This window comes from Homalodisca vitripennis, chromosome 3, assembly GCF_021130785.1.
Source record: "Homalodisca vitripennis isolate AUS2020 chromosome 3, UT_GWSS_2.1, whole genome shotgun sequence".
NCBI classification, from domain to species: domain Eukaryota; kingdom Metazoa; phylum Arthropoda; class Insecta; order Hemiptera; family Cicadellidae; genus Homalodisca; species Homalodisca vitripennis.
The window spans coordinates 160561101-160633189 of record NC_060209.1 but is presented as its reverse complement, the minus strand read 5'-3'; positions in this window follow the sequence as shown (position 1 = coordinate 160633189).

Here is a 72089-nt window from a genome sequence, read left to right as displayed (position 1 = left end):
GACTAGAAGAAAGGGAGTTATGTTCGCGTTCTTGCCGTTACCGGCTTCAGATTCAATGAAACTTCCGAATTGATTTAAAGTTGCGCTCACCCTCTGAGTCATGGGGATTTTTCACGTTTCCTCTAAAAGGCTGACGTGTCATTTGTTTGCTATTGTTAAAATATTAAATTACTCAGATAATTTTTCTGAAATTTTTGGCATCAACTCTGCTTCTAAATCTGAGAGAATAGAACCTGAAACGAATCACGTTGTTTGCACATATTTGTAATTGTTTTAAATATATTAGAAAGATTATGAGTATGTTAGAAATTTATCCCGTTCCGTGCACACTGCATACGGTATATCCTCACATGATTCTTATATAAAATCATTATAAGTATAATTAATGTAAGCTGTAACAATTATTTAGAACTGCAATATAACACCGCTATGACTTGCAGGTGGTGTTAGAGTAGTTGTAATGGTGACACCTGTAAAGATGTTTACATGAGTAGCCAATTTTTTATCGCTGTCATGGATTTGCCAACTTGTGCCACTAGTAGACTGCATATATTTTACTATTCTAGCACCTAAGTTGTATAGTAATAATTTTATGTATTTTTCCACTTTCATATAAAAAACTAGTATTAGAGGATCCCGCTGACAATTTCTAACTTAGGGCCAAATTCATGTATAATTCGTGAATAAATGAATTCTACTATAAAAAAATAGTATATACTCGTACGTTTGATTTGTTTGTTTTTTCAAATAATAGTGTTTACCTACCGTTGAAAACATAGTTAATAATTAGTAATTTTTCGGTCCAAATTCTTTATTTAAGATAACTTATTATTCGATAATGTACAGATAACATGCAGTTAGGGGAGTATATTCATATAAAGTTGGCACTTCAACAGATAGAGAAGCCCTGAGGGAACTATTGTCACCCCACCACCTCCTCCATGTTGGTGACAAATACACCCTTGGGCACAACGCGGTCTGCTTCGACAACCCTTTCAACTGTTAATTTGATGAGATTCGAATATGCAGGCAGTTTACTAAAGAAGAATATTTAGCTCAGAAATGCAACCTGACCTTACAATATTCTTATGTTACATATCATTCGTATGTTTAATAAACTGTTTTAGGATTCTACGTGGTAAAATGACTACTTTTAGAAGGTTTTGTTAAACATTCTTCAAAATCGCTTTAACAAATAATTACACAAAGTAGCTATATACTTAACTATATATACATATATATAAGTAGCTTTACACATTTTAAAATGCCTTTGTTTATTTGATAGGATTTTAAAGTAAATATGTAGTTTCATCCGAAGTGTAGTTTTTAATCAATTATATATTCTATAGCGGGATCTAGTATTTCATTATATGACAGATATAAAAGATTTTATATCTATGGTTCTTAATGATATTGCGTTAAATCAACCTAAAACCTTATGTATCGAATTTTAAAAGCTAACATATTTGGTGTAAAAGATATTTTCTTACACCTAAAAACAGTGAATTACTCAAAAAATAAATGTCTTCATTAAAAATTACAAGATGTTTCGACGAGAATCACATTTTATTATTTAAGAAAACGTAAAAACAGATCGGATGAAACTACACATTTACTTTAAAATCCTATCAAATAAACAAAGGCATTTTAAAATGTGTAAAGCTACTTATATATATATATATATATATATATATATATATATATATATATATATAAGTAGATAGTAATATGGGGTTCCTGGCGCACTTTCGGAGCCAACCGAAAAGCAATGTAAAAGCAATGTACTGTTCAATGTACCATAAAGGAAGCTGAGAAATAACACAGCAAATCTCAATGAAAAATTAACCGAATCTACAGTCGTTCGTCTCCAAAAGCGATCGGTACATTACTATCTACTCTGTGGAATGAAAAATTAACCGAATCTGAGCTTCTACTTTCTTAAGCTGTGCTTTGTAAAATGTTGTCAAATCTGCTACGAATAAAGGATTTATCTTAATAAAATTTAATCAATTTAAAACATTTTTACTAAAAACATACTGTACTTTAATAAAAAAACTTTTCTACTAAATAAACAACATGAACTCACCAAAGTCTCTACAATTTCTAGCATTAAAACAGTGCAACAAAGATGAATTCAACGAATTACCAAAACATTTTAAAGAACAGTTGATACTTTCCTTAAATGATACAGAATTCAAAGAACTTGTAAAGTCTTTTGCAGAAAAAACGTCTAATGGAGTGTTTTACTATCGGCAAAAAACTAAAAAAGTAAGGGATTACATATTTAATATAATTACGAAAGATATTGAAAAAAAAGTAAAAAATAAACAAACAGAGAGTTTTCATCGTTTTTTTATGACATTTTTCCCATATTATACGTTCTTTCAAGATAATCAAGACTTAATTGATGAATTTCTTAGGAATTTTTTGTGAGTATCAAGATTTATCAACACAATTGATTAAAGAGCATTATAGAATTTTTCTTATAGAATATAGCCACATTTTGTGTGAAAACAAAAGGTATTACTGTAGATAATATTCCATGTGATTCCTATGAAGAAAGACACCAACTATGGTTATCAAAACAGTACTATGACGTGGGGAGGGACTGCAAGTTTTAGAGTTAAGACTTTATTCTACAAAGTTAATTGTTATAATTTCTTTATCTTTTATAGTCTTCTTTCCAGTAACAATCAAGTGTAATTTTTCATTTTTGTTTAATTCTTTAATCTTTTTCTCATCCAAAACAGTCAAAAATCTGTTCGGCAAGTGTAACTTTACAATCTTCCAACTCGGCAATTATTGTAAACCCGAATTTATCTTTCATTTTCTCCAAATTCAAGATTCTATGTTTCTTCCTTTCTTCCAATTCATTTAACTTCTTATACTCTTTAAACTTACATTCTCCAATATCATTTAACTCCTTCAAGAACTCCATTTAAATAGAAAAAATTCAAAGTCAAAAAGTGCAAAACCATTTCTCGGTCGACCTTTTCTCCTCCCTCTGTCTCTTTCTCTCTCCCTCTCTTTTTATGCCTATGACACGATCACTTCTGCCGTTTATAGGCTAGGATCTATATTCAGGCTAGAGAGAGAGAGAAGAGCGAGATACGGATAGAGAAATGGTTCCGGAATACGATCTGAATACTTCTGAACTTGGTGTTTCTCCGCTATGGCCACTCGCATTGAAACAGTTCAGAAGTAAACTTCCTAACCGACCAAACCGAATTCGCGGACATATATACTCAGCAACACAATACAACAGCCCATCGAGAAGTAAAAATTTAAGAAATTAATTTAAAATATAATTTGAAAATTACAAGTAACAAAATGTACGCATATTTAAAATAGGTAAAATTATCTAACATTTTGAAAAAGAAAATGTTATAATAGTAAACGGGAACACAATTTTTATTCTTAAAAGCAAATCTGCATTACCGACATTTTAGTTCCGAAAGATTGCGCTGTGTGTATCAATGACAGTCGAGGTGTGCTACTACAGACCGACCATCACGATAATCGCTTCGCCTGCGTCATATCCGTAGTGATATCACGCCGTGAGAGGCGCAATCGTTGGTTTACAAGCACCATTTAGTTAAATAAATTTTTCTATCTAAATGGAGCGCGAAAAAATATCATGTCCGTTCTGCAAAAAAGAAATTTTAAGAAAAAACTATGATCGCCATTATAATTCTAAAAGTCACGAAAAAAACAAGCAAATTTACGATAATGAACTAAATTATTTAAGACAATGGGCTAGAGAAAATAAAATTGCCGATCACGAAAACATGTTTAATATTGAGAAATTACGTGAATTAAAGAGACATTTCAAAGTTGAAAAGAAAAATCTCGACCTATTTAATGATGAAAAACTTCATTCAATAGCTGAAAAGTTGGCTATCGGTACTAACGATAAAACCAAGTCTGAAATGATCGAAGAAATTGATAAAACTCTTAAAGTAAAATCCGAAAATATCATTGATGTAGAAGTTTTATCCTCAATACACGGTCTTTACATGTATGTACATGTATACATTATGACTATATCCCATTCATCCAAAGATGCAAAAGTCTCATACAAATGGAAAAAGTTCATATTCCTCTGTATAGATCTTCATCACTAGCAAATAAACAATTTAGCTTAATTGGTTTCTCTAAAATTGATACATAGCGGACTGACAAGATATTTTACAGCTACTGAAGTTAAAGGTTTTTTCTCTAACGCTTCGCCAAATAACAATAATCTATTAGCCTTATAAGTATATAATAAAATATGTTCTTCAGCTACCTCTGAATTGTAAAATAAGAGAAAGTAAGGTATTATTTAGTGTTATTGCATATTCATATCAGTGCCAGAATATATAATTCAATTTATAATGTTTTATTCAATCTTGAAGATTAAGTCTAATAACCTTTAGACTCTGCGGGGATGAATATTTAACTGTATGAAATGTGTTTGCTCATCTTCTTACCGTTTTTGTGGAATAAGTGCTTTAGTAGTGCATACTGAAGTTTGCAACGTCGTAAATGTTACTGAAAAAGTTCTCCAAAGAGTAAAACTATAACAACTTTATACTCTACGTTACAAAGGAGCAACCTAGTCTCTGCGGCTTTGTTCCTAAGCCCAGCTTCTGTTATCAGCCCTACTCGGACCTCAGGCAGCCTGACTTAAACACCTTGTTTTAATTCAGTTGATTGTAAACTACAGTAAAGTTTGTTGTCAATTGACTTTTTAAACCTAATATCAACACAGATTACTTTCACGGTCTCTCTAAGTTTTTTTTTTAACATAACACATCTAAATTTGTATTTCTAGATTGACGATTTGAAAAATAAACCATATACTATCGTTCATATTTACAAAAAATATGACAGCAATAACATTTATAACATAAGACATGATATATCACGAGTACTAATTCTACAGTTAAAGAAGAACGAGAAGCTCATACCTTTGTATATGTCCTCTATATTTACAAGAGAATTATTTATGAGTTTTGACTGAAGTATATTTACTTTCAAAGCAAATGATTGGCATCAGAGGCAATAAATGTTTAAGCCTCAAAGCAAAAACGTACCTATTGTTACAGTTATATCAAGAAAAATTGTGTGTAGCTACTAATGCAACCTATAAGTGGTTTGCAACAAAGTAAGACGAACTCAAATCATTTCCCTGAGACAGTAAACTAAATAGATGAACTTCCAACATAAAAAAAAATAAATAAATAAAATCGTTCTATAAATAATCATTTTTCGCATGAAATATATGAATGTAGTTCAGGAATGAACAAAGACAATAATAAAATTGAAATTTCATTTTCTATCACATTTCAGTCTATTCCTTTTTCAGGTAAAATGTTGTCCAAAAGAAGTCCTAACTTCAGTTTTCCAGTTCTATAAGAACTATGGATAGTACGTGTGTACTGATGACAAGCAAGGTTGTGTATTAAAAAGTTAAATATATAATCAATATTCTTTTTTTTCTGTCTCACATTCAAACATATTGGGAGAAGAAATTATCTATTGTATTGCTATCCAACAAAAATAAAAAAATATAGCTATGTTCTCATCTATGAACAGCTACTTAAATATTGCAGAAACTAAATGAAATTGAGAATTACCTAAAGCTGACACTCTAAAAATTCGTTTTTCATGTAAGTTGATCTGTCAATTTTCAGAAATTAATCATGTCCGCTAAAAACACACTTAATTAGCCAAATCATCATAACAGTTTAATAATCCTGATTATTCACCATCAGAAATTTAAAACTGTTTATTGTAAAGGTCACACGTCACTTTCTACAGGTCTCTGTAAACTACTCATTATAACAACGATATGACTCTATGGCAAAACAAAATTAATAGATTTAGTTCCAGTCAAAGAAAGTGTTACATATGTATATAGTTAATTTAAATAAAGCATACTTTACTGTATGCTAAGAAAAACTATATGTAGTCTATGTATATGCATTGCATTGACAATATTGTAAAAGTGTGGACGCCCCAAAGGGACGTGCCGACAACACTACATACCTTTATATATTTATATTCATGTGTGACCTGTATTCTCAATGGTTCTCAAAAGTGTTCCACTCTGATACAAATTGAATATATATAGTAAGTACTCGGATTTCCCAATAAAACATTGACATTTATCGACAAAAGTTTATTATATTGAACATATCCTAAGACATTTTAGGAACAAAAATATTTTTATTACCGCGTTTACCTAAGAATTATGCCTTTGACATAGTTATTGACAATAATTATAATTATACCATAGTATTTATTTCAACTAAAATTACAAAATACCGTTGCTACAACTATCAGTAGGGCTGATACTTAAAATATACCCAATTATGTAACAAAATTTCTCTAGTTTATAATATACTATGACACATGTATGCTTGAACTTCAGAGGCTGTAACTTGACATTCGATAATATGGCATTCTCCTATTTCGTGTTTAGTATCAAAATGCGTACAAATAATGAAACGTTTAATTTGATAAAATAATCTAGTAATCTATAAAATAAGTTTTAACACAACAAACAAAATGAATAAAGTTTATGGGCACTACAAAGTCTTTCCACATTATTTATGTGGACATATTGTCTTAACAAATAGAAATTCGTTGAACAAAGATGGATGATAAAGACTTAATAGTCCGTAAAAGTTAATTTATTACACCGCCCTTGTTCTAGCTATAATATACATTTGTTGTCTTCTGGAAAGAGCGATTTATTTCAAAGATAAATTGTTTGTAGCACGTACCATTTAAAATTCTTCACATTCTCTTCTGTTACTAGCTGAGTGATACAGGGCTCCGTCGAAAGTTTACTTATAATTGTATTTTTTATAATTAAGGAAATGTAATGTTGGCTCCAATTTTTTATACTTATTGCGATTATGTTAGTAAGTGAAGTAATTATTAACGACATCTAACTATAAGATAACTATCACCCTTACTAAATTTAATTGAAATTACGTCACTGAATTTCCTATTTTTAGGCAAAAATATGCTTCATGTAATTCTAATATTATCATTCAAATACCTTAAAAATAAACTTCTTAAATTATGTCTTTTGTAAGTGATAAAACTGTAAAACGTACAATAAAAAATAAGTAGAACAGTGTAACGAAGAAGACATATCTGGAAGGTAGAAAAAATAATGTAGAGTCAACCTTTTAGACATGCCAAATACATTAGAAGTCATTAAAATGCAGACACCTTAGTAAAATAAAATACAGAAAAAGAAGTTCTTTTGTTAGGGTTGCTCGGCCAAGACAGGTAACATTGTGTTACCTTTTAGCTATGTCTCATTTCCCGTTTGTGAATTTAATTTTCAGTATACCGCAATACAATAAATGAGACAGCAGCTCGTCTTGCTTCTTTTGAAGCGGTTTTTTGAAGACTGATTATTTAGAAATGAATCTTCATTGCATATTACAATTTAATTGTGAACTCTCTGGGTAACATCTTCTATGACAAAAATATACTGCATGGAGAATAAATGTTTACGAGGAGAATAAAATAAGGTTGTAAATTTAGTTGTCAACATTACTAAGAGATCAGGCCTAAAAGTTTTTTATCAAGCTGACTCTTTTTCGTCACCAGTGAAAGTTTTGATTGTAAAAAAAAAAAAAAAAAAAAAAATAAAAAGATATGGGTATGAGTGAGTAACATCAAATTACTGGCATGACCCATGATAAAAAAGGATCGTAGATGATACGATGTAATCTATCAACACTTTTGAAGACAAGTCCACATCCACATAAATCTGTGCACTGACAGTTTTACTTTCAACTTTTAGTGAACGTAGTGCACCAATATATGCAGTATAGTATATGCAGAATGTCCATAAATTATTCAACTTTACTATTTGATTTTAGGTCAAGAATGTCATATAAAGCATCGTTTAATATTACTTAGTTTACCGTTTGTCAATTTTTAGGGGGAAAATTTACAGAATTTAAAAAATTAAAGTTTAATTGATTACATAAACTGAATAAAGGCATAACGTGCTAACTTAGCATGCTAAACTCAATTGTTGTCTGATTAAAAACCTAGTAAAAAGAAACTTTCTGAAAAACATATCAGGTTTCACATAAGTGAAATAAGAATTTAGTAAAAAATAAAAAAAGGAAAATAAAATGTATGATACAAAGTTATTTTGCTACGTTAACGAACTATTAATGGTATTACTGAGTGTTATCCTCACGTAAAATACACAAATCTAATTATAAACGTTGTCCAACTGCGTATTAATAATTAGCTGATTACTAAGCCATCGTTGTCTCTTTGAACATTTGTTATATAAATAATTTGTTAGATTGTTAGCTATGGATTAACAAAAATTTCTGTAAATATGGAAATCGGTTAAAAGAAATGAATTTTTACACCTATTTTGAATACATAGTTCAGTTGGAAATAAGCTTGTTATCAAGATTAATACGAAAAAGAATAAAATACCAGATGTACGGAATAACCCCTATCTTCTTCTAAACAATTAATTAATAACAAGTTTATACGTTTTTACAAATAAAATTTTGGTAATGTTCGGATGAATATAATCAAAATTAATTAGGTTTCATTAACTTAATTGAGTTTAAGTTTCATGTTGTGAACAATATAGTTTATAGATTGTGCAGATCTATCTAGTTTCAATTACCACTAAATAAAACAATGTACTTGTATGTGTATTACTACTTCATCCTTTGTACAATGAAAGAACACAACTCAACACCGTTGCAAATAGAAGGGAACTAAACAATGATGTGGTACCTGGGACATTCAAAGATTTAATAGATCGATACATTACCTCATTATTGAGTGTAGACGGAGTGTTAATTGTAGTTTGTAATTGTTCTTGCATGACAACTGATACTGCATCACACTATAGATCTGCGTCAGAGTTACTTTCTTTAGATATTATTATTTAGGTAATAACAGATTACTCCGCTGATAATGGTTTACCTCAGAAGGATCGATTTAAACAACTAAATTAATGGTACCTTCTGTGCTGGAAGCAACAGACCATTATATCTCATTCCAAGTAAAAATATTAGGATATTAGTTTGGTTGAACTTTTAAAGCAAAAGTTCGGCTTCTTTTCTCGATTTTCACAGTATCTAAACTACCAAACACAAGCATACCCATCTCAATGTAGAGGGTGAAAAATTTCATTTTCTCTTTATTGACCATATCGAGAAAGTGGACGCGTGATACTTATTATACGATATTACATGATATATTATGCTATTTTCTCATTGACATCATATAGTTACGTCTAACGTATATAGGAACTGTATTAGAAATGTCTTTTATTTGCAAATGGACAATATTATTATACAAAAAAGGCAAGTTAAAGCCTAATGCCCTTTTCTTCCCCCCTATCAGTAAAAACACTAAATAATAAAGCAATTAAATAAATAAAGGACAATAATATATTTTTTAAGACTAAATTCAAGCAAAATACAGTAGTAAATATTACAATAAATTTAAATTCCTTTACAGTTTACACATCACTTATTGTAATTAAACAGAAAATTAAGAATAAACCATTCACCTCACAATCGCTTGATTCCGAGCTCACTCCAGCAAGACCCGAGACGTAGGGCGCACCAGCCGCGATTATCCGGTCCATGAAATACAGTTTTAATAATGCCACAAACCGGGGTAGCTGGATATTAAGTGATTTTAACATTCGGGGAATTTCCGTTATAATATATGCGGCTAACGATAATATATTATATTACATATTATATCTGCAAAATCACCCTCAGTGTTGCCTATACATAAATGAACCTTAAAGCAAATTTTAAAGTCAGTTCGATGTCGAGGTGAACAAACAGAGAGAAATTAGTTTTTAGTCCCTACAGATATAGCCTTCGTTAACCAATAATAACTAAAATACTGGTAGCTTTCGTTCCAAAATAGGGATGCCATATTAATCACGTTCATACCACAAGTCAGCGCCTACATAACATGATTCTTATTACTATCCCAACTAATATCAATTGCTTTAGAACAAACACATAATTTATTTTTCAAATAAGAAATCTAGACGCGATTGAACTAGAGTTACAATTTGAATAGTAATCTAAAAATGTTCTACTGTTAACAATCAAGGGTAAATAAGGAGGAAGCAGGATACATTTTTAAACCACTTTATGGTAAATACAATGGAGAAACCTTTTGAACCATGTAAGTGGGAAGTTGGAAGAAAACTTGCTAATGACCTTATTCAGTATTTACTGGAAGTTCCCGGCCAAAAGTTGTCTGCTCACCACTACTATATCTTAATGCTGCTGCTTGGTTCTGCGTTTTGTTTTTGGTAATTTAATTTGAAATCCCAACAAAGTAAAAGAAAATGTTTATTTTAAAACTGGTAATAACCTAAGATTATTCAAAGTGTATTAACTATAAATAAGGTTTAACTTCTAGCGTTCATAGTAAAGTTGGATCTTTATTTTAAAAGCAAATTACAGTCTTACGTACTTTGAAAAATGGTATTCCTAAATACTACCCTTAAAATAATAATTACAATATTTTCTGCATTTTTTCCAATAATGAAGAAATAGATATAATGGGTATAAAATTTAGGTCAATTAACTCTAGGCCAGAGATAGCTAGATTAATCAAATAGCATTCAATCAATTATTTATTTATTTTTTAATTTTACTAGAAGATTCTTATATCATTGTTTAATACACATAGTACATGTTAAGCTCTTATACCAAATTCAGTTAATGACCTGAAATTTTGAGTCACAATGCAGGGTGAGCCTATTAAATTAACCGTTATGCATAGGGTAAATTTTTAGTCATTTTTGAAAAATAGTCACTACTCCTTGGGGTTATAAACATATGCTTAAGTGATGTGTCTACAAGTGATGTGTACACTGATAATAGTTCGTATAGGTAGTCCGTGCCTACTATTATATAAATTATAGCAGAATTTATATGTTCAGTAAATCATGTTTACATACAATTAAAAATATTTAGAAAGAGTTTCTTTCTTTCAGAAAATCAGAAAATATGTTTAAAAATACATAACAATACAATCATACCATTTAAACATACATCTATAAACTCGGAATCTCAAATATATTTGCTAATAACAATCTGCAGCTAATATAGGGTCGTCGTAGTAATAATTATATTCTCAACTGCACGCTAGTGGGAAAAATTGGAAGTGGTGGGTTAAAAATTCTGCAGAAAATGCAGTGCTTTAATGCCCGCTAATCAAAATAACTTTTTTGGAACAATAAAGAAAATTACAGTAAAACAAACGTTAATAATTTAAGTATATTTTATGAATACTATTATGATAAATTTCTTAAATTTCCAAAATATGGTTGAATTTTATTTTTTGCACTATTTGCACCACAGCCTACTTTGTTAAGACAGTTCTACGAATAATTTTGTGATTTACGGTCACAGCAAAAACTTGATTTGAATTTCAAATTGCATTTCATTTTTGATTTTTCGTCATAATTAAAAATAATATATTTAATTTTAACATTTAATATCATAGAATAAACATGACTAACTTCTGCACCGTGGACAAAATTAAACTAATTAGAAATTCTCTATTTTAAACGTATTTCAAAATATAACGTGCATTATTAAACGTAACACGTTACTCTATTCATAGCAGATCTGCAAGTTAATCTAGAAGTAAAGCTATTACAGTTTACCACCTGGAGAATAGCACTACTGCAAGTTCAATATCAATGATAAGCCCCTTGAGTAACACAATGGGTTAATCAAGTCTGTGTTACTGACTAACTTAGGCAGTTATACAGAGGATCTGAGACAGTTACGATTGCATTCTGTATTGTATCGCGTCATTATAGTCGTTATTTACTACGTTTAAATATTGTAATGTTCAATAAAATATGTTTTTATTTGAATACTCAACTTTTCAATGCGAATTTTTGTCCCTTTGGATATTGAATTCGTGAGAAACAGAATTGAACCCATAACTACTTATGGGATCAATTCTGTTTTTATTGGTCTATTCTATTAGTCTACATTAGAAAACTAACTTGCCTGAATTAAATTGCTACAATGAGACTCAATGAACTTGATAATAATTGAAAAATCTATTTGCATTGAGAACATAAGACCTTGTTCTATATATTAAAACCTTTTTAAATATTTAATTTCTTTTTTCAATTGAGCACCCTTTTGAGTAGGGTTCCAGCAAGATTGCGCTCCTCTCGCTACGCTAATCACATTCGTGCAATATTGCATCAAGGTCAGGTTGGTATATAGTAGGTCTGGCTCAATAGTATCAAGAAACCATACTTCTTTATAATATACTCGTGTATTTAATGTCAATGAGTCAATTTTAGAATCTGGGTGTACTCCGACAAATACGTGATGTTTTGTAATTTTTTTTTTTTTTTTTTTTTTTTTTTTTTTTTTTTTTTTTTTTGAGAGAGAATTAAAGGTTGAACAGCATCCGTTATACCCTACTACGGAACAGTAAACGGAGCACAAAATGACATTAACAGAATTTGAATATATGTCTGTATATGTTTCATGGAATCGTTTTTATTTTTTATTATTAGACCATTGTACCTCATTCATTTCATTTTTTGGCCGAATATAGTCAGTATATTTAATTTTTCTTGGGAATTTTAGAGTTGTTTTTATCACGAACATGAACCGGAATAAACTACAAATCAATAAAATATATTTTAATGTTTCAAAAACCAAAAACCTCTTTTTATTAATATTTAGAAACTTTATTCCTGTAAGATACAGTGATAAATGTGTAAATGTTCCAAAGATATAGTTTTAGTTGTGAAAGAACTTTTTTTAAGGGGAGACTGCCACTTAAATCTTCTAAAAATAGATTTTTTTGATTGCACCTAAAAATTCTTCATGTTTTCCTGATTAAGAAAATGTATAGTTTATTATATCTATCTATTATATTACTGGGTTAATAAAAAATAAAATCGAGAGGTTATGTCATTGTGGAAAAGTGAATAGTGCGGAAGTTTTTTTCCATATACATGTTTTCATGATTTTAAAGACTTTCATTTTTGTTGTGTTGACAATAGGTCACTGGTTCTACTCATTGACTGTTCTTGAAGTCAACAGTCAGTTGTGTTGATTTTGATTTGTTTTATGTGTTTTTGTTTTATTTTCCTAAACTTTAGTTCAGTGATTAAACAAATACAAATCGTGATTTTTCAGATTTTTGGTGTTTTAGAAGTTTCTTGGAATGGGTTAGTACAAACTTTTTAGATCATATCTTATAATAATTCCCAGAATAAAGAAGTTCAACAAGTGTCACAAATTCTTTGGCAACAGGTATGCTAAGGTTAGGCCTACGTCAGAAATTAAACCTACAAATCAAATTATTGCAGCTAGCCTACATAGGCCTAGTTCTACAAATAATGAATACAGAATACAGAAATATTTTTATTCACAGTCTTGGAGATCGGAATGGTGTCAATATAATTAAATTACAAAGTCTTCAGTTTAGGTTAAAATTTTGCCAGTCCATGTACTCTTTGACACTATAAAACGGCATCTTCGAGAACCAGCTAACTAGTTTCTTCTTCAGAGTCATTGGGGTTGTCATCCTTCAGTTCTTGAGGAAGATTGTTGAAAAATCTCGCCCCGGCGTATGATGGCTTACGTTCATACAGAGTCAGGCGATGAGCAGGAAGGTTATAGTTTAACCCATTTCTGGTTTTCATATTGGTGGACTTGGGCTCATTGCGTTTCAAAAGTTTTGGTAGAGGCCAGAACAATGGATTCGACTATGTAGAGACTAATAACCGTTTAACAGATTATGTGCTCTGAATACTTCTCTACAGCTATCAACATCCCACACCAAACATGATCTTCATAGCTTTCTTCTGTATTATCAATACTCGCTCCAGATGAGTGTGGGCAGCAGACCCCCAAACAGCAACTCCATATCTCAGATGGACTTTCAAATAGGGCGTGATAAGCCACCAGTACAGCGTCTTGAGTGCTAGTAGACTTGACTCTTCTCAATGCAAAAAGAGAACTGCTAAGCTTTCGACAGAGAATGGTCTAAATGGTCTTGCCAGGAGAGACGATCATCCAGCACAACTTCCAAGATGTTTTGTGTTATTCACAGCAAGCAGATCTGGTAGTGGAGCCAATTTCATCCTTTATGCTTCCAAAGGTAAGCTGCTTAGTTTTTGACTCATTAAAAATTAAGTCGTTGCTGCTGCAGTAATCTTCCGCGTAACCTAGCGCCACCAATGAATCGATCTCAAGAGATTCTGCCTGAGCTTCCAGATGTCAAGAGGAAACAGTCGTCTGCGTACATGACTGTGTAGGCAATGGTTGTTGAGAGAAATCCTGGAAGGTCGTTAGTAAAGAGGATTGAAAAGAAACCGGTCCAAGGACCGATCCCTGGGGCACACCCCGTGACATCGGGAGAAGACCGGATCTGATTTTCGACTTGCAATTATTCCGCACATCGTCCAGCTCCACAACTGCTCTCTACCTTGAAGATACGAGTAGTTGGGAAATCCATCTCAGCGCAGTGTTCTTGAAGCCCGAATAACTAAGCTTCTCCAGAATCAGATCATGGCCAAGGCAGTCGAATGCCTTGGTCATGTCAAGAAAGATGCCAGTGACCCGTATCCCTTTCTTCAATTCTATCGATGATTATGCTCAACCATGTCCGTCAGTGCAGTTAAAGTCGACCTCTCCTTACAAAAAATCAATGTTTTCGATCGGTTTGAAGGTGATTTCGAGACATGTGATCAAACATTCGCTGAGGGGTTATCTTCTCCATACTTTTGAGAAAGGTTGAGATTAGGGATATAAGCCTGAAATTGCCGACATCTTCTTTAGGACCTTTTTATGTAGAGGAACCACTCTGGAAACCTTTCAACTTGCTTTGGGAAATTCACCGAGCTTGAAGGATAAGTTTGTGATATGGACAAACGGAGCTACTAGCTCGTCCACTGCAGTTTTTCAATATTTGTGAGAGATCTCATCAAGCCCAGCAGATCTTTTTGTTTTAGCTGTCGAATAATCCCCACTCATCTCTTTTACATTAGTTGGGGATAAAACGGTCAGTGGAAACTCTACATCAGGGGGTTTGTACATGCACTTTGTATAGATGTCCTGTTTGCTTTTCATTCAATGTTTTGTCAGCTATTGTAGAAAAATTACTCATTGAAATGATTTGCAAGCGCTTCGGATTCTGTAACAACTGTACCATCATTCTGAGCCTTTGTGTTTTGTGTCCTGAATCTTTCTGGGTCCTTTTCTAAAATTTATAGATTTCCAAATCGCTTGACTCCCCTAGCGAAGAATCTACCCTAGTACTAGTAGGGCCAAACTAAACAGTATTCTAGTTCTAAAAAACTATCTGAGTCAAAATTGCCCTATAATTTGCAATATGATGAAAGTAATTTAAACATTATTATCAATCTAGAACTCTTGGCTGGAATAGTAATTTCTTTTACAAAATGCAAGTTCTGTAACAATGAAAATTGTGTTACTATGGATGTGGATAAAGTTACAAAAAATGGTCTTGTTCACAAAAATTATAATTAAATGTACAATCTGTAAGGAATTTTAACTGGATTGACCTCTGACTTTATATGAAATCCTTTCCGAAATTAATACTAGGTCATTAGCCTTCGGTCGATTGGTTGTGGTATATTCTGCAGGTAAAATGTTCACAGCAAATCATGAATCTTGCACCCCCAAATACAAAAGTACTGACCTATACAAAAAGAATAATGAATGTAATGTAGGAAGTAAGTGAGGCATCCATGCGTAATGCCTGCGCTTGAAGGCTATAAAAGAAAATGGTGATAAAGTTGAAATCACAGCTGCGTTTGATTGCACGTGGAAGAAGCGGGGCCATACCTCTTTGAATGGTGTTGTCACAGTTTACATCACTTGATACAGTAAAAAGTGTTAGATTATGACTGTTTGTCAAAATTTTGTATAGGCTGTGTAAAATAGGGTAAATTTAAACAACCCGGAGAAGATTAACTCACATAAAATCAAGTGTAATGCAAACTATCAAGGAGCTTGTGGTGGAATGGAGGTGGTGGGTGCAAAAAACCTTTTTGCACGGTAATTTATACAAAATTGGGAGTAAAATATACAAAATACCTTGGAGATGGTGACTCCAAAGGTTTTGAGGCAGTTTTAGAAGTAACCTTATGGTAAAGATGTAGATATTAAGCTGGCATGTGTCGGGCATGTAAAAAGGCTCGGCACACGGCTTCGAAAGCTAAAGAAAAATAAAAAGGAAAAGCTGAGTGATGGAAAAGGTCTAGGGGGCAAAGGCAGGTTGACTGATGACAAAATTGACAACTTGCAGAGATATTATGGCTTAGCTATTCGTAATAATGCTACCAGTGTAGACGATATGCGAAGGCAATTTGGGCTAGCTATTTTCATACGTTATTGACGGATGATAAACCACAACATTCACTCTGTCACAAGGAAAGGACTCCTGGTTGTGTGGTTATAATAAAGCCCCAGGAATTAAAAACACTACTTACAAACAGGGAATTCTTTACCAGAGGCTTATTATGTTGGCCATAAAGCCTATTTACAAAAGACCCTGGACAAAGATGAATTGTTGAAAACGTTGTTGAAATTGTTGAAACGAATTGTCTTCACGGTAAGGACTCACAATCCTAACGAGAGCTTCAATAGCTGTATATGGCAAAGAAATAAAAAAATGGATTTGTAGGTCTACAAAACACTTAGGCTAGGGAGGTCTCAGATGCAGTTGTTGCTTTTAATGAGGATCAATCGCCATAGCAATGTTTGGGAAAGGATTGGAATTAAACCTGGCATGTAGCACAATTCAAACTTTGAAATCTATTGACCATGTTACGGATTATGAAGGCTAATAAGAGGCTGAAGAAAGGAAAAAAAAGAGAGTTAGAGGAAGGTGTTGAAGAGGAAATTGGAGGATAACGATGAGCAAGAGTAACTGTCCAGGAGGGTTCTGATACCATCAAGGGTTAGTTTTCTTTATATTGTGTTTTCCGAAAGTTTAGTTTTTTTGCGCTTAGGTACCCATTATCTCCTAAAATAATCAAGATAAAGGACTTGAAACTTTCAGTGATTATTATCTACATGTAGGGCTACACAAAGCACTAAAAATGTATAAATATATTGTTTATAATTTTTTTTAATTAAGTTTTTATAATTTTAAAAAATTTGTGAAAAATTGGTTTTATTTAATTATTTTTTTCTTTTTAAGTTTTTTCTTCTTATATAATTTTATTAGTGGTTTATTACTCTTAAACCATCTAGATGACTTGGTGAAAATTTGGTGATATTTACCTCAAATAGTTTTTGAGAAAAGTGTACCTAACTAACATGAAATGCTCCATTTAAATAGCATTGCATCAGGTAGGTGGCATTCTCCCCTTAATTATTTATTACAAGATTTTGCCATAGCCAAGTACAATTTTAATATGTTTAATATAGTTAATACTTAAGTGGAAAATGCCCCTATTGATGTATAAGCTTTAAACACTTCGCCTGTATAAATAGCTAGTTTCTAGCATGCTAAATTCCTTAAACTTCGATGCTAATTTTTTTTATATTACAATATTAAGAATTTTATGCACGTTTCATTTTATTTAAAACTGTCTATTCAAAGTTTTTTTCCCTGGTCTCTACAAGAGTAACAAAACCAATTGAATGTAAAGGGTTGTATATATAAAGGGTTGTCAGACGGTTGTAAAAACGTGTCGGCAGTCTGAATGTATGCAATACTTTTAGCTTTGCCCGGATATACGCTGATCCTACCCTAACATTAAGTCACATGGGTGTGGGATTTTCCATTTTCCGGCTTTACGGTTCAATACACTCTATCATTCAAGAACCATTTTGTATATTGGGAATAGTTTTATTTTCACGTGTATTTTTTTAATTTTTCTAATATAATAATAATAATAACGTCCTTTATTTGCAGCGATTTTCAAACATTGTACTTGGCTATGCAAAATCTTGTAATAAATAATTAAGGGAGAATGCCACCCTACCTGGATGCAATGCCTATTTAAATGGAGCGTTTCATGTTTGTTAGGTACACTTTTCTCAAAAAACTATTTTGAGTAAATATCACCGAATTTTCACCAAGTCATCTAATGGTTTAAGAGTAATAAACCACTAATAAAATTATTATAAGAAGAAAAAAACTTAAAAGAAAAAGAATAATTAAATAAAACCAATTTTTCACAATTTTTTAAAATTATAAATTAATTAAAAAAAATTATAAACAATATATTTATACATTTTTTAGTGCTTTTTGTAGCCCTACATGTAGATAATAATCACTGAAAGTTTCAAGTCTTTATCTTGATTATTTTAGGAGATAATGGTACCTAAGCGCAAAAAACTAAACTTTTCGAAAACACATATAAAGAAAACTTAACCTTGATGGTATCAAAACCCTCCTGGAGCAGTACTCTTGCCTTCATCGTTATCTTCAATTTCCTCTTCAAACAGCCTTCTCCTAACTCTCTTCTTGTTCCCTTCTTCAGCCTCTTTATGAGCCTTCATAATCCGTACTTGGTCATTAGATTTCAAAGTTTGAATTGTGTTACATCCAGGTTTAATTCCAATCCTTTCCAAAACATTTGCTTTGGCGATGATCCTCATTAAAAAGCAACAACTGGGCCCTGAGACTCCTAGCCTAAGTGTTTTGTAGACCTACACAAATCCAGGTTTTTTTTATTCTTTGCCATATACAGCTATTGATGCTCTCGTTAGGATTGTGAGTCTTACCGTGAAGACAATTCGTTTCAACAAATTTCAAACAACGTTTCAACAATTCATCTTTAGTCAGGTCTTTGTAAATAGGCTTTATGGCCAACATAATAGCCTCTGGTAAAGAATTCCCTGTTTGTAAGTAGTTTTTAATTCCTGGGCTTTATTATAAACCACACCAGGAGTTTCCCTTTCCTTGTGGACAGAGTGATTGTTGTGGTTTATCATCCGTCAATAAACGTATGGAAAATAGCTAGCCCAAATTTGCCCTTCGCATATCGTCTCAACACTGGTAGCATTATTACGAATAGCTAAGCCATAATATCTCTGCAAGTTGTCAATTTTGTCATCAGTCAACCTGCCTTTGCCCCCTAGACCTTTTCCATCAATCAGCTTTTCCTTTTTTATTTCTTTAGCTTTCGAAGCCGTGTGCCGAGCCTTTTTTATTAACATGCCTCGACACATGGCCAGCTTAATATTACATCTTTACCATAAGGTTGACTTTCTAAAACTGACTCAAAAACTTTGGAGTCACCATCTCAAGGTATTTTGTATATTTTACTCCCAATTGTTATATGACCGTGCAAAAAGGGTTTTTTGCACCCACCACCTCCATTCCACCACAAGCTCCTTGATAGTTTGCATTACACTTGATTTTATGTGAGTTAATCTTCTCCGGGTTTGTTTAAATTTACCCTATTTACACAGCCTATACAAAAATTTTGACAAACAGTCATAATCTAACACTTTACCTGTATCAGTGATGTAACTGTGACAACACCATTCAAAGAGGTATGGCCGCGCTTCTTCCACGTGCAATCAAACGCAGCTGTGATTTCAACTTTATCACCATTTTCTTTTATAGCTCATCAGCGCAGCATTACGCATGGATGCCTCACTTACTTCTACAGTTACATTCATTATTCTTTTTGTATAGGTCAGTACTTTTGTATTTGGGGTGCAAGATTCATGATTGCTGTGAACATTTTACCTGCAGATATACAAACCAATCGACCGAAGGCTAATGAACCTAGTATTAATTTCGGAAAGATTTCATATAAAGTCAGAGGTCAATCCAGTATAAAATTCCTTACAGATTGTACATTTAATTTATAATTTTGTGAACAAGACCATTTATTGTAACCTTTATCCAATCCATAGTAAACACAATTTTCATTGTTACAGAACTTGCATTTTGTTAAAAGATTTTACTATTCCAGCCAAGAGTTCTAGATTGATAATAATGGTTTAAATACTTTCATCATATTGCAAATTATAGGGCAATTTTGACTCAGATAGTTTTTTAGAACTAGAATCACTGTTTAGGTTTAGGCCTACTAGTACTTGGGGTAGATTCATTCGCTAGGGGAGTCAACGATTTGGAAATCTATAAATTTAGAAAGGACCCAGAAAGATTCAGGACACAAAACACAAAGGCTCAGAATTGATGGTACAGTTGTTACAGAATCCGAAGCGCTTGCAAATCATTTCAATGAGTATTTTTCTACTATTAGCTGACAAAACATTGAATGAAAAGCAAACAAGGACATCTATACAAAGTGCATGTACAACCCCCTGATGTAGAGTTTCCACTGACCGTTTTATCCCCAACTAATGAAAAAGAGATGAGTGAGATTATTCGACAGCTAAAAACCAAAAAAGATCTGCTGGGCTTGATGAGATCTCCTCACAAATGAAAAAACTGCAGTGACGAGCTAGTAGCTCCGTTAGTCCATATCACAAACTTATCCTTCAAGCTCGGTGAATTTCCAAGCAAGTTGAAAGTTTCCAGAGTGGTTCCTCTACATTAAAAGGGTCCTAAAGAAGATGTCGGCAATTTCAGGCTTATATCCCTAATCTCAACTTTCTCAAAAGTTATTGAGAAGATAGTCCTCAGGCGAATGTTTGATCACATGTCTCGAAATCACCTTCAAACCGATCGAAAAAACATTGATTTTTAAGGAGGAGGTCGACTTTAACTGCACTGACGGACATGGTTGAGCATATCATCGATAGAATTGAAGAAAGGGATACGGTCACTGGCATCTTTCATGACATCGACCAAGGCATTCGACTTGCCTTGGCCATGATCTGTTTCTGGAGAAGCTTAGTTTATTCGGCTTCAAGAAAACACTGCGCTGAGATGGATTTCCAACTACTCGTATCTTCAAGGTAGAGAGCAGTTGGAGCTGACGATGTGCGGAATATTTGCAAGTCGAAAATCAGATCCGGTCTTCTCCCGATGTCACGGGGTGTTGCCCCAGGGATCGGTCCTTGGACCGTTCTTTTCATCCTCTTTACTAACGACCTTCCAGGATTCTCAACAACCATTGCTACACAGTCATGTACGCAGACGACTCTGTTCTCTTTGACATCTGGAACTCAGCAGTATCTCTTGAGATCGATTCATTGGTGGCGCTTGGTTACGCGGAAGATTACTGCAGCAGCAACGACTTAATTTTTAATGAGTCAAAAACTAAGCAGCTTACCTTTGGAAGCATAAGGGGATGAAATTGCTCCACTACCCAGATCTGCTTGCTGTGAATAACACAAAACATCTTGGAGTTGTGCTGGATGATCGTCTCTCTGGCAAGAACCATTTAGACCATCTCTGTCGAAAGCTTAGCAGTTCTCTTTTTTGCATTGAGAAGAGTCAAGGTCTACTAGCACTCCAAGACGCTGTACTGGTGGCTTATCACGGCCCTATTTGAAAGTCATCTGAGATATGGAGTTGCAGTTTGGGGGTCTGTGCTGCCACACTCATCTGGGGCGAGTATTGATAATACAGAAGAAAGCTATGGAAGATCATGTTTGGTGTGGGATGGCGTGATAGCTGTAGAGAAGTATTCAGAGCACATAATCTGTTAACGGTTTATTAGTCTCTACATAGTCGAATCCATTGTTCTTGCTCTCTACCAAAACTTTGAAACGCAAATTGGAGCAAGTCACCAATTGAAACCAGAAATGGGTTAAACTATAACCTTCCTGCTCTTCGCTGACTCTGTATGAAACGTTAAGCCATCATACGCCTGGGGCGAGATTTTTAAAACAATCTTCCTCAAGTAACTTGAAAGGATGACAAACCCAATGATCTCTTGGAAGAAGAAACTAGTTTAGCTGGTTCTCGAAGATGCGTAATTTATTGTTATGCAGTTTTATGGCAGTGTCAAAGCAGTAACATGGGACTGGGCATAAAATTTTAACCTAAACTGGAAGACTTTTGTAATTTAATTAATATTGATAAGTTCTTTTACTAAGTAGTATAAGGACATTGATTGAAATATGTGTGCAAGCTACGGGTACCAGGCAATATGTGTACATTTATATATTTAACTGCAATGAAATTAAAATGTAATACAAGTTTTAAGGAAAGTCAGTGTACATGTTTACAAAACCCACACTCAGAACACGACGAGTGATTATATGAAACATTTGACTCAAAAAATAAATAAGATAACCTATGAATATACGTGTGTGCATATTATATAAAATATATATAATGTTTCAGTTATTACATATAATAGCTAGTGATGTTGACCAAAGTTATTTGTAAATACTCTATTTATAACATTGTCCAGCTATTATATATAATGAAAATTGGCTTTAGTATATTGGAACAGTAGTCAGGTCTTGACTATTAAATTGATAAGATTTAAAACTTGTGAAAATAAAAACGGTCAGTTACATCATGTGATTCCTTTCATACTCAAGCCATATCCTTAACAAATTAAAGTAAAACAACACAACGAGTAAGAGCCTCGTTGTTTATCGGCCTCAGCAGTTAGTTTACTTTTTGCTCACAGGTAAACGAACCGATATTTGACACCATCGATTTCCTGACCTACATATCGTCAATTAAGTGAAGACTTGTAGTAGAAAATCTTTCCATACACTTAGTTGTAGTAATATATCTACAGAAACTATTATATTGTTTTCCTATATTCAGAAATATTTTATTACCACTAATTTCTTCCGCACATTCTAAATTTCATGTATGAGTATTACTGTATTTTGATAACTTGAACTGAATTTTTTAACTGTACAATTTCTTTTATTGCTGTATTGAGTATATTATGATGCCAGACAAAAGGTAAAGGGCATTGACTAATTAGTTATAACATGCAAGTAAGAATTAAAGAAAGTTATGAATTAGTGGCATTTATATAATAAATAGGACAACATTATAGACTATAGTAGTTAATAGATAGGCTGTTATAACGCCTGTAGCCTGTACTCAGGCTGTTAGCCAAGTGCAATAGCCTTTGGCCTATTGGCCTTAGGTTGTATTACAGAGGGCTTCTTAGCCCTAACTTCGCTTGCTAAAATAATACGTTCTTTTCTTTACATTTTATAATATGGTGTTTAAAATATGGTGTATGTTGAAACATCTAAAATTGTAACATAAATAATTAAAAAAAATACACTACTGGTAATAGAAGGAATCTTTAGTTTTAAAACAAAAGAATTACATAAATTACTGTCATTGAAAATACGTGCATAAACAAATTATCAAAAAATAGTGCAAAATTTACTTAGATTTTTTTAATGAATCAGTAAGGTAGGTTAAGATATAAGACATTCCAGAAGATTAAGAGAAATAAAGCACTGATAAAATAAGTTGGTCTGAAAGAGAGTGAGGAAGAATGCGTGTGTAAACGTTTAACGATGTAATCAGAGTTGGCGGACAAGAAAGTCTAAGAAGAGGTGTTTGGGAGGAATGTATAGGTAATTCGACGTATGTGAACAAGAATAGAGGTACTTTATATTGAACGCAAAGATTAAAATGAAGACAGGAAGAATGAACGCACGAGACAACGTTATATCGTTCAGAATTGTTTTGAAAGAGTAAGGAACGCGTTAAGAGAGGAGGTAAGAATTTAGTAAGTGGCAGAACTTGTGAGGTCAAGGATTAGGTAGACCTGGCGATATATAATTGGTGTTTCAGACACGCCGTACTCGTATCATCATGAAGGCTGCAATCTCTTGAAGCCCATTTGTTGAAGAATGCAAGGGGAATGCAAAGGGACTACTGTGCATTATAGATACCTATTCGGGCTTCTTCTTTTATATGATACGAAGATAATAAAACGAAAAATAGCGCTCCTATTAATCATACTTTATGATCATATTCATATTATATCATATTCTATTTTTAAGTTCATATTAGTTTAACTAATATAAGTAACAAAATTCAACGAAGATGTCTTTTTCTTAGTTAACTTTGCCCACTTGTGTAAAAAGTTATTTTCATTTGCATTGGTAACACTATACTTGTATATACTATACTATTCTGGATTTAAGGTGACTAAATCGTATTTGATCATCTTGTATGTAATATTTAATAATCAAGACGGCACCCCAGTTTTAATTTTTAGTAACATACGACACAATAGGTTGTTAAATTAGGGTCTTTTCAAATCAGGTTATAGTTTAATTTTTATAAATATGTTATCAGTTTCAACATTATTGATCTTTTTTACATACGCCTTTTACAACAAGTGGAAATTTAAATATAATTTATAGATAACAATATAACATCTTATTCTATATTTAACTCATTTATTTTTAATATAGCTACTCGTTGGTAATCGCAACATGCTTTTGTAGCATCGAGTACGTTACAATGTTTATGAGTGTTCAAATTCTAACTCTTTTTGTACCCTTCAATTTCAACTCTCATCTAAACTATCGGGGTTGACTGATTCCTCTTCTATGGGAAAATTGCTCTTAGATTTAGTGATAAAATAGATTTTGCAGTTCAAAAGAAATGGTCCCTCGTTTCTTGGACTATGATATCATACAGCAGAATGGCAACATTTCATTTTGATTATCTTTGTTTATAAGTGAGGTCATCTTAAATATATGCAACTACACAAGCCCAAAATTATGTAATTAAAATATTATTGGCGCCAGAATACTTATTTGTTTTATATAATGGATCATTTACTAAACTCAATCTGCCGATATAAATCACAATAAGGAGTACAATGACACTTGCGTTCATAATGTCATAATTAAATATAATCAACATTTTAGGCACACTCATGTAATGAAAGATAAACTTGCACTATTTTATAATTTAAATTGCGTGCAAATGTTTATGCAGTAAATTGAGATACAATAAAGTCAACCATGTGATTCAGATGTATACAGTGTAACAGTACGAGCTGATCAGTTAGTGTTTTACCCGATAAACTCCGCTACTAATTGCGGTTATTAATAAGCCACAGCACTGTGGTCAGGCAGCCAGATATATGTGCGGTCAGTCTACATGCCACCTAGCTCTGCACCATCTGCTTTAAGTACAGTCCATTGGGATTGTATACTACATTCAGCTGTACCTCCACACACAGCCGTTGAGAATTGTACATTACTTCAAGGCACAAATCAAATTATTACAGCTTACAATTCCTTTAAACTGGATTTAATAATATTCTACTCTCGTGTTGCAATTTTTAGGACTAGGTATAAATATAATACACCACGTGTCATAACAGGTTTTCACTGAGATAACATGCATTATTTCCAATCGCTTCATTCTCAAGATGTCCTACGGACAGATAAGCAAGCAGAGAATCATACAAAAAAGGAATGAATTTGACACGAAAATGGCGCATAATGTAAATTCTCCTTTTTTCAAACAAATATTAGTCTAGATATAAAACCTTTCTGACAAATTTTGCCACATGATGCAATTATATTTTTGTTTATAAGTAGGGTTTTCACATAAGTTTTTAAATAATGAACTTCTCGAATAGTTAGGTTACAAGTAATAATATGTCACATGTTTGATTCTGTTATAGGTCAGTTGAATTTGTTTACTAATTTATTTATTTTTAATATTTTCTTTTTGCCGTCATCGTTACTCATAAGACCAATGTAATAATTTTCACTAACGCTCAGCCACATCACATTGAGTGACCTATATTATTTAGAAATGTCAGCTATATATAGAAATGATGCTTCGTGCACAATTTCAATTTTATAGGTCATAATTAAAATTTATAAGTTATAGGCTTCTCTACCATCCAACCAAATAATAGTTATTGATATACCCAGATATTTTTGAGTGTACACATAACCCAATTGAATTTTAAACGTCAGTAAGGCAAACTACTAAAATTAGGGCATTACATATCAAAGGCATGTCTTCCCGGAAGAAAGGGAGGCCAGCCTTTGAACCACCCTCTCCAGTCAGAGTAGGCAGGGGGTGGCACACCCCTGTTGAAGCTAGCAAGAACCTCTGACGTTAGGGAACAAACTCCACCAATTCCAAAAGTCATCTCCCACAATAGACCAAACCTATCGAATTGCCCTTGATCCCCAGAATCTCGACATTTGCGGTTAGTGATGTGCCGCTCCTGGACAAATAAGAGGTTGCCCAGATTAGGTGACACATCGGTTTTTGCTGTGCCCAAGGTAGGCTCAACTGTAAGGTATACACCAGCCATAAGTGATCTCTGCTGGGTAATGTACTCAAAACTTGCATTATTAGGATACAGAATAGTGACATAGTATACTAAATAAGTAAATAAATTGCTAAAATATATTCTACACGTGACTATCACACAATTGGCGGTTTGAATCCACACATTTAAATTTATGCCCTATACATTTCACCGAGCAATTCATAAGACAATCTTTGGAATATTTCAACAATCTGTTTTTAAGAGCCGACTGTACATGCGGTCATCTTGAGTGTAGATCTATACGAAAAATGATATACCTCATGCACTTTTACAAGGTGGCTCACTTTAATATGTCAACAACCTTTTACATACCTTTTACGTTCAAACGCTTTTAAATGTTTCCTATATTTTTATAAATTACGAGATCTTACCAGTAGCTCGACACGCAATTTCCTAAATGCAAAATATTTAGTAATTAGTAAAAGCATACATAATGTATTATGATGGATTTCAATGACATTTTTCAAACGTTAGTAAGTATAGATCATGTACATATCAGCTTATCAGGGCTAAACCTGACTCGTGTATCATGTTTTTAGGAGCATTTTTGGATCGATTTAACTATACTTCCAACGACACAGATGAGCCTGCCTTGTTGCCCCGATTAAAAATACAAATAGAGAAATCTTGGAAACCTATTTCTGTCAAAGAGCCTTTAATATGATTTCCCCTTTTTATATGATTTTCGCTCTCTAGATAGTTCTAGTGCCATATTAGAGTGTGCCTTGTTGTCCTGACGAAGAAAGAATACGTGTATACATAGGTCTGAAAAGCCTGCTTCAAATAAAAGGTATCTACTTCAGACCGTATAAAATCACTTACGGTGCAACAGTTGAGTTTACCTTATGGTCCTGATAAAAATACTATGACCGTGTATAGTTTTTGGTAATATAGTCCGACTATTTCCGCTTTTTGTAATCTGCTGTATGTATAAGGTATTTCCAGTGCCCTAGTTGAGTTAGGCTTGTTACCCGCTGAAGAAAGTATACGTCAATGCGTAGGATTCATAAGCCGTTCACGGTCTGTATTCGAGTTCCGTATATATTCTCAGCTTTGTTCATGATCCTGAACGCGCGCTATATTTAACTCACTTACGAGGTCCGACGTCTTATACTACTCGGCTACTGGAACTTACAAATTATTTACCTTTTTTAATGTATCTTAAAAGGTCAACGGGGAGGCATCTGAAAATAAATCACATAAAATGAATTATAACATGTAAATATGAATTCATATACGAGACTCGTATAGACCATAATTTTGTGGGTCATTTTAAAATTATAGGTGATATAATGATAACTATCCATAAGTAAAAATTATTATGTGTTTGATGTGTGATAAACCATAAATATCGGTATAGTGATTGCTAACAGGTATTGTTGCACTGTTCAGATAAATAATTCACTGCGGCAGGAGGTTGTAGTGTAGCATATGTTGCTAACGTAACACACTACTACATGCGATGGTTGAATTTTTACCAACTCACCTATACACACGCTGTGTTCATCGTTAAAATATTTTACCTCTGTTATTCATATGCAGGAAAAATATACTCTATGTCTGGCACGTCAGTTTGGGTAACCGCGTAGTTAATTCTCTTAACTTGTATTAATTAAAATTAAAATTTATTCTTCATTAATCAATTAATTAACGATTGTCACACTAAGAAACGTTTGTGTTCGAAGTCCTTACGTCATTTGCTTTGACACTATACATTCTAACAGTTGCATAGAGTTTATTTCGCTTAAATTTCTTATTACATGTTGAAAATTCAATTTAATATTAAAAAGGGAAATACATCGATCCAGTATATGTTAGGGAACAAACTTGCAATCTATTTAATTAGGCCAATAAAGTTGTTAGTAGTCAAATAATTACATTGATTATTTGATTACCCACAATTTACTTGAATTTTTAAGGGGCCATTTACCCAAAACCAAAAGTTTTTTAATTATAATTTTTTTTTAATTTGACTATTTTATTATAACTGGTTAGTTTGTAAAAAAAATTTCAATGAAAAAACTTTCTTTCCCCCCCCCACCCATTGCCTTAAGGGGGGAGAGCAGTTTTTTTTGTTTTCACGGGAAACACTCTAGTTTTATTAGTATTATAGATAATTAAGTATTTCTTTTTTTTAAATTGTAGGGTAAGCAAATACCTACACACTGTAGCATGGGTTTTTAAATAAATTCAGTTATTTATTACCATAAAAAATTTCTTTCCTCAAAAAAGTCAGGTTTTTTAAAAAAAAAATTTTCAAAAAGATTTTTTTTTGTGGGGTTATTTGTAGTATTTTTGTAATTTCCATGCAACAGTGTGTAGATAAAGTATCTAGGAGAGTACATAAAAAATTTCAAGTTGATATATTAACAAATAAAAAAGTTAAGAGTGTTTTCCTGCGACGCAAAACACAAAAAATTTAAAACTTTCGGAAAAGTCCAAAAAACAAAAGCTTGACACAATTCTTACATTTTATTTAGTTTAAACACTTACTTAATAAGGATATAAGTTCCTAGAAGTTCCCTGCTCCATAAGTAGGCCCTTCTTTCTTCTTCTTCTTGTCTTCTAGTCTCTGCTTCTTCAGCTTCAAATTCCTTCGATATCTCTTGTAATGCAGATGTTCTTGCGCACAGTGCTAGTAACTCTCTTTTTTGTCTCTGATAATTTATTATTCTAACCACTGAACCTTCCAGGAGAGACTCCAGCAGCACTCATGCTCAATGAAAATACAGAGTTTTCCAAAATTAAACTGTGAAACAGCCTCAGCTACTGCGCCCCTCAAGAGCCTTTTTCTAAACGTTTCTTGTTTTAGGACACTTTTTCCATATGGTACCATGCAAACTCTCATTTGCATTTTGGGTCCTTCCTTTTACACATCTTTCCAACAATCCTTTGCCACTAACCTTTGGTAAAACAGGAAAGATGTGTCTGAGAACCTGTGGCGTGATGGCAGTACCCAAGTTGTCCTTATGCGGACCAGGTGTAACGTTTGTAGCTTGCGCCCTTTTGTAAAAAACACCAGCTCTTTTCTCCATCAGGACATTTTTGAGTGGCGAGGCGCTTCATCTGTGATGTACAATGATGTAAAGTGGCAAGTATGTCACTTTTCATTTTAGAAATGTCATCTTTATTCCTAAGGATGCTATTCTTGTAATATTTTGTCAGTTTTATAATTGTTGTTTCCTTGAGCATTCCGTAGCCTTTGCCACCAAGGGTTATACCTTTTAGCACGACATGTCTTAATAATATTGCGAAGCCCAGTCCCAAGGCGTTTGGCAACGTGGTTAACACATTCTTCTTTTTGTTAGGACTAACTCATTTCCATAAATATGAAGGCTCTGGAGGTGACCAAATACAGAAGAATCACCGTCCGACAAAATAGTGACATAACGAAAGTTATAGGTCAAAGATCTCTGCCAAAGGATTTCCGCAGCTTTTGTTTCCATTGCTGGGGATGACCCATCATAGTTTTTGTAGCACAAGTCTTTATGTCCACTAAACCAAATATTATATTCTGGAGAATCTTCACCTAACTCTGTCGTAGTAATTTCACACACCTGACAATACTTTGACAGTAACGCAATAGTCTACGACTAGGCCATTTGTAGCTCTATCACACATCCAATGCCATAATTGGATGTATGGCCTCTCTTGTGCCACGATCCATCGTAGCTTACACCGAGATCAATGACAGAATCGTCAGTTACAGTACAATCCATTTCTTTGTATACTTCACGCACTCTTTTTCGAGCCATTTTCAAAGATTACTTTGACTGACATCAATGGCAGTATTTGCTACAACTGAAGCATGCTTGTGAAATGTTTTGCTACTCAAAATAGGCATGTTTCATAATCATACAAAACTGCTCTACAGCAGCATAACCTTTTCCTAATGCTGTAAAACTTTTCACAAACTCTACGGTTTACATCAAAGTTGTTAGATTCATCAATTGTATCAGAAAGTAAAAGAAGAAGCTTTTAATTCTTCGCAAGTACTACATGAAATCGTAAGTTTTAATTGCAAACCCACGTTGGTCTGATGTCTTCAAAACTAAATTTTGTTGAAAGCATAGAGGGCAAGCTAGGCTAGTAACAAGAGCTTCAAACACCTAATGTCAACCACTGCGTACTCCGGTGTGTTATGCGTACTGCCGTGAAGGCTTTGTGTTATCCTCGCAGCTAACTTCCGATTTACGCCTAGTAAAAGCTGTGTTTATATCATTTACTGTAATAGTAGGTAGGCCTAATGATTTTGTAGACCTAATTAAAATCACTCTTATTCTCAGATGTTTTTAGAAGTACTGGAACAGGGTTAGAATCATCACAGGATGTGGTAGGCCTATAAGTTTTTTTCCACTTGCCCCCATCTTTTACTGGCTGCTAAAGCAGCTTTTTTAGTTTTTTGTTACTCTTAGTTCTAGCACTTTTATGAATAGTAGAATGTTTTATCGGTGCCATTTTCACTAACAATAACAAAAATTCATAAGCTCACCACCAAAATTCTTCAAAACAAATCTGTCTACCTTCAAAACAAATCAAAGAAGACAGCAACCGTCCTTCAAACACTTCCCACTAACATATAAAACTAATATCAATTCACTATTTATAGTTTGTGCATTTTCTACTGAAAATAAAAGCAAACTTCAAAAATTAACACACTGTGTTTACTGACCACAACAAAACAAGGCTAGAGAAGTAAACAAAACACAAACAGCTGGCTCTTTCTGCTTGCCAGTACAAAAAATCAGATTGTTTCTGGCTGGTATTGCCAACCTAACAAATCAAAAACTCTGAGAAACAACCACTGTTATATTGTATAATTATATAATAATTATATAATAATTGTATAATAATAAATAATTTTGTTGGATAGTTGTATTTGGGTGTAGCATAATGAAGGTTTCTGCATGCAGGCAAAAAAATGGGAGTCAGGCAGTGGTATGCATGTACAAAACCACACAAAAAACCATGATTTAGTCAATAAAAACTTATTTAAATGTCAAAACATGTCTTCCAGAATGTTTAAGAAATAAAAACAGAAAAAAAAAAATTTTTGAAAAAAAAATCATTTTTATGGGTAAATGGCCCCCTTAAGTGCACATTTCATAAAAATGTTCATACCATCGCTGTTATATACTACAATAAATTGCAGTGAGTCTCATATCTTTGCTGCTCAAAGAAAGCTATCTCTGTCACTGCCTGAATAGTGAGATTTATTTAATTTTCACAGGAATTCCCCGTAGTCTGCTAAGGTTAATTTATCCTTGACCAAAACATTATCATATTTAGCATACTAAACATAGCCTGTGTGATATATATTTTGTAACAATACGAACGCATTTTCAAGAATCTCCTTCTATATCTCCCCTTAGATACGATACAAAAATTGGATACAACAATTAATCAAAAAGTTTTCTTGTTCTTACGTCTAAAAGATTCCTTCACTCTTTTAACACATTACTTACTCACTCGTATACAAACATCTATTTATTTTAAAAACGTATATTATTTATAACATCATTGTATGATATTATCACTTAGACTTTGCAAAACGACTTAATATTGGATGAAATTTACTGAAAATTCAGTCTTTGTAAAACCGATAAACAATTTCCTGTTCACTGCTAACCATCTTTATTCAATATTACTTTCTTACAAGAGAGGAATATGTGTACCGAACAACACTTTGTATACATTTTGCAAACCATAAAACAAATAATATTAATAATTCAAATCGTTAAAAGTCTGGTATTTAATGCATGCAACCAGGTATAATCTCCCCTAAATATTGCCACAGAGACTGACATTTGAAGGGCTCAGGGGAAGAAGGGGGCAAGTCAGTTTTTGTAGATTTTACAGGAAACTGATTTTTAAGTTTTAAGATCGAAATCTCTATATAAAATTTGAGTTTTCTTAATTTTTTTTAGATTCTTTATACAGTTTTATCTTAAATCTAACAAAATTTTATAGGTTAGATTGTCTTACCTTCCCTTGATTTTTTTAAAAATAACATAAATTGTTTGTTTATAAAACTCCATATTTACACGTTATAAAGGGGTAAGTCATAGAAAATAAATGGATGTCCAGGGAAAAAAAAAGAGTTAAGTCATCTACTACACAAAGTTATTTTTTGTTAACACCTGTTTTAATTGTTTAAAAAACTATTACAAACTAAATATTCATGACATTTCTGCAACTTTCTCAGCTTCTCTACTTGTATGGCAAGTTTTCTAAGTACTCTCTAGCTTCTCTTTCGCAGAACCTGGACAAGTGCTTCACATCTTCATACTTTTGCCTTGGGTATCGGTATCAAATCTATAAATGTAACAAAAACTGTAATGTAGAGATGTAAATTAATTACAATTCAATTTATATAAATGAATACAATTAATTACATTATTTTTATTTTATACAATTTTAATTTACACTAACCATTTACATGAAAAATCAAATGAGTGGTTCAGAATGTTTTCTAAATTATCCCTCCCCTCTCTCCATATCCTACTCTTTATAATTTCTTATTACAAGAACATAGAAAAATACAGTTCATAAAAAAAATAAAAATAATACTGTGTTAAATAGAATATTATTGTCGTTTTGTTGATTAAAGCACGATAACATTAGAGCCTTCACTCAAACACTTATTCTAATACTAAGCTTCTTAAATTAATAACGTTATAAGACCTACCTTCATATAGATAATCTGGAAGAATGAATTTCGTTGTCTGCCAAGTTCCTTCGTTTTTTCACTTGTCGGTTACAAACCACTGCAGAATCAAAATGCCCACTGTAGGTAGCTTTCGATGAAAGATGAAACGAGGATGAGTTCCAGTTATCTTAAGTTCTCTTATTGGCCTGGATTTGAAGGGGCACTTGTTAACATACATGCTATTGAGAAGTCCAAGACCAGTTCCGAAACATTGATTGCTTTACTTCTACAACGTCAAAGGGTCGAGGCTTAACCCTGGCTTTGCCTGAACACATCTGCCCATTGGCTTGGTAGCTCGACTCTAGTCTTTTGCTTAATAACTCCCATATTCTTATCTGTCTCCATGTAGGAGTGACCTCTTATGGGGAAAACAAACAATGATTTCATCAAATCTGTGTTGCTCATGTACCAGTTGGTGAAGGAATCTAAAAACATTCCAGTTCTTGTTTTGCCCTCCACATGAATCGCAAAAAATGCGCAGTCGTCTAACATTGGGATCTAGAAAGTTATATACAAAATCGTGAATCATGGAGCAAACCTCGTCACTGCCTTTGCTACCAACAGTCTGTGGATACGTATAAAAAATCGCTGGTTCCAGTGGATAAAATGTGAATGTTAAAGGTATAAACTGACAGCTGGCGTCTATAGTACACATCATTTGTCGACAATTTGGGGACTGGCAGATTTTTCTGGAAATCAAAGCAAATTGCCTCAAGGTCTTCATTTTTTCTGCTAATGAGCTTTGCAATCCTTTTTCGTTCATAGACCTTTCAGCTTTTTTGTTATGAAACTGTGTTCTAAATACGCAAGCGTTTTAGTTTCAGTATCCTTTTGCTCTATTTGATCGGTGTCTGTATTTACATTTAAATGTAATTTTTCTGCTTCTAAGATTTTTGATTTTGCAATGTACTCATCGCATGTGCCACAAGTTGTCCATGCGGGGATAGCCAAATGATATATTAAATTCTGTGGAGAAAATTGTACGGTATGTTTCATAGGACACTTTTATATTTTCATGCTTAATACAGAACATATCAAACATTTTTTTTTATGTTTAATTCTTCTGGTAAATATATTTTGTTGGACTGTGACAGGTTGTAGTGGCCTTTTCTGCCCTTGAAAGACCCTATATGTTCTACTATAGCTGTTTTGGCTTCTCTGAAATTTTATTAGGCCTTACATTGTGCTTACCTCGGACCGTCTCGGGGTCCCTTACCTTCTTTTTTAAGACCGTCTTTGGAGGATTTGTAGTTTTTTCTTTCCAATTCCGTGAATTGAAAAAAATGCTTGCTGGCAAACCTGTACTTCCCTTTACTGTTTCATCACACAAAAATCTGACTCTGTAAGAATAGGTTGCATCACGAAAATTAGCTTCATCTTCAGCTAAACGAGGGCGAATGTTTTGTATTTGTTGCACAGAAATAAGCCCACAAAGATAAGTATTTTGTTCGTCAACAGAATTCATTAAATTAAAATTCAACAAAATACTTTTCCGGCAATGTTGTGGGACATTTTCAAAGCATTTGAGATGTTTACATTGGCAATCAGGCCCTGGAGTATGGCTCTGAAGGTTCAACTTCTTATTCGCATCACTTAAAACGTCCAAATTTGTTTTCTCTCTTCTTCGTATTTTTCACTTCATTCACTGCACTATGCTCTTCATACTCACTTTTCACTCTCCATTATTCACCACAAAAGATTTTAAAACTGCAAAGAAACACTATTACAAACAGCAGAACATTAAAACATAACCTCAAAAACAACTACACACTGACGGATCAATACTGGAGAACAATCAATATTACAGATACGAAAAGCCTGCAGGACGATTTCCTGTTTACTTCGCCAGCTGACTTGCCCCCTTCTTAGCCTGAAGCGCTCAGACTTACCTCCTTTATAACCTGTATGGATATTTTTTAAATACGATTTTAAACTAACTAGCCTCTTTCTTCTCCTGTATAATTTTAACACGAGGTAGCTACTTATCTGACCTATCCGCTGGTATAGCAAACTAAAAAAAAAAAAAATTGACTTGCCCCCTTCTTCCCCTGAGCCCTTCATTTTATGAGGCAATACGGCAATTGGAGTCGGTATTAATTACAAAGAGGCATACTGGTAAGTGTTAAGTCAACATTATTATCTAATATTATTTTTTAGGATTACGCGGCCTAATTATTTCATAGTGTGTATATTCGGCGTAATTTAATTTATTTCTATAACACAATTTGAAATTATGTACAAACTTATGTTTCTTAAATTATGCATTTTGAGGCATTATTGAATTATACCAAATTTTAGAACAGAATTTTAAAGGGTTTTCTAAAAAATGTTAAATTATAACCGACTGGCCTATACGAATTCCTGACATTTTTAATGCGAATAAGAATTGTTTGAAACCAACATATCAAAGCTCAAGGTACCAGAACAACTAACACAAATTTTAAAATAAGCTTTACACAAGACTATAAATGGCTTCTATTAGAAAAGGACTAGATTTCTGAGTTATTTTTAGCCATGTAGTAGTAAAATAAAATAAATATACGGTGCAGTACCAAAAAATTCAAAATTCTTATACAGATTAAAGTAAACGAGATAAATATTTTAATTGTACTTGGGTACCTGTGCGTAAGCTTACGTTTAACCATTCAATATTTTTAACTTATGTTCAATTCTTGACTGAATTAAATTAAGTTATTTAAACAAACACCTGATGAATAGTAACATTTCTTCTTAAAACTATAGGAAATGAAATATTATAATGACAGTTATAGTTAAAGTAGATCATTTTTGGGTTTCATATATCACAGAAAAAAGTATACACGCGATATTTAGTCTTGTTAAGCGTTCCAAAGAAAATTTTACTTTAGTCTATAACTATGAGCTTTTTAAATTATCCCTATCCTTTTGAAATATGGGGTATAGACCCCCTTTCCCTTGGGCCCTCATGTTCCCTCCTCCTATAAATCGGAGTATTATAGGTGTAGGAGGTAAGAGAGCCTAATACATTTTGTAGACCATCTATTTTACATGCTTTGCCAACACATAGCCGTAAACGTAATACATAGTAATAGATTTAACACGTTAAATTGCGTTGTTTTGCGGTATTTTTTCCTAAGTAGTACCGCTTATGATCGTTAGTAAGGCATTGAGTTTGGCTGTATTCCAACCCTACATGGTCGCTTAGCCTGGCTCCGGCCATTGTTTCATAACCCTATAAATAAGTTTTAAGAGCGAGGTATCTAGAAAGTAGGAGTACTTTGCTTCAGGGATATGAATGTAGAGCATCCGGGGTATATATTTTCCATTGTTTGCGAGAAATTTTTAATAAGTATTCAATTAACATGTTTGGCTTTGCCCTCATCATTTGTTTAGGTCTTTGAAATGTAATAGCTGATTCTCGTATATTTAACAACCACAGGTTAAAATATATTGATTAAATCTAGTTGTACAGTATAACGTATACTTAACCAAGCTATTGCAGTTGTAATTTAGTTATAGCTTCGTTGTACAGATAAATATTGTGTCCCAATTCTGTTTTTTCTAAATTAAAAACAACGTTTTTCTTGCTTTATATTTCTTCATCTTCATTGCCGTTATTTCAAATACTAATATAAAACCACGGATGTCCGAGAATTGGTATATGGTTTCATTCTTACGTGGAAACTAGTATAAATATTGGACTTGGATCAAGCTTAACAACTCCCAGCGGCAATTGAGAGTAATGATACAGCATATTAAGAAACTATTATTATGAACAGGAAAAATGATCCTTGGTTTCGATTTTGCACGAAATGTGTTTCGGTGTTATAGCATCTTCACAGTATAGGAGATTTACATAGTACTCTATTAAAAAAAAGCATTTTAAACATACTTTAAAATATTTATTTTAACGTCATAGTTGTCATTATCATCACTTTATATACGCAATAATACAATACGAAATTATTGGCGTACTCTATATACAAACATTCTTTTAGAGGTGGTATTCATATTGCAAAGAAACTGGTAACGAAAATGGTTTGAGGCAAACTGGCTGAATTCATATACGATAGCGTCCCAGGGAGTAGATTGTGACATTGCATGCCTCACAATTGAAGTCCTTTTAAAATAGTGTAACTGAATATTTTCGCGCCTGAACCTTGTTGCAAAATTGCAAATTCTACTACGCAGGCGAATTTGACGACGCTAATCGTAAGACGGAAACGCAAGAACAAGAGTGGATTTTACCTAAAGTTAAGTGCATGTATGTAACGGGTGAAATGTTATTGAGACATACCGATCAGAATTGTCTACAGGGTTATTATTATGATTAAAAGTCAATCTGTGTTAACAACAGCTGACATTCAACTTATTAAATCATATTTATGGCTGTGGAATACTTGGTCTTATACGGTTTTAAAAAGTAACAAATGAGATTTAATTAGTAAATGGAATATATAAGTAATTTGTGCACTTTGCAGATGGGTAAAACGTTGAATAACAACGAAGGTTAGTTTTTAAGTGTCATTACGAGTATAATTTAAAGCAAATTATGCGTGATAATTTAGAGTTATATTTATTTAGCTATTACATTTAACCTGCCTAACAAAAAGTAAAAAAAAGTAAAGAAGGTCTTATTTTACCAGGCGAAGTTAGGGCTAAGAAGCCCTCTCTAACACTTAACCTGGGGATTAACGGCTTAAAGGTGACTTCCGAACCACCACCAATGGCCGGGCAGGCGGGCTGCTTGCTAGAACAGGATCGCTCAACGGTCACCTATCAAAGCAGCAGCCACGCTCGACGTTGCTTGATCTGGTTATCTTGCGATAACCGCTGTACCCGCTACACTGCGCCATTGGCTAAGGTGGTTCAGACCAACTGTCTGAAATGTCTAGTGTTAAAACGGCTAACTGCAGAGATTTGGGTTAACCGAATGCCCTTCAGCAGTTCCGCGTTGTCATCAAATCGCTGCGTCACAAGTAAGGTTTTCATTGCTGTGAACAGGTGGTAGTTACTGGTTGCAACGCCCGAACTGTAAGGCGGATGTGGAAATACCTCCCAATTAAAAGCATTCAAGAATTCTCGAGTCAGATTTGCTGTGTGCAATCGGACGTTGTCGTGCAAAAACAAAATTTTGAACTTTTCCCTGCGCTTTTTTTTCGTTCTTCTTAACTGTTGCAATATTTTACAATACCTCGTAGAATGTATTGCTGTGCCACGTTTTAAGAAATTAAAAAAGAAAAAATCCTATCCTGTCCCAAAAAAAACCATTGTCATAATGTTCCCTACATTATGTTTATGGTAAGATTTTTGATACACATCTCGCACAAACGTTATGGTAACTTAATTTTTGGGTAACATTTACGTGAACTATTTAAACAGCTCTCGTTTAATTAAGACATATATTTGTTATCTATAATACACTCTTACGGCATAGGAAAATTACCAGAGATCAAAAATTGAATAAGAGAACACCAATCTACTATGGTTGTTCTTGTCTGTAAGCCTTCGAGATATGGAACCACTTTGTTCACGCAGAAGGTGTAATTTATAAATTAGCCTAAAATATATTTGAGTGAGTTGTGATGTAAAAATGTACTTTAAGTAGATTTAAAGTTATTCTCTCAATTTTGTTGATTAATACAACAAATTAAAACAAAAAGAACCAGGTGTTGGTTCTAGGGTACAGCCCATCTTATATTTATTCTATACCTTAAGCTAAAACTGTTAATATTGTTAAACTAGTCAATGCCCTTTGTTCTGTCACAATATTTAAATTTAAAACTTTTAAATTTGTAGCTTTTATACTAAGTTAGGTCTCAAGTTTTCTGTTATGCAGATGTAAATCTAAACTTAGCAAACCTTTATACTACGTACAGACTGGAATTAATATTAAATTGTCGATTTCTTTGAACTGTTCGAACTATTCATTCAAATATTATAGATGTCCAACTATTATGAAATGATTCATCAGATTGGAGTATTTTTCATTAATCATAACTTGTTTTCAGGAGTGGTTACTGTGCTATTTAAAAAGGATATGCCTATGACGTGCCTGTTATTCACTCAAAAATAGCGGACAAAGTCGTGACAGTTACCCGTGGGTAAATGCTATACTATAACCAAATATTAATCTTTAATAATTTTTTTACCAATATCAGCATTTAGTCATTTCTCCAATATAGTTCCATTTTTATATGTTTTCTAAATAAAAAATTTAGTCACGTCTTGAAAGAGCACGAAGAAAGTGATCAGAAGTGTAGACAGTAAGTATTAAAGCAGATATGAAGGCAATATAGAGAGCGCCATGTGTCTCAGGGTGGCCTGTGGGTATTGGCAGTGGCTTTATATGAGTAAACTGTTTATTATTGAGCAGGCGTGGCCGAGACTTCCCTAGTTTATGGCTTCTTCATGTTCCATCTAACATTGCTTTTGTATCTGTACAGGATTTGAACCTGCGATATAACTAACTCAGATACAAAGTCAGACGTTTAGATTCCTCGGCTATTAGCACGCCTTATTAATATGACATAGTATGTATTTCGGTATAAGCTATTAATTTTATGTACGTCATTTAACCAGCGTGCTACCACTATTTAAACCTTCAACTGTGTGCAAACTTGCATTAAACTAAGCTTAGTTGTATACGTACAGTCACAATTTATAACTATGAAAATAAGCTTCCTAATATAAAATTACCACTACGTAGACATATAGGGTAATCTATAAATTGTATTTACTGTATATATCAAATAACGTAAAAATAAAAAAGCTACGCTGAACATTAATATAGAAAAACCATTGAACATTTATTCATGTCAATCTGCCCCTCTTTATATCTGAGACGTTTACATATAATCTACGATTTATAGACCATACAGTACCATTAGGCCTTTTTATTAGGATCTATTACAAAACTGTAATATCCAGCAATAAAAACCATTGTCGGTGAAATGTACAGAGTGCATTATAAATATGATAAATAAATATGATTTTAATGTGACGTGACTATTTATATCACCGATCGGATAAAGTGGGGGGGGCAGTTCTGTTCTTCCAAACTCGGCAAGTCTCAGTTCTCTCTCTCTTTGCTCGAAGTCTGTTTTTCGATTGTGTAAAGGCGTGATGGAGCGATCGCTGGAACATGAAGTTTTTTTTCGGCTTTTGAAGAATGCAACAGAAACTTATTAAATGCCTCCCCCCTGACTTGGTTCTGTGTGACATTCCCCCCCCCCCCGAATGTTGAGAGAGCTGAATATAAAGCACAGAGAGTCGGTGAAGCACATACATACTCACGTTACAAAGTTTATGAGAGACTTTACAGTTGAGGAGTGTCAGGGTCCTTTCCAGGCGTGGCAGAGTCGTTTTTGCAGGTGTATTGATGCACGAGGAACATAATTTAACCATTTTTACAAATCGGATGGATAAATATATTTTTCTTAGAACATGTGCATTACTTTCATAATAAACCCTGCATTATAAAACAGCAGTAAAGGACGGAAAGGTGACGACAGGTAGTGTCATTTCAGTGTCATATCTTCAGAAGATATGTAATTATTCAAGCCGTCGCGCCTCCATTTGCATACTGACACATCGACGAGGGAGCCAGTCGTGTACGTTAAGCGTATTTCCACATATAGGGTAATGATATTTACTTGTTATAACTAATTGTTATTCCGTATCATCACGTCATATTTATAACGATTTCTCCTAGGAAATTACTTTATTGTTAACTCAAACTACAAATTAACCCTGATTTGCTTGCATGATATGATTACATCTGAATTTTAATTTAAACTAACTCTGTTGTAAATACGTTTATTCTTGTTTTCCCATTCTCGGAATGTTAGTCTAATAAAGTTTAGACCTCAATTTGATCAACATTTGTTGGCAGGATCCACATTGAACGAACAAACTGTTGGAATAAAGTGCCATGGGTGATGTTTTTCTAACCATTTTGCCTCACTCTTACCTTTTAATCCATTCGAGTAGGTCATCGCTTTTTCTGGATGCTCCCGGTAATACATTTTTTCGCCCTCAACCTCCGCTCACTTGGCTTAAAATTTGAAGTGGAAGGTTTTAGGTTCACATTCATGTAATAAACGTGTACACCAATTTGTGATACAATCTATTTAACATCAAGGATAGATATTCCTTTATAAAATAATTTTGATTGGTGTCTACAGGTTTGCGATCTTGTCTAAAGGGGGTTTAATTAATCAAACTTGGTCAGTAACAACACATATAGTTTCAATCAATTACGATTAAAATTAATACTACTTCAAGGTGTTCTTATTAGTTGGTTTTAGGACTCTGCCATGTTGGCTCCGAAGACTCTTACGATATTGTTTACTTTATTACATGATCTATAAGAGTTTATTTGCCAGTTTAGGTGAAAATATATTGAATTAAATGTAATGTAGGTTAATTATATGTGTAACTGTTTTGATCCTAGGACTCTGCCCTTGTGTTAAAAGCCGCCGAAACCTACTGCATATTTTATTAATATTAATCATATAATATTCTTGCTAATTTAAATTTAAAATTCATCCAACAACTAGGCGTTTATAGTAGGTGTGTAATATGGTTATGGTTAAATTCAATTGTTGCTCATAAAAAATTAAGAGAAACACCGTTTACTTTTTAAACTTTCATGCAAATATTGGTTGTAGCCCATACAAATACAAGGCGTCTATAATAATTAGAACCCGTTGTCTATATTTAGTACAACTAGGTAGAAAACTGTTTTGGCCTGGGTGCTCCACCTCCTTCGCTCCAAAACCAGTTATGACCTATATTTTGTTGGCTTTTGTTTAATAAAAACTCTCCATAAGTTTTGGTTAGTATCTATCCACATACTTATTGTCTAGATTAGGACAATACTTTCATTTAAGTTTGGAGTAAAAAAATACTTTTAAATGGTTAGTTTTATTTAATGAACAGTTTCTTTAGTTTGTGCATTGAAGACTTATAATTAACCTATTTTTAGTGTAATTTAATAAATCTGGTTTGAGAGGTTGTATTACTCTATTTCTATGTTACTTAGTGGGTACTTATAGACATGAATTTACAATGCTATCAATATAACTAATTTCAATGTACATAACGCAATTTCGAAAGGCTATAATTGTGAATACTATTTTATATAGAATAATTTTACAGTAGTGAGATTAGGTTTAAACAAAAACATTTTGTTTGGTTTAGACAGTCGGTAAAGATCTACTTACAACTAATCTATATGTAAACCACCGAGTGTTGGTGTGGAGCCAAACGATTTGCAGGTTGGCTGGTAACACAATTCTATGGAAAACATTACCATTTAAAATGTTGGTTTCTGAGTTACGTGCTTCTTCTTTCGGGTTTAAGAACTAAATAATAAAAATAATTTCACTTGACACTTAAAATATTAGGATGAAAAAGTAATACTTTCTTCTATTTGATGCTTTATTGGGTATAATTCAATTTACACATTTTACTGTACAAGTAATACGCATAAAGTCGATTCCGATTCCAGTTAAGAAGCACTACGTACTACACCTTATTTTGCTGCTTAATTTTTTTACCGAAAGACGAAATATATAAAATATGAAACAAAAGCTACATATTTAGTATCGTGACTAGAAGAAAGGGAGTTATGTTCGCGTTCTTGCCGTTACCGGCTTCAGATTCAATGAAACTTCCGAATTGATTTAAAGTTGCGCTCACCCTCTGAGTCATGGGGATTTTTCACGTTTCCTCTAAAAGGCTGACGTGTCATTTGTTTGCTATTGTTAAAATATTAAATTACTCAGATAATTTTCTGAAATTTTTGGCATCAACTCTGCTTCTAAATCTGAGAGAATAGAACCTGAAACGAATCACGTTGTTTGCACATATTTGTAATTGTTTTAAATATATTAGAAAGATTATGAGTATGTTAGAAATTTATCCCGTTCCGTGCACACTGCATACGGTATATCCTCACATGATTCTTATATAAAATCATTATAAGTATAATTAATGTAAGCTGTAACAATTATTTTAGAACTGCAATATAACACCGCTATGACTTGCAGGTGGTGTTAGAGTAGTTGTAATGGTGACACCTGTAAAGATGTTTACATGAGTAGCCAATTTTTTATCGCTGTCATGGATTTGCCAACTTGTGCCACTAGTAGACTGCATATATTTTACTATTCTAGCACCTAAGTTGTATAGTAATAATTTTATGTATTTTTCCACTTTCATATAAAAAACTAGTATTAGAGGATCCCGCTGACAATTTCTAACTTAGGGCCAAATTCATGTATAATTCGTGAATAAATGAATTCTACTATAAAAAAATAGTATATACTCGTATGTTTGATTTGTTTGTTTTTCAAATAATAGTGTTTACCTACCGTTGAAAACATAGTTAATAATTAGTAATTTTTCGGTCCAAATTCTTTATTTAAGATAACTTATTATTCGATAATGTACAGATAACATGCAGTTAGGGGAGTATATTCATATAAAGTTGGCACTTCAACAGATAGAGAAGCCCTGAGGGAACTATTGTCACCCCACCACCTCCTCCATGTTGGTGACAAATACACCCTTGGGCACAACGCGGTCTGCTTCGACAACCCTTTCAACTGTTAATTTGATGAGATTCGAATATGCAGGCAGTTTACTAAAGAAGAATATTTAGCTCAGAAATGCAACCTGACCTTACAATATTCTTATGTTACATATCATTCGTATGTTTAATAAACTGTTTTAGGATTCTACGTGGTAAAATGACTACTTTTAGAAGGTTTTGTTAAACATTCTTCAAAATCGCTTTAACAAATAATTACACAAAGTAGCTATATACTTAACTATATATACATATATATATATATATATATATATATATATATATATATATATATATATATAAGTAGCTTTACACATTTTAAAATGCCTTTGTTTATTTGATAGGATTTTAAAGTAAATGTGTAGTTTCATCCGAAGTGTAGTTTTTAATCAATTATATATTCTATAGCGGGATCTAGTATTTCATTATATGACAGATATAAAAGATTTTATATCTATGGTTCTTAATGATATTGCGTTAAATCAACCTAAAACCTTATGTATCGAATTTTAAAAGCTAACATATTTGGTGTAAAAGATATTTTCTTACACCTAAAAACAGTGAATTACTCAAAAAATAAATGTCTTCATTAAAAATTACAAGATGTTTCGACGAGAATCACATTTTATTATTTAAGAAAACGTAAAAACAGATCGGATGAAACTACACATTTACTTTAAAATCCTATCAAATAAACAAAGGCATTTTAAAATGTGTAAAGCTACTTATATATATATATATATATATATATATATATATATATATATATATATATATATAAGTAGATAGTAATATGGGGTTCCTGGCGCACTTTCGGAGCCAACCGAAAAGCAATGTAAAAGCAATGTACTGTTCAATGTACCATAAAGGAAGCTGAGAAATAACACAGCAAATCTCAATGAAAAATTAACCGAATCTACAGTCGTTCGTCTCCAAAAGCGATCGGTACATTACTATCTACTCTGTGGAATGAAAAATTAACCGAATCTGAGCTTCTACTTTCTTAAGCTGTGCTTTGTAAAATGTTGTCAAATCTGCTACGAATAACGGATTTATCTTAATAAAATTTAATCAATTTAAAACATTTTTACTAAAAACATACTGTACTTTAATAAAAAACTTTTCTACTAAATAAACAACATGAACTCACCAAAGTCTCTACAATTTCTAGCATTAAAACAGTGCAACAAAGATGAATTCAACGAATTACCAAAACATTTTAAAGAACAGTTGATACTTTCCTTAAATGATACAGAATTCAAAGAACTTGTAAAGTCTTTTGCAGAAAAAACGTCTAATGGAGTGTTTTACTATCGGCAAAAAACTAAAAAAGTAAGGGATTACATATTTAATATAATTACGAAAGATATTGAAAAGAAAGTAAAAAATAAACAAACAGAGAGTTTTCATCGTTTTTTTATGACATTTTTCCCATATTATACGTTCTTTCAAGATAATCAAGACTTAATTGATGAATTTCTTAGGAATTTTTGTGAGTATCAAGATTTATCAACACAATTGATTAAAGAGCATTATAGAATTTTTCTTATAGAATATAGCCACATTTTGTGTGAAACAAAAGGTATTACTGTAGATAATATTCCATGTGATTCCTATGAAGAAAGACACCAACTATGGTTATCAAAACAGTACTATGACGTGGGGAGGGACTGCAAGTTTTAGAGTTAAGACTTTATTCTACAAAGTTAATTGTTATAATTTCTTTATCTTTTATAGTCTTCTTTCCAGTAACAATCAAGTGTAATTTTTCATTTTTGTTTAATTCTTTAATCTTTTTTCTCATCCAAAACAGTCAAAAATCTGTTCGGCAAGTGTACTTTACAATCTTCCAACTCGGCAATTATTGTAAACCCGAATTTATCTTTCATTTTCTCCAAATTCAAGATTCTATGTTTCTTCCTTTCTTCCAATTCATTTAACTTCTTATACTTTTTAAACTTACATTCTCCAATATCATTTAACTCCTTCAAGAACTCCATTTAAATAGAAAAGATTCAAAGTCAAAAAGTGCAAAACCATTTCTCGGTCGACCTTTTCTCCTCCCTCTGTCTCTTTCTCTCTCCCTCTCTTTTTATGCCTATGACACGATCACTTCTGCCGTTTATAGGCTAGGATCTATATTCAGGCTAGAGAGAGAGAGAAGAGCGAGATACGGATAGAGAAATGGTTCCGGAATACGATCTGAATACTTCTGAACTTGGTGTTTCTCCGCTATGGCCACTCGCATTGAAACAGTTCAGAAGTAAACTTCCTAACCGACCAAACCGAATTCGCAGACATATATACTCAGCAACACAATACAACAGCCCATCGAGAAGTAAAAATTTAAGAAATTAATTTAAAATATAATTTGAAAATTACAAGTAACAAAATGTACGCATATTTAAAATAGGTAAAATTATCTAACATTTTGAAAAAGAAAATGTTATAATAGTAAACGGGAACACAATTTTTATTCTTAAAAGCAAATCTGCATTACCGACATTTTAGTTCCGAAAGATTGCGCTGTGTGTATCAATGACAGTCGAGGTGTGCTACTACAGACCGACCATCACGATAATCGCTTCGCCTGCGTCATATCCGTAGTGATATCACGCCGTGAGAGGCGCAATCGTTGGTTTACAAGCACCATTTAGTTAAATAAATTTTTCTATCTAAATGGAGCGCGAAAAAATATCATGTCCGTTCTGCAAAAAAGAAATTTTAAGAAAAAACTATGATCGCCATTATAATTCTAAAAGTCACGAAAAAAACAAGCAAATTTACGATAATGAACTAAATTATTTAAGACAATGGGCTAGAGAAAATAAAATTGCCGATCACGAAAACATGTTTAATATTGAGAAATTACGTGAATTAAAGAGACATTTCAAAGTTGAAAAGAAAAATCTCGACCTATTTAATGATGAAAAACTTCATTCAATAGCTGAAAAGTTGGCTATCGGTACTAACGATAAAACCAAGTCTGAAATGATCGAAGAAATTGATAAAACTCTTAAAGTAAAATCCGAAAATATCATTGATGTAGAAGTTTTATCCTCAATACACGGTCTTTTCAAGCAATACATTTTAACAAACTTGAACGACAATTCCATGTCAATTTACAAATATCTTTCAATTATGCGGTCAGAAATTAAAAGTTTAATCGAGAAATTTCAAGAAAATGTTAAAAATATGAAGGGCTATCTCTCTTTGGAATGTGAATACGAACGAACTTTAGTGAATGGTGAACCGCAAACATGTCTAATGTATTTTACTATCAAAGCAGACGAAATCTTTGACGTAAACGACTTTATTACTAAGCAATTTAATAAATTAACACATCGAGAACAAACGAATAATCCAAATAAAGGTTCCGGATGGACATTTAAAAGTTGTAAACAACTAGTTTTGAGCCTTAACAAACACGAAATGATGAATGCAGGATCATACATCGATTTACCAAAGAATATCAAAGATAAAAAAGCTTGTATAAATATAAAAAATAGAGATGATTTTTGCTTTATTTACTCAATAAGATGTGCTATTGAAAAACCAGAAAGAGACTGTGAACGTGTAAAGCAATACGAAAAATTTGTGAATGACGAAATATTTTCAGGTTTTGAGTATCCAATGTCTCTGAAAGATATACAAATATTTGAAAAACGAAGCTACAATTCCAAGTATAAGTATCCAACAATGTCTATCAATGTCTACAGTTTTGATGAAAATATTAACATTGTTCCGTTACAAATTTCTGAAAAATATGACGCTGAAACAAACATTGATTTATTGTATGTTAAACAAGATGATAAATCTCATTATGTTTTGATAACCGATTTAAATAAGCTTGTTTCTTCGCAGTTGTCTAAACATAAAGAAAGAAAATTTTTGTGTAGAAGATGTTTAAGCCATTTTTACAAATCTGGAGATTTAACAGATCACTTAGAAATTTGTAAAAATCATGAAGTTTGTAAGCCAATTATGCCATTTCCAGGTCAAACAACTAAATTTACTAATTATCAAAAGAAATTTAACCATCCTTACGTTATTTATATGGATTTTGAAAGCATATTAGAAAAGATTCCCACATGCAAAAACAATCCACAAAGATCGACTACAACCAAGGTTCAGAGGCATATTCCTTATGGTTTTACTCTATATTTAGTGTCGAATGTGACCAATCGCATGTACAAACCTATATGTTATAGAGCAAAAAATGAAGACGATTTGAAAATGTTCCTGCAAAATTGTTTGAAGAACTTAATAAATTATCGAAATACATAGCTAAAAAGTATAATTCTAAGAACATGAAAACCTATGAAATTGACTGAAGAAGAAGAAATTTCATACCAAAATGCAAACGTTTGTCATATCTGTGAATGGTCTGCTTATGATGTTGGGTCAATTCAGTATGGTTTTACTCCTGATAGTTGGAAAGATAAGAGTTATAATAAAGTGAGAGATCATTGTCATTTAACCGGCAAGTTTCGAGGCGCAGCTCATGCATGTTGCAATCTAAATTTGAAATTTCCTCAGAATATTCCCGTTTTCTGCCACAATATGTCAAATTACGATACTCATTTGTACATAAAAGAATTGGCTAAACAATATGGAAATGTTGATTTGATTGCAAACACCGATGAAAAATATATAAATTATTCTGTAAATTCTGGATATGGCTATGAATTCGAAGGTGATAAGCCAAGAAAATTCATCAAGTTTTCGTTTGTAGACACGTTCAGATTCATGGCCTCGTCTATAGAAAAGTTAGCTAAAAATCTAAAGAGAGAAGACTTCAAACATACAAATCATTTTATACAAGATGGACTGAATGAGATAATAGAAAGACAGCCAAATGACGACGACGAGATTTTTAAAATTCTATCTGGAAAAGGAATATTTCCCTATGAATTTATCGACAGTATTGAAAAACTTGATTACACAGAAGAATTGAGAATTCAAGATTTCTATTCACTTTTGACAGATGAGAGCATATCTGAGAAAGATTTTCAACACTACTTAAATGTTTGGAACAAATTAAAAGAGAAAAATCTTGGAAATTACTCTGATTTGTACAATATCCAAGATGTTTTATTGCTTGCTGATATATTCGAAAATTTCAGAAACATTTGCCTTAATTGTTATAAACTCGATCCGGCACATTATCTAACAGCTCCAAGTCTCGCATGGGACGCTATGTTAAAATTAACGAAGATAGAATTACAATTAATTAGTGATTATAATATGTATTTGATGATCGAAAAAGGTATTCGCGGAGGCATTTCTCAGTGTATTAAACGATATGTGAAAGCAAATAACAAATATTTAAAAGATTTTGATAAGACAAAGCCCGAAAACTATTTACTCTATCTCGATGCAAACAACCTTTATGGGTATGGTCTTATGCAAAAACTGCCGTTTAGTGATATCAAGTGGATGGATCCTAAAACGTATACAAAAGAAGAGTGGCAAGAAACAATTTTAGAACTCACTGGCGACGAAGATTATGGCTATATTCTCGAAGTCGATCTTGGATATCCAACAAATTTACACGAACATCACAAGGATTTACCTCTTGCTCCAGAACATTTTAAAAACAAACTTTGCACAACTCTACTGGATAAAACTGAATACGTTGTTCATTCGAGAAATTTGAAGTTCTATTTGGAACAAGGTATGATTTTGAAACATGTGAATAGAGTTATAACATTCGATCAGAAGCCTTTTATGAAAGAATACATTGATTTTAACACAAACATGAGAACCAAAGCTACAAGCGACTTTGAAAAGGACTTTTACAAGTTAATAAACAACTCAGTTTTTGGAAAATCTATGGAAAATGTGAGAAACAGATGTGCTATTAAGCTTGGAAATGAAGAATTTTCAATGAAACAAGCTAAGAAAACAAATTTCAAATGCTTTAACATCTTTGACGACAACTGTATAGCGAGTCACATGTACAAACAAAAGGTTAAATTTAACAAACCGATTTACATAGGATTTTCAGTTCTCGACCTCTCAAAATTGCTAATGTACGAGTTTTATTACAACAAATTAAAGAAGTTTGATCCAGATTTGAATCTGTGTTACATGGATACAGACAGTTATTTTCTAGAATTGAAACGAGATCCTTTTAAAATTATTAAAGAAAAATATAGATGACTTTGATACAAGTGATTATCCAAAAGATCATGAATGTTTCACTACTAAAAATAAGAAGGTAATAGGGAAATTCAAAGATGAGTTAAATAGCGAAGTTTTAGAAGAATTTTGTGGTTTAAGGTCTAAGATGTACTCGTACAAATATCTAGATAAAAACCCAGTTAGGTGTAAAGGAATTAAGAGAAGCGTTGTAAATAAAACAATAAATATCGAAAACTTGAAGAGATGTTTGTTCGAAGATAAAGAAGAATTTAGGGAGATGACAGTCATCAAAAGTTATAAACATGAGTTGTACACTGTTACCATAAACAAGCTGGCACTGAACGCTAAAGATGATAAGAGAATTGTCCTAGAAAATAAGATCGATACAGTACCGTATGGCTATAAAACAGATATATTAGACGAATTAAATAAACTTGGAAACTTTGATATGTAAATGGAAGATGATTTAATTCACTGTCACAAGTGTAAAAAGAAAACGAAAAATATAGATTCTAAAATTGTTCAAACTCAAAACGGATTGTATAGAATTGCAGCAAAATGTTCAAAATGTAAGACAAACAAGAGTAAGTTTATAAAGAATCCAAATCCAAAACCTGTTAAGCAAGAATTGAAGACTAAAGATGAGATAGAGATTGAAGCTCGAGAAATTCATGCACCAGTACGAAAAAAGTTTAAAAAGAGAAAAATTATAACATTAGGAATTGACGATTTATGGGCAGCAGATTTAGTTATAATGTCTAACTATTCAGATCAAAATGATGGATTTAAGTATATGTTAAATGTTATTGATACTTTCTCAAAATATGCTTGGTCAAGAGCTATCAAAAGAAAAAACGGCAAGGATATTTCAAAAGCTTTCGAAGATATAGTAAAAGATGCCATAAGGATCAATCACAAACCTCCTAACCTACTTCATACAGATAAGGGTTTAGAGTTTAAAAATAAAGAATTTAACGATGTTTTGAGGAAATACAACATTAAGATTTATCATACTGAAAACGAAGAGAAATCAAGTATTGTAGAGAGATATAACAGAACTCAAAATGAGAGAAATGAAAGTAATTTTTGAGATTAATAAAAACTTTAAATGGATCGATATTCTTCAAGAAATCGTAAACAATTATAACGATACAGTTCACAGCACAATCAAAATGAAACCGAAAGACGTAGATAAGGATGCAGAAAAGGAGTTATTAGAGACCGTTTTCAAGTATGTTCCACCTGAAATTCACACGAAAACTAAATTTAAAGTCAATGATCATGTAAGAATTGTTAGTAAAAAACAAACATTTTCGAACAAATATAAGAACAATTGGTCAAGAGAAATCTTTGTGATTTATCAAATTAATAACACAGATCCTGTAACTTATAGTATAAAAGATTTAAATAATGAAGAAATAACCGGAAAGTTTTATGAATATGAATTGAAGAAGTCAAAACTGTAATATAAATTTTCTATATATAAATGGCGCATCAAAAGAAATGTACAAAGTGCAAAGAATTTAAAGATTTAAATGAATTTTATAAAGATAAAAATAGGAAAGATGGAATGCATTATAATTGCAAAGATTGTGAAAGGGAATATCATAAAGAATTATATGATAAAATAGAAAAATTAACTTTGGAAGATAAAGAATGTCTTAAATGTAAAGAAACTAAAAAAATTTCAGAGTTTAATAGTGATCACTATAGTAGAGATAAGAAAGACTCATATTGTAAAGATTGTGTAAAGAAGAATCACCATAGATTATATTATGAAGATACTCAATGTGAATGTGGAAGAACTATAAAATGGTTAAATAATTATCAAAAACATTTACAAACCAAATATCATAAGTCGAGAGTTTAACATTTTCATCGTGTAATAATTTTTTCTATATAAATGGAGTCTCAAAAGAAATGTACAAAGTGTCAAGAAGAGAATAGAAAAGACTGTTATTGTAAGGAATTATACGTTAAAATGGACAAATTAACTTTAGAAGAAAAAAATTGTTACTTTTGTAAAGAAATTAAAAATATTTCTGAATTTAATAACTGGCAGTATAGTAAAGATAGAAAAGATGCTTTTTGCAAAGATTGTGCTAAAAAAATTTTCAGCGAAAGTTATAAAAACGAAATGCCTTGTGAATATGAAAAAAAGATTTTACAATGGTTACCTAGTTATGCTAAACATTTACAAACAAAATATAATAAATCGAGAGTTTTTAGTAAAATTTAGAAACATTTTCATCGTGTAATTTAGATATTCTATAAATCAGTCGAGATTCTGCCATATTTGTAGTAAAATGATTTCCGTTGTATAAAATATTCAAAGATTCTTTCATTTGGTTATACAGATTGATAGAATTTGGTTCGTCATCAATGAACAAAATCTCTAATTCAGGATAATTTATTTTTAGATGTTTTAATCGGTTTGGTATTTCTCGTTTCTGAGCTCTGATAACATAATAAGGCCATTCCCACATGTGATTCTTCTTAATTAATACAAAAACATGGTGGTTTTTCTTATCAAAATCTTTACATACCATATCTCTCTTCATTAATTCCATTCGCAATTCTTGATTCTCTATTTTCAAGGATTTCATTTGACCTGAAATTTGTAACTGTTTTATTTCATCTTTTAACTGCTTATTTTCGTTTTTGAGTTTGTACTCACCATATTTTCTAATGGAAGGTAATACTTCTTTCGTAACCCAATTTTTAAACAATTTCGCTTCTGGTTTATGCGATCTCAAAATTAAAGAATAAAGTCCAGATTCATTAACGAAAACAGTGTTATTTTGGAAGTTTGAAGGTAAGCTATTTATAGCCCCCCTTATATTTAGATTAAAATAGAAGTTTTTATCATCTTCGTCAACGTTTATTCTGATCGTTTGCATAGTATTTTCATATTCTAGAATTTTTGCAACATCTTTCGCCTTAAACCAAAATTCATTATTTTCGTCAACAAATGTTAAAATTTCTTTATTATTGAATTTGAGTAGATTCACAACTGACTCCATTTAGATAGAAAAGAAATTTAACTAGTAATTTGTATTTCGAGAATAAAATCCAGATTCATTAATGAAAATAGTGTCAGGATGAAGATTTTGAAAGGGTCTATGGCATAGACTCTTGTAATTTATATATTTAAAGGCTATTTTCTCGTCATTATCAATATTATTTATGATAGCTTGTCTAGTATTTTCATATTGTAAAATTTATGCAACATCTTTAGCCTTAAACCAAATTTCATTATTTTCGTCAACAATCGTGCAAATGTCTTTATTATTGAATGTAAGTTGATTGTTGAGTAGGTCTACAACTGACTCCATTTAGATAGATAAGAAATTTAACTAGTAATTTTTATTTCAGTATAAAGTCTAGATTCATTGATAAAAACAGGGTCAGGATGAAGATTGTTAAGGGGTCTATGGGATAGACTCCTGTAATTTATACATTCAAAAGTTGTTTTCTTGAAAATTTGAAGGTAAGAACGATTCGTTCCCCCCCCTTGATTCATCATTCTTTCGACAATCTTAAATATATTGTTGTTTTACTCTCATTATTTAATAAATTTCCCTCAGAGTCTTGTATAGTTAGAACGATTTTTTGAATTCTTTTAATATTTTTTCTAATTGGAATATAATCGATTTCATTCGGTTTTTCACTGATTTTTGATCCATAAGCAACATTTGGGAAAAAAGTGTACAAAATTTCAGATTCTTTGTGTAAATGTTCGGTATGATTTTCAAAACTAGGTTCAACGAGATTACAATGTACTTCAATTACATCAAACGGTCTAAATTTTGGCGTTTTATTTCCTAAATATACCTGATTTGGCTCAATAGTTTCTTGAACAAACCCTAACAATTCTACAATAATTGCTGAAAACATTATTCTTACTGGTGATTTTATTTGAATTTTATTAGAGAGATAATTTTTTTGCATTTCAAACTTGTTTTCGTCAAAGTTTAAAGATTTATCTGATTGTTTGAATGTTTTCAGATAATTTTTAAGGGAATTTTTTATTTGATCGAAAGTATAATATCCTTTGTTTAAACCATAGTATTTTGTTATGTTCTTCTCACTAAATCCTATGCAATAAGGAGAACTTTCACTAATATTTATTACAAAATTGTCAGAATAAAAGCCGCTTAAACCGATAAAATAATTTGATTCTTCCTCTAAGTGTATAGGATGTTCCAAGTTTAAAACTAATTTAGAGCTTTCTGAAGTCAACTTGAACAGCTTCATTTTCGCAAGCGTTGCTTCAAGATGAAAATCTTCTATTTAAATGGAGAAATTTTTAAAGCAAAAAGATCAGATAAAACTTCAAACGTTTGAAGAAAATAAGAAAGATCAACCAATCAGATTGTTAATTGTTGGTTTCAAGTGGATGTGGAAAAACAACTTTATTATTGAATTTCATCTACAATAGGTTGATTCCTTATTCCAATTTGTACGTCTTTAGTAAATCTTTAGAACAAGACGCCTATAAAAAATTACAAGAAAGATTTGAAAATATTGAGAAAAACTTAAACAAAAAAATATCACATTTTTATAATGCTTCTGAGGACATAGTTCCGTTAAGCGAATGTAAACCCAATTCGTTAATCGTTTTTGATGATTGTATTTTAGAAAATCAAGACGTTATTAAGGAATATTTCGTAATGTCTCGTCACAAAAACATATCTTGTATCTATCTTTCCCAATGCTTTTCAAAGGTTGATAAACAAGTTATAAGAAATAACCTGAATATGTTGTGTATTTTTAAGCAAGATGATCACTATTCGAGAAAGATTTATAACAATTATGTGGGATCTGATATGAGTTTTAACCACTTTATTGAGTTATGTGATAAAATTTGGAAGGAAGACTACGGATTTTTAACTATTAATCTAACTTTGAAGCCTAAAAGTGGTAAATATCTGAATAAATTTTCTAATATAAATGCTGCTCAGTGGTCTCGATAAAATATTTGTTACAATTATTTTTATATTATCTTTACTTTTTATTTACATTATGAAAATAACAGAAAAACGGTAAATCTGTTCACGTTCCACGTTCACGTTCCACGTTCACGTTCCACGTTCACGTTCATGTTTCACGTTCATGTTTCACGTTCATGTTTCACGTTCATGTTTCACGTTCGTGTTTCACGTTCGTGTTTACGTTTCACGTTCATGTTTTACGTTCGTGTTTACGTTTCACGTTCGTGTTTCACGTTCGTGTTTCACGTTCCACGTTCACGTTTTACGTTCCACGTTCACGTTTTTACGTTCCACGTTCACGTTTTTACGTTCCACGTTTCAAAATTTTCCTAAATAAATGGCGAACGTAACTTCTGAAGAAGCGAAAAAACTTGATCAAATCGAAAAGAAATTAATCAAAGAATTTAAAGAACAGATTCGAATGGATGAAGAAGAACAAGAACTTATTCAAAAAATTAATCAACCTGTAACTTCTGCAATAAAAAATGTTGAGGGCAAAATTGAAAATGTTTTAAGCGATAATCAAAATTTAATGAATTTGGTTCCAGTTGTACGACAATTTGCTGATATTTCGATTCCAGAATCTGAAGTAGAAGAGTTTGAATTGCCAAAATTACCATCTTCAACACCATTTAGACCTCGAATCATTGAAGAATCTACAATAGTTGAACCAATAAGTCCTGGAACAACGGATATAATAATTGGTGAAATTGGTAAAAAATTTCTTCCTAGAGCAAAGGATGATAAATTTGGTTTGTATTGGGATAAAAAAAAGAAAAGTTTTATGATTGGAAATTTACCCGTTAATTTTGAACATAATGATATAATTATTGAAGATAAAACATATAAAGGAACTCAAGGTTTATGGAGATTATTAACAGGCACTGATGTTCCAAAAGACGGTTTATATTCTGAAGAAGACTTGAAAAAGTATACTGAAATTTTATGGAAATCTGATTCAATTTACAAAAATAATGATCCATCAACTAAGAAACCAAAGTCAAGTAAAGGTAAAAAATATCTCAATTTGATTAAACCAATTTGGGAAAAACGAATCGAAGGATCAGGTGTAAGAAAATACAGTGATAATAAGATTGAATACAGATATATCGACGATTTGACAAAACTCGATGGAATTATTAATTATATTTATGCTCAAGAAAAGGCTGGAAACAACAATTTTTTGAACGAAAAGAAAGCGATTAAGGATTTTATTTCGAACAAACTTGATGAAATGATTGAAAAACCTGATGGAATTAAATATTTAAAACGAGTTTTGCCGGCAATAAGTTCATCTATGATTGAGGGTAGTGGACTTTTGAATGATTTTATCAACAATTTACCTTTTGAATTACACGTACCAACTTATCAGTATCTGGGGCCTGGCACAAAACTCGAAAAAAGACTAAAAAGAGGAGATCCTGGTATAAATAAATTAGATCAAGCTGCTATGGAACACGATATTTTTTATGCAAAACATAGAGACACAAATTCCAGACATATCGCAGATAAAGTTTTGCAAGATAAGGCAATGGATAGATTTTTATCAAAAGATGCTAGTTTAGGTGAAAGATTTGTTGCGCTTCCAACAGCTGGAGCAATGTTTTTGAAGAGAAAACTAGGAATGGGAATCGAAGAGAACTTGAAATTTTAACTATATAAATGGAGGTGAACGTAAATTTCAGCAAAAATCAGAAAGAAAAAATAAAATCCGCTTTTAAGAAGAAAATACCCGTTAGTATTCAATTTAAAATAGATCAACTAAAAAATGGCGAAGATAAGATATTTTTAACAAATAGACAATACAATAAACTCGAAAAACATAAGAAAAACAATAAAGGAACCAGAATAGAATTTTCTTATAATCAGTTGAAAGAACTCAAAAATGGTGGACTTTTGAAAGATTTATTAGATTTTGGAGAAAATATTCCAGTTGTTAAAAATGTTGTTCCTTATGTTCGTAAAGCTGCTCCAATCGTTAAAAAAGATGTGATTCCTATTGTTCGAAACATTTTAAATTGGTTAGATAAAGAGTTGGAAGATGTTACGGGATCTGGATTAGATGAGAAAACTTTGAATTACGTGAAATCAAACATTGAAAAAAAAATTTAAACCTTTAACATTCGGGGAATTGGAAGAAATCTGCAAAAATATTAAACATTTTAGAGGAATCTTCATGAGAGATACATTACCTGAAAAAGTTAAGAAATTTGAATGTGGAATTGTGAATTTAGACTCGATTATGGGAAGTGGAACACATTGGATTTGTTATTATAAAAATGATAAGAATGCATGTTATTTTGATTCGTATGGAAGAATTGAGGACAAACCACCGAGAGAATTGATCCAATATTTAAAAAAATCAAGCGTCTACTACAATGATTCTCAGATTCAAGACTATAAAGATCCCCCAATTTGTGGCCATTTATGTGTTTTTGTTTTGAATGAACTGAGTAATGGTAAAGATTTTAAAGAAGTTGTTAACAAATTATTGCTTAATAAATATGGATTCACAAAATATTTTTGACGTATTTGGTACACAAATTATTCAAAATGTAGATAATAGTTTCAATTTTGATAGTTTGAGAAATGAGTTTGATAACAAGTTAGAAAATTTATTACAAACCCTTCCAGATTCAGATATGTTTGCTGTCGAGATTGAAGATTTTAAAGCAGAATATGATAACAAACTTGCAAATTTCATGAGTTCAAATGAAGTTGCTGATAAAATAAAAACATTGAAAAAAGAATTTCAAGATGGTGCAACAAAATTATTTACCAATTTAATGTCTCATATCGAAAAAGCTGATAAAATTACTGAAGCGATCAAAGTTGAAAAGAATTATGTTAGTTTGGCTAATAAGAAAAGAATTGTCGGTGTTCGACCTGGTATTGACAAACATGATGTTGTTGTTAAAGAGCAAATTTTGAAACCTCTAAAATTATCAGAAAACATCAATATTGTTGATTTACAAGATCCGAATGTTAAAAATGCCTTAGATTTTAAAGGAAAAAGACTTAGCAGCGTTAGTAAAGGAATTTATCCGTTTGATGTTATCGTAAAAGATCAATTCGAAGATCATATTAAAATGTTTAATGAACTAAAACAAAATTATGAGAATCATAAACAGCATGTTAAAGATTTTACAACAGAAGTCTATGACAAGTTAGAAGCCAGAAATAGAAGATCAGTAGACGATGTTGGTGAAATTAATGAAAAACTTACTAATTTTAAAGAGTCTTTTGATAAGTTTAGTTTAGATGCTACGAAAACTTTTGAGAATATTGGTCATAAATTTGTTGAATACAATGATTCTTGTGCTGTCAAATTTCAAAAATTAGAAGAAAAACTTAATAATATGGAGGAAGATCTTACTGAAATAGGTATTCGCGTAGGGTTTTATGCACGATAAATTTTCCCTAAATAAATGGCGCTCATATATTGTGTGAGATGTAAAGAAAAAACTGCAACAAATGATATAAAATACTATGCAAACATCAATGGAGTTAAGAGAATTTCTGGAAAATGTGCTGAATGTAACGCAAAAAAGAGCCAATTTATAAAAACTTGATTTTGAAATTTTTTCCTAATAAATAGAGATGGCGGGACATTACAGTGCTTTCGATCTTTTTATCATGCAACACGAAAGAGATTTGAAAAAAGAACATTGGGATGACATTTCTCAAAAATATGAATTATCCGAAGATATGATGAGATTATACGTAAACAAATTGAATTGGTATAACATTGCTAAATATCAAACTTTATCATCAGAGTTCATTCAAGAAAATATACATTATCAATTAAAAGATCATATGTCTGTTCTTTGTCTCTATCAACACTTGAGTATAAAGTTTTTGGATGAAAATAAAGATACAGTTGATTGGAACAATATTATAGATAGCGGTTACTATCCTGTGCAGATTTTATTGAAATATGTGACCGAGATCGCAAAATTTAAGGAAGAGAATCCTGAATATGACGAAGTAGATCATTAAAAATGACTCTAATCTTTTTAATTATTTTACTAAAATTTATATCTTTTCTTATAAAAACGTACATTAGATCGATGAAAAAATGATACACGATGTTTAAAATTTCTAAATTTTCTCTTATTAAATGGCGGACTACAGAAAATATGCTAGTGATATTGAAAGGGCGGAGTTTAAAAATTTCTATCCAATTAGTAAACAACATTTGAATGAACCGAATAAAAGAACTGAGTTTAATATTGATTTTGGAGATAACTTTTGCTCGTCTAACTTCCAGTTTTATATTTCTGGAACTTTAACAAAACAAGATGGTCAAGCATATCTTGGAACTGATAATGTTAGATTAATCGATAATTTTATACCGTTTTTATTTTCTAAGATTGAAGTAAGAAAACACAATAAATTGATAGAAGAAGTCGAAAACTGTGGCCAATTAAGCACAATTAAAGGAACTATTTCGTATTCAAAAAGTGATGTTATTTCTCAAACTTCTAATGGCTTTGAATCAGATTTTAAATTTGGTGTTTTTGAAGCAGCTGGAAATTTATCTCATTTTGGATTAGGATTTTTTGAAAATGTTACTATTCCGATCTATAAAGGAGGATTTTATCTAAGTTTTATAAGAGCAGAAGACGATGATGTGATTCTGAAGACTGCAACTGGAAATGTTATGCCTGTTGATGGAAAAATAACAATTACAGATTTTTTTATTAGAGTTCCAATGATTGATTATAAAACCACGAGTAAAATTAGGTTGATTGATGAAATTACAAAAAGTCAAAACATTATGTTTAATTTTCTAGATTGGCAATGTATTGAACAAAAAGGTATTTCCGGAACAACTTATTCGTTCGATATCACAAATATTTATAGAAATATCTTCAATCCCAAGTTCGTTATCATAGGTTTTCAAACAGATAGACAGAATAATCAAGAAAAAAATCCTTCAAAGTTTGATAGTTTGGATGTAAAAAATATCAGAGTAAAATTGAACGGTTCTTATTATCCAGATGAATTACAAAATTTAAACATTTCCGGAGGTCTTTTCAGAATCATGTATCAGATGTATCAAGATTTTAAGAAAGTTTACTGTAATAATAAGGAAATGTATTACAATCCTAAAGAATTTTTAGCGAATAGACCTATTTATGTCATTGATACAACAAAGAGTTTGACAAATATTTCTGGTTCAAAGAACGATATAATTATCAATATGGATTTTCAAAAAGCTGTTACAAACGCGATTTGTTATGTTGTTGTTGTCTCTGAGAAATTTTTAGCCTATGATGTGATTAAGAACGATATTAGAGAAATTCAGTAGTTAATGATGTTCATATTATTCTCTTTCATTCCTTCTAATATTTCAAAAATATACTCTTTCGCCACTGAAAAATCCCGATTTCTCCCGTAATAATCTTTATAATCGTACACATAATATCCTAAATAGTTGTACAATAGAATGAAATTATTTCTATTTATCTCTGTTGTAGAAATGTAAACACAAACATTTGCGTTGAAAAATTTATATCTCGGCAGACTTAGTTCCATAATCTCCATTTAAACAAAAAATCTTTCTGTTTAAATGGAAGAGTATAATGCCAACTGTTACAAGTGTTCTAATAGAGGAGAAATTATCGATAAAAGATATTTAGTTTGTAGAGGTTGTAATTTAATTTTGTACGAAAGACCTAAACCTAAGAAATTTCGAAATAAACTAACACATTTGAATAATCTGCTTATGAAATTACAATACGGAGACAAGAAGCAAACAAAATTTGTTACAGAATTTAGAAAACAGAATAAAAATTTTTACTTATCTCTTGGAACCATTGACAAAATTATTTTCCTTTTCAAAGAATACATTAGGTTTGTAGGTATCGATACACACGTTTATTATGAAAAGATTTTACCTATAATCTTTCACTATTTGGATATTGAATTTGATTACGATTTTAAGCCTGAAATCTTTGATGATTTTATAGTACATTTGGAGAAATTAAACGAAGAACCTCGTGAAAAGAATGCGGTTTTACTCACATTCTCCCCGACTTCTCGAGTGATTGTTAGCAAATTTCATTTTTTCCGTCTTTAAATTTTTTCTATTTAAATGGAGTTCTTGAAAGAGTTAAATGATATTGGAGAATGTAAGTTTAAAGAGTATAAGAAGTTAAATGAATTGGAAGAAAGGAAGAAACATAGAATCTTGAATTTGGAGAAAATGAAAGATAAATTCGGGTTTACAATAATTGCCGAGTTGGAAGATTGTAAAGTACACTTGCCGAACAGATTTTTGACTGTTTTGGATGAGAAAAAGATTAAAGAATTAAACAAAAATGAAAAATTACACTTGATTGTTACTGGAAAGAAGACTATAAAAGATAAAGAAATTATAACAATTAACTTTGTAGAATAAAGTCTTAACTCTAAAACTTGCAGTCCCTCCCCACGTCATAGTACTGTTTTGATAACCATAGTTGGTGTCTTTCTTCATAGGAATCACATGGAATATTATCTACAGTAATACCTTTTGTTTCACACAAAATGTGGCTATATTCTATAAGAAAAATTCTATAATGCTCTTTAATCAATTGTGTTGATAAATCTTGATACTCACAAAAATTCCTAAGAAATTCATCAATTAAGTCTTGATTATCTTGAAAGGACGTATAATATGGGAAAAATGTCATAAAAAAACGATGAAAACTCTCTGTTTGTTTATTTTTTACTTTCTTTTCAATATCTTTCGTAATTATATTAAATATGTAATCCCTTACTTTTTTAGTTTTTTGCCGATAGTAAAACACTCCATTAGACGTTTTTTCTGCAAAAGACTTTACAAGTTCTTTGAATTCTGTATCATTTAAGGAAAGTATCAACTGTTCTTTAAAATGTTTTGGTAATTCGTTGAACTCGTTAAAATTGTCTTTCTTTGTAAGTTTTTGAAATGCTAGAAACTGAAGAGAGCTTGGTGAGTTCATGTTGTTTATTTAGTAGAAAAGTTTTTTATTAAAGTACAGTATGTTTTTAGTAAAAATGTTTTAAATTGATTAAATTTTATTAAGATAAATCCTTTATTCGTAGCAGATTTGACAACATTTTACAAAGCACAGCTTAAGAAAGTAGAAGCTCAGATTCGGTTAATTTTTCATTCCACAGAGTAGATAGTAATGTACCGATCGCTTTTGGAGACGAACGACTGTAGATTCGGTTAATTTTTCATTGAGATTTGCTGTGTTATTTCTCAGCTTCCTTTATGGTACATTGAACAGTATTTTACATTGCTTTTCGGTTGGCTCCGAAAGTGCGCCAGGAACCCCATATTACTATCTACTTATATATATATATATATATATATATATATATATATATATATATATATATATATATATATATATAAGTAGCTTTACACATTTTAAAATGCCTTTGTTTATTTGATAGGATTTTAAAGTAAATGTGTAGTTTCATCCGATCTGTTTTTACGTTTTCTTAAATAATAAAATGTGATTCTCGTCGAAACATCTTGTAATTTTTAATGAAGACATTTATTTTTTGAGTAATTCACTGTTTTTAGGTGTAAGAAAATATCTTTTACACCAAATATGTTAGCTTTTAAAATTCGATACATAAGGTTTTAGGTTGATTTAACGCAATATCATTAAGAACCATAGATATAAAATCTTTTATATCTGTCATATAATGAAATACTAGATCCCGCTATAGAATATATAATTGATTAAAAACACAATAACGTTTTATGAAAAACAATACATTAAGGTATATTTGTAAATGTCGAAATTTCTACGTATAGTTATAAGAAATAGTAACGCAATTATTACTTTAAACATACTGGAAAATATAAATAATGAACATGTCCATGAAGGGATTTATTACGATTGTACAATCTCAAAATCATGACTATTCAATTAATTACACCCTAGATCAATGTCAAACACATCAGATGCAAATTTTTCACCTGAAATACAACACACCGGTTTTATAGATACCGGTTCATGAAACTTTGTACTTAGGTTGTGGTGGATAATGATAGGACGTGTTGTAGTTTTGCAGGATCACCTTATCATTATTTCCAAAGTAACAGGATGTAGTTTATAACACCTTATTCGATTCTCATATATAAATTACCATATACCTATACATCCGGCAAAAATTAATATTATAACAAATATATGCCAGATCAGTCTCTTTTGTCCATTTAAACTTACTATTGCCACATTTATATATGAGATAAAGAATAACTCCATACTATTTTTAAAGTATTGAATTACCTTTGCAGTCACAAACACGTTTCACGTTTACCGAGTAGTTGATAACCTAATTATAACAGAGCAGCTGTCGTATATATTTTTATATCTACTAGTCGTAACAAAAATCTTGAAAGAGGCAAAGAACTGAGTTTCGTTGAATCGAATTTACTAACTTAGTGACTTCTAGTTTCTTTAAACTTTCAAATTCAACATCCTGATTGATACATAGGTACTAATACAATTATCAGAATCTATCTATTTATTTATCAGGTATCATATACATAGTAACTAAATATATGAGTCTTGCTGTAGGGTGCATTACTAAAGAATTGAAGGTGAAAAAATATGAGAGAGATGATAGCTTCTGAGAGTGACCTCCTGAAGACGCACCTGAGGGAAACAGAAAAGGGAAGTAAAGGTGTGAATCGAAGTTCTTAGAAGGACATATCTTTGGCTTTACGTCAAACAACTTGGGATAAAAATATGACACTGTTAAGAAAGTAAAGGATGAGGACTGTGAGGAATAGCCTGAAGGTGAAATCTGTGTAGTTGGTGAGCGTGTAGTACGAATTCTCATTGGAGGGAAAAGCCCCTAGAGTAAAAATGATGCTGTGGGCACGTGGGATTCCGACTAACAATCTCACATTATCTCTCTTTCTCTCCCTCTTCTTTGACAGCACACGCGCTGGATCATCACTCGCATCACAATCTTATATCTCGACCGATAAAATTATGAATAGTATGTCATTTTTGTAACTGAGTGCAAAGAATGGAATAGCTTTGTTGAAACAACTGCCATCGAAATAAATGTTTCCAGATTTCGCAACAAAGTTTGGCTATTATAAAAAGAGGGAAGCATTTTTGTAATGTAATAAAATAACAGATAGGATTAGGATAATATAAATATTTTAATATAAGATTAGAAGTTTTAAGCTATTTATATTTCCAAAATTATTTTATTTCTTAATATAGTTCGTTTAGTGTATAAGTGAATAGTTATTAGTAAGTCATATAAGAAGATAAAGGTCTTAATACCCCTTGCTATGTGACTGTGAATCTATCAATTTCTCTGTATATCTTTCTTGACTGTTTTATTGGAGAATGAAAATCGAATTTTTTTGTAGTTTATTAGAAATATGAATATTATTAATTTAGTTAATTAAGTATTAAATCACCATTAATTAAACAACCATGAAGTAAATTAAGAATATATGTAAATGCATGTACATTATGTACATATATGTCATCACTTTAGTGTTTTCTTCCATAAATAGTTAAATATCAAATACTTTTAAATGTTTTGAAGTTTTAACTTTCCCTTGTATGCTTTCTTCTCTTGAATCTATGATAAAGGTGTTATATACCAAAACAAAACTGAAGTTGAGTAACTATACAGCTAAGAGATAGGGGAGCATGACACATGTTAAAGAGGGGTAAGGACCGAACATTTATCGTAAGGGTCAGTTTCTATTCGTTTTATTTTGACAATCACTGAGTCAATTTTATACCTTTTGGAAATTTATCATATTCATGCTAACGGCTTTCTTTGGCTGGGCGTTAAAGAAATCTAACACTCTGGTGGATAAGAAATGTTATTTATGTCTCTCTTCAGTTTGTCTGTCTGTGTCTCTGACTGTCTATTCGTGCGTCTCAAGATCAAACTGATATGTAGGAATTAAACTTTATTAAACCTTTACTTTTACATAAGCAACATCAAGTTCCATCATGATCACGTCACTTGACGGGGTTGTTTATCTTTTTGTGTACTGAATTTAAAACCTTATATATTCATATATGATTCCAATGTTCTAATTAATTTACTGTAATAATATGAAACTATTAGCCATTAAACACAAAGTTTTTATTGCGTGTAAGTTAGTTATATTGTTTGTATAACATAATGTTTTTAAATTGTATTCCTTAAATATTTTGTCAACACTTCTTTGTAATTAAAATTTTCTAAATAAAAAATAATCCATAAGTGCCTTTCTAAAGTCTTAACCACAATTGAGTATCGGTATAGAATTATTTCTGAAACGGCCAATTTAGAGTATTAAGCTAATTACGAATGATGCAGGCAGGAAGTTGTGCTCTCCTTGTGTTGTAGTTCCTGACAGTATATTCCGAATATACATTATATTGTACTTGGGTTATGTTTCTATTTACCTATCTCAGAAAATAACTAAAGACGGAAAATGGCTTTTTGGAACTATAAACAGATTTACTGAAAACTATCAGTTACCCCTGACTTTAAGCGCCATTTTGTAACAAATAAATGGTCCGTTATATTCATATGCTATATAATGGAATAATAAAAACGTCTGATAATAATTGACAGTCACTTAAAAAACAGTTTCTATATAAAAGATTTAAGTTTTAAATACCAAAGTTTTCTAAATCCTGAAGTCGAAGGGTGAAACAGTTTCAAACAGCATTCCATAGTATTTTAATGAATACCTCAAAAAGTTTCAGCTTGATATATTTAACAGCAGAATGGTGAAATACTAATTTTGTTGTAATCTTAATGGAATCACATATGTTATAGCATGATAAAACATTTTAATAATTGGAAATGGAAGTAGACATATTTATATAGCGTAGTATTTTAGTATTTATTGCTAAGTGATACGAAGATTAACAAAATTTTCAATGGATTTTATTTCAGGTTTTGCGTGGGAAGAAGAATATTTCGTTGGAATTAATTGTATTATACACAGGCCATAATAGTGATGTTTTCGCGATAAAAGCCTAATCGTCTCCCGGTTTAAGTTATTCCCGGTGCCCTAATAACGTTTGCATCATTGCTCTGATCAATAAAATATATATTATGTTGCTCTAAGAAGTCTACTTAAGACAGAGTGTCTACTTTCGCCTAGTAGAAGTGTTTGTCAGTAATTTTATATACACAATATAGAGCACACTACTAGAAACCATGAAGAGCACACTACCATTAATGTTTTTCCTATCCCCATGGCTAAGAGTAAGTTCATTCAGACATTTAATTTCTTAATTTAAAAAAAATGGATTACCTTTGTAGTGATCCGGGATAGTGGTTTTGAGGGACCTTTCGGCCTTAATAGAATAAAACCATGGACGGTGAGAGTATATGTTGAAGAAGAAAGTTAGGAGATAACAAACAATTCTACTGCCGCGCAAGCTAGAGTGGAAATTACGTGGTGACATATCCATTGGCAGGGGCAGACCTTGCGACATATAGATTATTTTAACACTTTGGCCCCCAAGGGGTCAGTGTTAGTAAAATTACCGACACATATGGCACATGCGAGCTCTGTTAGTGAATCTGTTAATTTGTTTGTACTTTATTGATACTTCTTTGGTTCTTTCATCACATACTTCAAACTATAAAAGGTTATACTCGGTAACGATTATATATTCTAACTTTATAAAAATAAAGTTACGAACATAATCCTTACACATTTTCTCTTTATAAATAATTTAAAGTAGCAAATAAGATAAACAAACACATCATAATACATAAGAAACATATTTTAAGTCAGATTCTAAATAATGAACATTTACTGTGGTAGTTTGGAGAAGTCAATCAAATAAAGAAAACACAATTTGCCAGCGGTACTGAACTTAATTTGCTTCCTTGCTTCAACCGGGAAAAGAATGTTTATTAGTTTTTAAATACTCATATAGCGTAAATATGGGTTTCCTTTCCCTCCACCATTTAGTAACAAAGTTTAATAATAATGCTCACTTGAACATAGATCATAGACATATTTGTTTTATTGTTGGAACAGAAACTTTTTATTCAAAAGTTACTAGGGTATGTGTTTTACCAAATAAGTCGGTCGATTTTTGTACGCTCCTTAAGCAATTATAAGGTAAATCTAGGAAATACACAAAATTAAAAGAATTACAATTTCTTATAATTGAATACTTAAAAGGGGGTTCGGTATGCCCTATCCTTCCCATGTTAATTTGGCCAATTTTATGTACCTTTTTCTCAGAATCCTTTAATGCTATCATCATCAAACTTTAGGACACTACTATTTAGACCTTTGTTCACATTTAGAGCGGAAAAAAAGTTTAAAAAAAGAAGTTTTTATTTAATTTGTTGTAAATAAAAAATTTATTAATTTTTTGTAAAATAATTTATAATTATAATTTTTTTTAATAAAAATTTAAAATAGATTTTTATAATGTCTTCCACTCTAAATGTTAACAAAGGTCTAAATAGTAGTGTCCTAAAGTTTGATGATGATACCTTTAAAGGTTTCTGAGAAAAAGGTACATAAAATTGGCCAAATTAACATGGGAAGGATAGGGCATACCGAACCCCCTTAAAGGGTTTTAAAGGAAATTATTACTTCACTCACTTTTAAGTCCTGCATGTTTAACCGAACAAAGCCTTTAATGTTTTAACATTGTAATAGAGTAATGTTGTAACGTTTCTTAATCTTCTGGTAAATTTTAACTAAAATGCCCTCCTCCACAAAAATAATTTCTGACCGGTTCTCTACTTCGTTTTTTAGTCCATAAATAATCCTTAGAAGATCTGACTTTTGGCCTTTTTAGAGCTCTTGAATGGAGTAATATGTTTAGACAAAAAAAAATGACGAGTGGTGGAGGAACTAAGTCCATTCCTGATTCGAAAGGGATTACGGTTTTTTATGTGTCTCTGACGACTAACATTCAGTATGTCAGGTCATTTCGAATACTTTCTGGAGTTTCGATTCAACTTACCAACCCTGAAGTGACAGTCAGGTTGTTGTACTGAATTTCTCATGTTTAAACAATTGGTGATTAAGAAAATAAGGGAATATTTTAGTTTTGTATACTTTTGCTTTAATAATAATTGAAATATACGCAGTACAGAGTTACATAGAATATTTATATTACATTTAATAAAAAATTAACTATAGTGTAACTAGAAAAATAAAATAAAGCATGGGAGCAAATCTTATTCGTTAACTGATGTATAACATTTTTCTTTAGTTTAAACTTATTTTCAAGTAATACAGGTTACATACTTACAAAATAATTTTTACGACAGCGGTATTGAAAGATTTGTTATAATATGCTCAGTGTCGCAGAACGATACGTAATATATGTCTATATTTTATATACGCCTTGTAAAATTTATTATGCTTCCAGAGTATCCAATTATAATAAATTATTAAAAGTATTGAATTAAAAGATACTGCATAAATGTATAAATATTACTTGAAATAACGTTACTTCAAATTTATTAACTTCGCAAGATAAAATATAGATTAAAACATCAGTCTAATAAAAAGGTTTATTGAAATACGTAATTTAAAATTAAATCAGAAATAGTTCAAATATAAAATGAAATTATAAAACACAATTGTAATTAACTATGCCTAATAGAAACAGCCAATATTCAGTTTCACAGTACGTTATATAAGGAAATATGAAGAGAGTTGTTTCAGGAAATAACACGGGCAGCTAATTATAATGATATTTATACTCATCAGTATGCTAAATTATTTATGTGGATATTTAATGGTTGGCATTTTACACAGATCCAGCCAAGTGAAACAATAAATCTTACACTAACAATATACGTCTTACCATCTGCATAAAGCCTATAGAGCTACATAATGATGCATGTTGTTGCGTGAACAGAATACAATATTAAGATGAATTCAGTATGTACGCGTATCAATTCTGTTTGTTAACATGTAAACTGTATTTACTGATCACTATAAAGCAGGGATGTACATCAGCTGAAATTTCCCTCGCCACAGGCTGCAATCAAACAAGTAGCCTCCATACATAATATACAGAAGTCAATTAAATAAGGAATTAATTACACATAATGTATAATAGCAACCTAAAATCAATAAATACATCAAGGAATTTATTTATTTTGAAGTATTGTTATACAATGTCTATATTCATTGCACAGTTAAATATTTACATTGACTACTATATACGAGTGCTATGGGTGTAAATTGCATATATTCTAACTTTAGTTACAACCTGCAAGCTTTCTCTAAAGTATCGTACATCGAACATTTGTTATATATTTAGTGATTCAGGGAAAATATACCCTTCTGCACTTGGAGTTGTCTTCAAGCGAAGACTAGATCATAAACGTATTTGAGTCATTCAAACGAAAGGGCCCCCTTAATCAACAGGTAGGTAGGTTCGATAACCAAATACTCGTATGTTAACATTCAGTACATATAGGAAGGCAAAATAGACTGTGACAAGAATTTCACAGTACAATCAGATAACTAAGCCCAGAAAACTGTATTGGATCTCCTGCGATATGAATTTAGGAAACAGTAACAATGAGAATTTATATAGGAATCATAAAGTGAGCGGATGTATGATATACCTTTACAAGTTTGAAGTATTTGCTTAGCCCTTTTTTACAACTAATTGTATTCTGGTTATAATATTTAATTTCACTATCTGAAATATTGCGATTTTTTATGTAATAAAACACCGAATATATGGCAAAATGTAGAAATAGAACAATTTGCTTTGTTGGAGAGATAACGTATTAAGATCAGGAAAGAGGGTGGTATTATAATCTCTGGAAACTAGAAGTCCTATTAGCGCGGAGGATCTTGTTTACGACTCCTCAATTACTTAATTTGTTGTCTCTCTTTTGACAAAACAGAAGATTTTATTCTTAACATTCCTAATTTATCATGTAAATGTCCTTCAAGTTTTAGGATTGTTTCAGACGCATTTTACATAACATTTTATGCATTTAATATTAATTAAGCAGTTTACTTTTGAAAGGGACTATAAACTTTATGGTTATCTTTGTTTTCTTTAAGTTTGTTTTTGACGATTTATGAGAAAAACCGGATTTTTTAATGATATTTACCAATTTGCATGGATAAAAACTCAGTGACACGAATTGTATAGCTGTAAAATCTGGTCTATACCTCTACTAGCCAACTAAATAATTCTTAAATACAATCTAGGTAAAAATAAACAGAATATTCCATACTTTATTGTGACAAAGATAAGTCGTAAATCTCAAGAAACAAGTTGCAAGGCTACTTCATGCCGTTTATCTTGTGACCCTTTAATTGACATATTGTTAGTTTAATATCATTACCTATTTTAAAGCTCAAATATCTTGAATATTCACAAGATTTAAATAATTGTATATTTATAAAAGTTTCTAAGACAATATACTTCTTTAAACAATATTTTTTTGTAGATACAAATATTTTATAAATGTTCACATTCCACAGCTTTATATGAATTAAATATAAACCAATAAATGTATCACTAAACAATATGTATTATTGTGGGCGAGTGAATGTGTGTCCCATTATTATTTTATATCTGATGTCTACTCGTTAAAACTATTAAATAAAATTTATTTAAGGTAATGTAATTTATTTCATAAAAATACATTTTTACATAAAAAAAGTTTGGTAATATATCCTTAAGTTTTGAAGTAACTCATCTTAATATTGTATTGGAATAAATAACTAATTGAAAGTACTTAAGCAAAATAAGGATGTAAAGAGTATATAATATCTCGTATGCTTAATATCCGTAGATAATAAGTAAATTTGTGTTCTATTTTTATCTAGAAGAATACCATAATTTTTATTTTATTACCATTGCAATTTATTTCTTTGTATACTTTGCAGGTTTTTACTAGAAACAAAAATTAAAAATATTCAAATGAGTGTTTTAAAATACGTAATTTTATTTCATGAACCTTCAAGTCAAGTTGATAGGGTGTGACATATTTTAAAAAGTCAACACACATAAAATCATAATTTTTATTTTTTATCTCCTGTTTTCACGTTTTTCTAACAGTTGCTAATTAAAAGTACTATTACTCACAATAAATAATATTCAGAACAAAAATGGATGACTAATAAAATGAAGAAGCTATGAAACTACATGCGTCTAATGTTTAGTTAGGTGAAAAGCAAGTTTAATAGTAAATTCTATATCCATAATATTTTTTAAATGGGCATCAGAACAAATTTTTTAGTCTCTAAAGCTAATTATGTTATGTAGAGGTACTTAGGACTTCGCACACAATTTAGTATGCTTTGCATGGATATGAGCACTTCTGGTTAGTGTGTATTATATTTCTCTATCCAATATTGAGTTAGCCTTGTTGCAACGATCAAGAAAATATCATAATAAATGAATGTCATAAAACGTCTACTTTCATCCATTTTAGTTTACTTCCAGTCCAAGGTATTTCTTTGATCACAATTGAGTTTAGCTTGTTACTTTAATCAAGAAGGTATATACATATGCAGATTTAAGAAGCCTTCTTCTGCCATTAGACAAATAATATAGGTTTTATAATAGTCTATAAACGTATAGTAAAGTATGTATGTATGTTAAAAAGTAAATTTATCTTCGATGCATTACAGGACTTACCAAGAACGGCATACTTAAATTTACTAAAACTTACAGTAATAAGTATATTGTTACTAAAATTATTAGTTTTATTATCTGGATATTTTCTAATTCATTGATCAGCAGCGGTTTTAAGTATAGTTGAAATAAGAATATTTGTTAATATTAAGCTTAATAAAAGCTTTCGACTATAAAAGCAAACAAATTGATATTAGTGGTTAAATTAATTAAACACGTGGATATGCTGTTATAAAACAATGTTTACATGGAATAGTTGGTTAATTTAACAGGCGTTTAAACTAATAATATTTGTTTGCTGTAATGAATTTTTAGAGACCACGATGGGATTTTCCGTAACTTTAGAGACTCGAGGGGCGTAGGTTGGAGGTTTTTGAAATAAGAATAAGCTTATTATATAACCAAAGACACTATGAAAGTTCATTAAAAATGTGATTACAATCGATTGAATACTTTACGCATGAAAGCGTAACAAACGAATTCCTTGTCACCTTTATAATATTAATAGCAGTTACCCGTGACTTTGCACGAATTTTCGTAACTTTTTCATCTGTACGACCTCTATTGGTTCGAGTGAGTAAGATATAAGTAATAAGTAGTTACCTATTCACTAAAATATAAAACTGCGTTAAAATATTTCTTTTCTTTTTGAAATTTACTCTCAACGAATGTAAACAAATGTAAAATAATAAAACAAATTTTAATTTAGAACATTTCATTATATTAGGCTTTCTAAGGACCTATATTGCTTTTAATATTAATAAAAGTAATTAATATTTCATAACTTTACAGACCAAGA